Source organism: Vigna unguiculata, chromosome 2 (genome assembly GCF_037176805.1).
Source record: "Vigna unguiculata cultivar grain cowpea cultivar isolate G323 ecotype 2 chromosome 2, ASM3717680v1, whole genome shotgun sequence".
NCBI classification, from domain to species: Eukaryota; Viridiplantae; Streptophyta; class Magnoliopsida; order Fabales; family Fabaceae; genus Vigna; species Vigna unguiculata.
Window position 1 is genome coordinate 17,273,632 of NC_140793.1, and position 72,089 is coordinate 17,345,720.

Below are 72,089 nucleotides of genomic sequence, written 5' to 3' on the forward strand. Positions count from 1 at the left end.
ACTTCACTGTTCACATAAAAAACCGAATTTCTATACGACGACTTTGTTTTTTGAAAAAGAAAAAGAAAGAAACCGACTGGATGGAGGACGACTTCATCTTTGATGTCGTCCTCCACCCTAACGACTTGATCCCTGTTTCGGAAAAAAAATTACACAGACTATTTTTTACAAAATCAAGTTAAAATGGATTCCAAATAAATAAATAAAAAAAGCCGCACATTTGTTATGGCAACATAGCCTTAGTCCCTTCTTACTTAGAAACATGGTGCAGTGTTTATGCAATAAACTATATGTTAGGATAAACTTAAATTAGGAGTTATTGAGCAGACGTTATGAGTGGTTACATTTGTGATGTTTTAGGAGAGGAAAGGTCAAAAGTTTTATGTGTTATGTTTTGGATGTTAATGGTGATTAGTGTTATGTTTTTATAATAATTGGAGACATTATGGCTTGCAGATGAAAAGTCAAATGTAAGTCCTATAAATTGTAGTGTCTTGCTCATATGAAATACACAAGTGAAATAAATCATATTTTCATAGATAGAGTGCCTTTGCTAACAAAGTGGTATCAAGAGCCAGTTAGCCAGAGTGTCTGAGAGTGAAAAAAGTGTGAGTGATGGCCAATAATATGTTCTTACCCCAGCTGACACAAAAATCCAACTACGGTAAGTGGAGCATGTAGATGAAGACCTACCTCGGATCCCAAGACGTGTGGGATGTAGTTCAAGGTGGCTTCGAAGAGCCAGAGGATTTTGATGAACAAACAGTTGCCCAGATTGCTACGTTGAAAAAAAAACACGAGTCAAAGATAGGAAAGCTATGTATGCATTGTACCGAGTTGTGGACGATGCAGGCCTTAAGAAGTTAGCAAACGCTATAACTTCAAAAGAGGCGTGGGAGATATTGGAGAAAACATATAAGGGAGATGACCGTGTGAAACAGGTTCGTCTTCAAGCTCTCAGAGGAGAGTTTGAGAGGTTGCTGATGAAGGAGAACGAAGGGGTAACCGAGTTCATATCTCGGGTGGAGACTGTGGCAAACCAACTTGGCAAGAATGGGGAGTCGTTGCTTGCAAACCGAGTTGTGGAGAAAATTTTAAGGTCAATGACAATTGACTTCGACAACATTGTGTGTGCTATAGAGGAATCTAAAGACCTCTCAAAGCTCACGATGGAGGAGCTTGCTGGGTCTCTAGAAGCCTATGAACAAAGAAGAAGAAAGACGAAGGAGGACTACCTTGGCCAAGCTCTCCAAGCAAGGACAACTTTCAAGGAGAAAAAGGCGTTTGAAACTCAGAACACTCGGGGCAAAGGAGGAAGAGATCACGGGAGTCAAAACCGAGGTCCTGGAGGCAGAGGTCGAGGACGTAGTGGTCAAGGTCGAGATGATTACGAAGACGACGCTCCCAGCTAGCAAAATTGGCGAGGCCGAGGTCGAGGTGGAGGCCGAAGAGGTCGATCAGGCAACAATGGTGAGTGCTACAAGTGCGGCAAGCCTGGTCACTATGCAAATGAGTGTAAATCGGTCAAGTGTTATAATTTTGGTAAGACCGGTCATTTTGCAAAGGATTGTCGATCCCAAAATAGGAGAAATGAATCAACCAATCTTCTTACAGAAGAGGTTGAAGAACAAGCTGAAATATTGTTGATGGTTAGTAGCGAAGCGAGCTCGGCACATGATATGAAGAATTTGGCTAGGGAGGAAACTGATGAGGATGAGATGTTGTTGACAAGAAGCTTGGATATCGAGCTTGGTCCGAACTCTAGCACAAACACTAAGTTTGGTTTGCGAGTCCAAAACAACTCGATCTGGTATCTAGACACTGGAGCTAGTAACCATATGTGCAGAGATGAAAATATGTTTGATGAGCTCTCCAAAAATGAAGTTGGACATGTGTCATTTGGAGACGCTTCCAAGGTGATGGTAAAAGGATGAGGTACGATATGTTTTTCTCAAAAGAATGGACGAATTGGGACAATTCGGGATGTGTACTACGTACCCGACCTCAAAACCAACATATTGAGTATGGGGCAGTTAATGGAAAAGGGGTACTCAGTCATCATGAAAGATCGAGTGCTGGAGTTGAGGGATAAACTCGGATACCTTATTACCCGAGTAGAAATGAAACAAAACAAAATGTATAAACTGGAGCTGAGGTGTTTGAAACTCGACGTCGAGGATGAAGTAATGAAGTGGCATTTTCGATTCGGCCATTTGCACTTTGGAGGGTTGACCGAGCTAGTACAGAAAGAAATGGTGCGTGGATTGCCAAACATAGAATTTAAGAAGAATTTCTGTGAAGATTGTGTACTCGGCAAGCACCAGAGAGCCTCGTTTCCAAAGACAATTGAGTATCAGGTGAAGGAACAACTCGGTCTGGTGCATACAGATGTTTGTGGACCAATTACTCTTGTATCTTTCAGTGGTAAGAGGTATTTCTTAACATTTATTGATGATTTCTCTCGAAAGACATGGGTTTATTTTTTGAAGGAGAAATCTGAAGTATTTGGAGTGTTTAAGAAATTTAAAGTATTGATTGAAAATGAAACGAGCACAAAAATTAAAGTTGTTCGGTCAGATAGAGGAGGTGAATACACATCAGCCAAGTTCATGAGGTACTATGAGGAGCTCGGCATTAGAAGATTTTTGATGGCTTCATACTCACCACAACAAAATGGAGTTGTTGAAAGGAAGAATCAGACAATTCTCAAAATGGTTCGAGCAATGTTGAAAGGTAAGAATATGTCAAAAGAATTTTGGGCTGAAGCAGTGCAGTGTGCAGTATATGTGCAGAACAGGTGTCCTCATGCAAAGCTCAATGGAGAGACACCACATGAAGCATGGAGTGGAAAGAAACCATGTGTATCTCACTTGAAGGTATTTGGTAGTGTAGCATATGCTCATGTTCCAGCGCAACAAAGAACCAAGCTCGAGGACAAGAGTAAGAAACTTGTTTTTATTGGATATGATGAAAAAACAAAGGGCTATAAATTGTTTAATCCAGTAACAAACAAAGTTCTTATGATTCGAGATGTTGTAATAGATGAGGAGAACAAATGGAACAACTCGACAGTGACAGTTAAGAGCATAACAACGACAAGTGGGAGCTCGGAAACTACCTTTGGAAGCTCGGCAAGTGAAAGAAGAAATTTGGACAATGTATCAACAAGATAACAGGAGGTCTCTGACGAGGAAGAAGAACCATTGCAGCCCAGAACTCAGAGCCTACAAGACATATATAATACAACTAACGAGGTACATGTTGTATGTCTTTTGGCAGAATCGAAAGATGTTAGATTTGAAGAAGCCGTGGTGGATGAGAAATGGAAGAAGGCAATGGATGAGGAGATTGCTGCTATAGAACGTAACAACATGTGGGAACTATCTGAGTTACCACAAGGAGCTCGGCCTATTGGAGTAAAGTGGGTTTTCAAGAAGAAAATGAACGCACAAGGTGAGATAGAGTGATATAAAGCTCGATTGGTGGCAAAAGGCTATAGACAGAGAGAAGGAGTTGACTATGCCGAGGTGTTTGCACTTGTTACTAGGATGGAGACTGTTCGTCTACTAATTTCTGTAGCAGCTTAGAACAAATTGTCCGTTTTCCAAATGGACGTAAAATTAGATTTTCTGAATGGTGTGTTAAAGGAAGAGGTCTACATTGAGCAACCACTCGGCTACATGAGGAGAGGTGAAGAAAAGAAGGTGTTGAGGTTGAAGAAGGCTCTTTATGGCCTGAAACAAGCTCCAAGGGCGTGGAATGACCGAATCCACACTTATTTCGTGGAAAATAAATATGAACAATGCCTGGTTGAACACGCACTATATATAAAGAAGCATGGAGGTAGGATAATGTTTATAGCTCTTTATGTTGATGACCTTGTATTCATGGGTAATGATGCAGAATTAATCAAGAAGTTCAAAAGAACCATGGAGAAAGAGTTTGAAATGACGGACTTGGGACACATGAGATACTTTCTCGGGCTGGAAGTCAAACAACTTGAGACAGGCATCTTTGTGTCTCAAGAAAGGTATGTCGAGGACATTTTGAGTAAATTCAAGATGGCAAGGTGTAGCCCGGTTTCAACCCCAATGGAACCAGGTACAAAACTTTCAAAGTTTGATGGAGGAGATCATGTAGATGCCAACAAATACAAAAGCTTGGTTGGAAGTCTTCGTTACTTGACGAGTACAAGGCCGGATTTGTTACTAAGCGTTGGTATAGTAAATCGATACATGGAGGAGCCGACCTACACACATTGGAGAGCACTGAAAAGAATATTGAGGTATGTGCGGGGAACAATATCACTCGGATTATACTACACTAGGTCGGACGATTACCGATTAGTAGGGTACTTAGACAGTGATTGGTGCGGAGATGTACATGACCGGAAAAGCACATCTGGGTATGTATTCTTCATGAGCAACACGACGTTTACCTGGCTCTCAAAGAAGCAACCTATAGTGACATTGTCTACATGCGAAGCTGAGTACGTTGCAGCATCATTGAGTGTATGTCATGCAATATGGCTTAGAAATCTTCTAAGCAAACTGGAGATGAAACAAAAAGGAGGGATTGTAATTTGAGTAGATAACAAGTTGGCTATTGAGTTGGCAAAGAATCCGGTCAACCATGGAAGGAGTAAGCACATTGATGTGAAATTTCATTCCATCCGAGAATAGGTAAAGGAAGGTAATGTAGAGATGGTGCACGTGGGAAGCAGAGATCAAATTATGGACTTATTTACAAAGCCATTGCCAACTGTGTTGTTCAATAACTATAAAAATCTAATCAGAATGAAAGATGGAAGAAGTATTTAAGTTTACGGGGGAATTTTGTTAGGATAAACTTAAATTAGGAGTTATTGAGCAGACTTTATGAGTGGTTACATTTGTGATGTTTTAGGAGAGGAAAGGTCAAAAGTTTTATGTGTTATGTTTTGGATGTTAATGATGATTAGTGTTATGTTTTTATAATAATTAGAGACATTATGGCTTACAGATGAAAAGTCAAATGTAAGTCCTATAAATTGTAGTGTCTTGTTCATATGAAATACACAAGTGAAATAAATCATATTTTCAGAGATAGAGTGCCTTTGCTAACACTATAAACTATATGTTTTAAGTGTATTGTTGCTATTGGTTGGGCAGAGCTGGGTGTGAACAAATGTAGCTTTTGGATTATTTTAAGCTGAGTTGTAGGTACTACTAAATTGAAGAAAATTGAACCGATTGTAACAGTGGGAAAAGTAGCCAAAACAGATAGGAAGAAACTAAATGTACTCACGCAAACTTGGAACACATATATGTTATGCACACTGTTTTAAAGAAGGATACAATGATACAGCAAACAACTCAACTAATGGAGGGAGCCATTAATTTTATTGTATATTAAGTTTTAAAGCAACCATACGCAGACCGCGTGGTCTGGAGCTCTTCTTATTAGTTGCTACAGATGACATTTTAACAGTGAACATCATTGCCCAAGTAATCCAAAGGAAGCAAGTTCAAGTGTTTGAGTGAAATACAAAGGATACAACAAATGAGTGTTTTTGAGGCTGGGCCGATTGTAAAGGAAGGAAGAAAGAATGTCATGAGATATGCAATGTGTGCAAATGATAACATCATAATTGAAGTTAGAGGGTTAGCAGCGATAAGATACAAGCTTGAAGGACACCTTCGGTTAGATTAGAAGAGGTCCCGTAACATGTATGTTTTAAGGAAAAATGACATTTGACACCACCTTCGTTTTTAAAATACATTTGCCGCTGATTTTAATAATAAAATATCATATTAACATAATAAAAAGTAGATATACATAAGTAAGAGAAAATTTACATGGCCAAATTATCGCTATCCATTTTTTAATTAGAAATATACTTTAGACATTCGATAGTAGGTAGAATAATATATCTAATAATTATCAAATTTCGTTAAGATAGACTCTAACCTATAGTTCTGATATTATGTTAAGAAATGAACTTTAAACTAAACCTTAAACTGGTTTGTAAGATGAGATTCTACACCCACTAATATATTTTAATTTGACCTATCTTTAATCGATGTAAAACTTCTCACAAACACCGAGAAAAAACACTTCTTAACCCACAATACAATAAAAACATATAATAAAAGTTTGGAAGAACAAATTCATGGACATACCGTCTTTATCATATGGAGGTGGAAAGAATTGCAAGTAACAAAAGGAAGCGATTGTCAAACCTGCAAAAAATCTCGTATAAAAATGTCTGGAGAAAGGTATATTTATGTTATAAATCATTAAAGAAAATCCAGTCTTCAACATACCTATAAGCCCTCCGGCACAAACATCTTGCCAATGATGCCAATAATCATCAACACGAGAGACAGCAATCATAGATGCCACGAGAAGGGGAAAAAACACTATACAAAGTTTTGCAACATGACCCCTACGGTCAAACACCTTAATTTTTCCAGATAGATACCATGCAAGAAAACCAAGACCAGCGAAGGACCCTGTATACCAATAATTTCATTTTTCTTTTAGTATATATTATTATAAAAGGAGAGCAAACTATATAAATAGGTCTATTTAGCACACCTTAAATGCTCAATGATAATTTCCAGCAATGTAATTCCTATTATATTTATTTACATAGAAAAACTTTATCCTTGACAACATAGACTTGTAAATGGAACTCAGTTTTTAATATCATTTAATTATCGGTTCTTCAAAAAAATATATCATACCATGATAGAGTGAACTTTGATCAATGAATATGCAATTCTAACTTCAACTTTGAACCCTGTTTCTTCTAAAACACGGTATGCTTTTTGAAATGAAGCTTAAGATTATCAATTTATCACCTATGCTGACTTAAAGAAGCAATAAGACCACTGTTTCGAATGAAATGTAGAACATGGAGGAGGATGTCCCATAGAGACCCGGTTAGGACTGTGGGAAGGAAAGAGTCAGATGCAACAGTTACAATACTAATTAGTTAGTCAGGGGATTAACAATTTGTAACTCCCTCTTTTCCATTGTCCTAACAGAACCCGAGGTTATTCTTAGTACTTACAAGAGGTATGTCCACTCGGAAAACTTTTGTGCCCTTCTCTAATAACAGCCTTGTCTCCCGTACATCTGACATCTGTTGTTACTGGATCAAACACCTGAACATATCATGAATCAATAACATGTTTCGTGAGCATACCACTAAGTAAAACCAACTACGAATCACATGGTAAAGGTATTAATTAAGAAATTCTGTTTATAAAATTGAGAACACACCCCTTTCCCATCAGGGAAACAACGCCAGAAGAAGTCTGGGCGTGGCCTTCCCACACCATCTTTGATAGCATCGGTTATCACCGCAGTAATGAGTACAGAGAATAAAAGGCCTGAATAGCAATTGGCAATGCATAGGATAGGTTATAACAGAGTAATGTTCAAATAAGGACAGGAATAGATTTCTGAAGGTGAGAAAGGTACCCAGAATAGCATGGTGGAAGTCATAAACATCCTTTCGGAAGAAATAGTAAACAAGAATGAGAGCTATTGGCAACACTATTGCTACTATCTGTCAATTTTAAATTTGAAATTCCAGAATTCATATCTTGAATGTCCATTAAGGACAATTTTGACAAGGATGCATAGTTCTTAGAAGTGAAAACGTACTGGTACAGCCCAAAAGGGTATAGTATTGTCTTTCAATGGGTATCTCAGGTCGGTCATCATCCCCTGTCCAACAAAACGGTGAAATGGCTCTATCGCATTCAAGATAGCATCAATGATAGCAAGAAGCAAAAGAATCAACCAGTCCTGCATATGTGTCCTTGCAACTTTAGCACCATGTGATCTAATCGTACGTCTGTTTAACTGATCTTCTGGCATTTTTCTGAAGCACATGAAAAAAATAGAATCATTGAAAATCAAAAACACAGAACAAATTAGAGAAATACAATGCCAGATAAAAAAAAAGGTGGAACATAAATAATTTTCAAAGTGTTCCGGGACATAGTGAATACAATGGCAATATGAAAGTAACTTCCAAATTTCAATTTTATGAGTTTCAGTGTTTTAGATAATACTCTCTCTGTCCCTTGCTCATGCCTGAAAAATATGTAATGCAATGATGTTAATTGTCGTTGCCATTTTAAGTCCAGAATCTCATTACAGATACGATTTGATCTTCTATACAACTATACATACCTTCAGCCAAAAAATTCACAGCCCGCATATGCAAAATTCAACTGAGTTTTCCACACATTATAGTAAGACTCACCGGTAGAAAACCAAAATTCTCAGATCAGATACATGAACTCCGAGAAAAGAACTATCAGTTAAATTACATATTGGAATTTTGGAATTTTGACAAAGAATGTGAATCATTTGCAAGTGTATCATTTTCCACACCTTTGTGAACAGGAATCTAGTGTACGAAGTTACTTGGAGACTTTGGAATTATACAGTTAGAAATTGCATGAGCATAAAGAGCGATGCTACTAATTAAAAGGAAGAAGAAAACGAGGGAGGAACTCACCTGCAAAAGGTTCGGTGTAACAGAATTTAGAGGAAGAGTGTCTGAGTGGGAGAGAGAATGAGGAATTTAAAAGAAGGAAAGGAAGTGTATGTTTAATGCCTCCAGGCTTACGTGGAAAGTGACAAAAGGGGAAAGCCTCCTAAATGGAGAATGAAAATGACGCTTTTGTTTTTTATATATACATACACCGAAGAACACACAAACACTTCTATACTTTTTAGTTACATTATTATTTCACTTTATTAACTTAAAATTTAATATTCATATTAATTCTATTTTTATAATTTATAATTTAGTTAAATAAAAAAAAATTATTTGATATGTAATTCATAATTTGAATTAAAGTAGTAATAAAAAAGCAGCACATATTACCGATTATATTCGTATGAAAATGAAAGAAAGAAAAAAGTAATTGTAGTAAGAAAGAGTGGTGCGTGCAATTATTTTGATTATTTTGAGTATATGGGTAGTTTATCTCCTCTTTTTTTGTTGTTGCATATATAAATAGTTTTGAGATTTAATTATGTGACCATCATTATGTTATAAATATTTGATGTATAACTCATGATTTGAATGACAATAATGTTATAGACACAACACAACATAGAATTTATATTTTCATAAAAAAGTATATATATATATATATATATATATATATATATATATATATATATATATATATATATATATATATATATATAATTACATGAAGTAATAGTAATGTGTGTAGTTCTTTTTATTGATGTGGTAATTTACCTTACTATCATTTTTATTGGGTGTTGCGTAAATAAGAGAAAGTTCAGATTCAAAATGCTACAAATTTAAAGTATATAATCAAAAGTAAAATATAAATATGTAATCTTCTATATCTATATTTCTATATAAAAGATTTGTTTTCATAACTATTTTCATGTGTTTTATTCTTAGATAATTAATTTAATTTAAAATACACAACTAAATTTAAATAAACAATGATTTACAAAAATAAAATAATTATTTTCATTTAAAAAATAGTAAATTTAAATGAATGATCATTTAAAAGATAGAAATATAATTATTTTTACTTAAAATAAGATCACTTAAAATTTAAAATTGGAAAAAATTTGTGTACAAGAGAAATCATTATATATATATATATATATATATATATATATATATATATATATATACGAGTTCTTTTTAATCTAGAAAATAAATATTTTCTATGATATAAAAAAAAAAAATATATATATATATATATAAATAGATTAATTTAAGATTACGTATCAAAATATATTATTTGTCTAACGTAAAAGCATTAACATTTAACCAAAAATCATAATCTTAAAATTTTCTCTGATACAAAGACAATGGAAGTTACCATTTCTATAATATAAAGCGCATAATTTATCTGTGAGAAAAAAAAAAAGCAACACTTTTCATACACATATTCAACAAATAAGAAAGAGAAAAAAAAAGTCTAAATGTTATTTTGGTCTATTTTCATAGAGTTTATTCAAATAGTACTTTTTTTCATGTTCAATCAAGTCTTAATTTTCGTTATTTTTGTTCAATTTTTGTAACAATGTTTAAATCGATAATGGTATGTGAATTGTGTATGTCACATGTTAGTTTATGATTTTTTGCTTTTCTTCTTAATTTTTTTTTAAAAGTTTTTAAATTTGTTTAATTTTTTTTCTTAATTTTAAAAAAGTGTTCATGTATCAAGTCAACATTGTGTCATGTGGTAGTATTAGTGTCACGTGTCAATGTTAGTGTCACGTGTCAATGCAACGTGTTAGTGTCGTGTATAAAATTCAATCCTATTGATGCTAGAGATTGACCTTGGGATTTGTTAATTATCATGGCATATGATAGGATAACTGAGAAATTGTCTTCTAATAAGCTTAAAAGGCTATGGGGACTGTGATGGTGACATAGACATTTGAGGTATATATACCTCATTACCACTTTTATTTCATGTAATTACCTTTGCTCCAATAACATGTCCTAGTCTACTCACAGCTAATTTACTGCCATTACATAATCCCTCAACCTAATTCAAGTTTCTCAAAAGCATAATCGTTGCCCCAATCTTGAGTTTAATAATATGATTTGGCAGTCCTGATGTATTCAAAGTATTTAGAAATTCTAGGGTAATTTAATCGTATACATCAACCATCATTTCTTCAATATTGGCAATGTTGTCACAATTGATATATTACTTATGTTAGCTTATAACAATACATTGAGCGTGCATTAAATATTATATTATGCACATCTTTAAACATACTACACCAAATCATGATGTTACTATCAAGAGTATACCTAGTGTTAAGGACAAAACATATTCATTAATTTCGTTAACAATTTCTATTCTGTTCGCCAAAATTGCTCTAGATTGCAAGTAGTTGTCATTTGAGTAGTTCTCTATTAGATTTGGGTATATGTTGTTGATGATAGCTTGAATATAATCATTAAAATCCAAGATAAAAAATTTTTGTGGAATACCAATTTCAACTAAACCATCAATTGGTTCACCCAAACTACCATCACTAAGTTCGACTATCCAATCAACAAATTCCTTAATTTCTTCTATTTAGTGGTGTCTAATTTTGATTGTGATAGACGCATGTTCTTTATTAAGGATAATATATGACAATGATCCTAAAGATAGGAGGAGTTAGTAATAGCATAAACAATATCATATCTTGATTCTCGTGCGATAACTATGAATAAATGCATAAAATCTCCACTAAACACTGTAACTTTTTCACTAAAGATTGTGCTAGAATCATTTTTTGTTTCATTATGTCATTCAATTTTTTGTCCGATGCTTCGAAAATAAAATTGTGAGCCATTGGTGCTTCGTCATAGATGATTAGATATGATCGTTTTAATAATGTTGACAACTCATATCCTTGGAAAATGTTACAAACTAAGTTATCTAGTAAGCATTGAGATTTTGAATTTTGAATGGGTTGTTCTTACTCCTGGTAGCAGAAGAGAAGTTGTAAGACCCGTGAAATTAATTAATTAAATAATTAATTAATTAATAAATGTGAAGAAAAAGAGCTTTTATAGTATTAATTGTTGGTTGGCGTGACGTGGAAAAGTGCTAGCTCATGTGATTGAGAGTACTTTGATTATGTGTGAGGACTTGGGTTCGAGTCCTATGTATGTCAATTATGTGTTGTTATTTTATTATTAATTTTTAATAATATGTATGAGTATGGGATTGATGATGTAAACTACTTTTGGTTGGAAGGTATAACTAAGTGTGAGTTGGCATAGTGGTTGTGTTATGGCCTTATGGGTAGAACGTCACGGGTTCAAACCTTGGTGGGCAAAGAATAAGCTTTATTTTTGCTAACTATTAGTTGTGGTATGAATGTGAAGGGACAAAGGTAACCATTAGGTGTTGAAAAAATCATCCAACTAAGGGGCTTGAATAGCCATTAAACCCACACTTAATCCCTAGTCTCTTCGCAAATTCAATCAAGAATTCATGGTAATGAGGATTTTTGCTAATGAATGGAGGTGGATATTTAGGTTTTGTATTTTGTGTGGATTGAATGAGTATAAAACATGCTTCTGGAATTGATGTGCCATTTCATTGTATTGATCGTGTTTTAGAAGTGTCTTGGTATTGGATTTGGTGAATTGAGAGTGTGTACAGAGGCAAAACCCTGCAAGTCTCGCCCAAGCGAGTCCATCTCGCCTAAGCGAGAATTGCAGAGCTACGTTTCTGGTTTAGAGGTCTTGTAGCTCGTCTAGGCAAGCTGTTTTAGTGTTGAGCAAGTGATACCCTCGCTTAGGCGAGAGTGGCTCGCCTAAGCGAGATGGCGACGAGATCAAGTATGTTGAGCGCGATTTTCCGCCTAGGCGAGGGAGTTTGGAGGTTTGAGCAAACTAGGGTCTCGCTCAGGCGAGAAGGTCTCGCTCAGGCGAGAAGGTCTCGCTCAGGCGAGAAGGTCTCGCCTAAGCGAGATATCGGGATCAGTTGTGATGTTTTTGTTGAAACCTCGTCTAGGCGAGGTTTGTGTGTTGTTTTGGGCAAAGGTGTGACTCGCCCAGGCGAGAGGATCTCGCCTAAGCGAGATAACGTGGTGTGGTCATTGTTTTAAGCTCGCTCAGGCGAGGCGGGTTAGCCTAGGCGAGGCTGAGGGCTTAGCTCGGGCGAGAAGTCCCTAGCTTAAGCGAGTTTATGCGAATTACTATGTTTCTACATGCTTGTGAGTGTGTTTTGGCTGTTTTTATGAAGGTTAGGTTGTATATGCATGTGGTGTGGTGTTTGGGCTTGAAGGACTAAGTCCAATAGAGGTCTGGGATGTGCTTGGTGGTTGGACACATGATGGGCAAGGAATTGGTTGAGTTCGTGTCGGCTACTAATGGGCGAGGAGTCCTTAGTATGGTGATTGCATGCGTCGGGCGCACGATGGGCAAGGAACTGTTATGTTCCCGTCGGCTACTATTGGATGAGGAGTCCATAGTGTAACATCCCTGGCTACCCCTCCTCGGGCCCCAGAGGCTGTCAGGTTACTACAGCCCAATGCACCCCAACCCCTCACCCTTCTCCGTCCATTCATACTGGGTGGGTTGTTGCCAGTGGGAATCGAACCCCCAACCTGACCTTTAACACCTCTGGCTCACCAGCAGATGCTACCAGTTGCGCTGCAGCACAACTGGTAGCATCTGCTGGTGAGCCAGAGGTGTTTTGTAACATCCCTGGCTACCCCTCCTCGGGCCCCAGAGGCTGTCAGGTTACTACAGCCCAATGCACCCCAACCCCTCACCCTTCTCCGTCCATTCATACTGGGTGGGTTGTTGCCAGTGGGAATCGAACCCCCAACCTGACCTTTAACACCTCTGGCTCACCAGCAGATGCTACCAGTTGTGCTGCAGCGCAACTGGTAGCATCTGCTGGTGAGCCAGAGGTGTTAAAGGTCAGGTTGGGGGTTCGATTCCCACTGGCAACAACCCACCCAGTATGAATGGACGGAGAAGGGTTAGGGGTTGGGGTGCATTGGGCTGTAGTAACCTGACAGCCTCTGGGGCCCGAGGAGGGGTAGCCAGGGATGTTACACATAGTATGGTGATTGCGTGCGTGCCAGGGTCCAAGTTATGAGACTTGGATGTTTTTACTACAGGCGAGGAGTCTGTAGGGCAGGACTATGAGCGGGATAGACTCATAAGGTTGGACCACGAATGAGTTAGTTTCGTGGAAGCACAGTGAAGTCCCAAGATCTAGTTCATGCATATGACTCATGAAGGACTATAAGGTCATGGTTGGGTGATTTGAAAAATATGAGAATTGTAGTTATGTTATTTTTGGGTTGGGGAAACATGTTTATTTCTTATATCTGTTTATATTTTTATTGTGCATAGCTCACCCTTTCTTTGTGTGTGTGGCGATGATCGGATAACTTGTTATCCGGGAGCAGATGATGTGATAGGTGGGTCAGGAGATGCTTAGACCGGAGCGAGGGCTAGCAGGGGATGTTTTTGTATATACATATATTCTATGTTTTATCATTTTAGCTTTGAGAATATCATGTAAATCTGGCGGGAGCCATTGGCTTTTATTTCAGTTTTATGAAATTATGGACTCCTGGTTTTATAGCTTATTACATATTAAAGTTTTAAATTTCCCTTGTTTTGGGAAATAGTTTTATTCAATGCGGTATTTATTGTATTTCAATTTTATTTATTTAATATCAGTAATATTCCTTAGGGATGTTACAGAAGTTATTCCACTTGATGCAACAATCAAGACAATTCTTTTCTTGGATCTTAGAGTAGATGGATTGTTTTCCACATGAATGTTTTTCCTGTGCCTCCATATCTATATAAAAAGAACATTCCTCCTTTATTCTTGTATACAACTTTTGTTACTTTGTGAAATATTTGTTTTTGTTCATTTGTAAATGGAATTCATTAATACTTATATTTATTTTTGTTAACAACAAAATTGAATAATGGGTCATAGTAAAACAATTTACTAGTTAAGGACTTGAAGTTTGATTCCTAATGTTGATCTTCAACAATTATTTCACAATCTAATTATGCATTTATCAACTTGTTTCTTATTTGACATCAGTAAAATTATTAGGAAAAGGAATTCTTGGGTATTCCTTCAAACTTTTTCTATATGATTGGAACAACTTTTCTATCTCAATCAAGGTTAAACCTTGAAGTTGTTGATTCGTTATGTTAAGATATGGAGAAAAAGGTTTGTTGTGTTAGTAATGACGATTTAAAAATAAAACACATTTACAACATGTTTATATAAGTATAAGATATATGCAACATGAATGCATTGTACTTGGTATGTTGGATATTTTTCTTTCATTGTACAAGATTCCATCATAAAGCCATTGTCAAGTGTTGTTCCAAAACTTTTCTAGTTTGTTAACATTGTTGTAATTAGATTTGTTACGAACAATTTTCTTAAGTAGTGTCTTGAACTTTAGTCATTGGCCTCCTTACTAGCCTTTATGAATTCATAATCATTTGCTAGAAAACTTGACATGATGCTAGCTTCTCTAAATGTTGGATATGCTATGTTGTGAACAATTCTAATATCCGCATAGGATAAAGGCCCTTTCACCACTTTTATCATTCTTCTTAACTAGAAAAGTTATCCTGTACTGGGTGGTATCCATAGAAGTCTTCCAAATGTGTTTCCATTTTTCCGTAGTTTCCAACATCTATCTTTTTTTTACATAAATAAACTTTTATATAAATTGATTGTATGTTAATTCTCTGGCCTTTGCAAATTTAGTCACATTCCATCTAACTTGTGAACATTGACTAAGTGATGCTTGGTTTACTAATAAGGTTGTCAATGTTGTCCTTTGAAAAGTTCTCCTGTAGTAGGTGGTATCCATAAAAGTCTTGCAATTGTGTTTCTTTTTTTCCTTAGTTTCCAACATTTATCTTTTTTTTTACATAAACAAACTTCAATACAAATTGATTGTATGTTCATTCTCTAGCCTCTGCAAATTTATTGCTACATTCATCCAGCTTCTGAACATTGATTTAGTGATGCTTGGTTTACCAATAAGGTCGTCAATGTTGTCCACATCTTTAAAACATACTAAGTTCTCACCTGGTAGATGGAAAAGTAATCTCTCAACAGTTGGATTTCTATCATGAATAATGTAACATCCCTATTTTTAATAAACTGTATTATTTATTTTAAATAAAACACTTAGAAAATCTTATATTTTTACTAATATTTCATATTTTATTATGATGTAGTTTAAACATTAAAAATATATTTTATCATGATGTAGTTTTTACTTATTAAGAATAACAATAAGAAGAAAACAAAACTAATAAAATATGTATATATATATATATATATTACAAAAAATATATATATTAGGTAAAAATATATTAATTAAAATATTATTAAATATGTGTGTGTATTAAATAAAAAATATAAAGAGATGAGAGGATAAGGAGAGAACATAAGAAGAAGAAGAAAAATAGAAAAAGAAGAAGAAAAGAAAAAGAAAAGAAAAAGAAAAAAACTGATAAGATGAAGAGATAAACATTATCTCTTCGTTAATGTGAGTAATGATGAGTTTAGCACATGCATAAGCTTATATATACATATGGAATGAAGAAGTTACGTGAAAGAACAAAAAGTGAGAAGGAAAGAAAGAAAGAAAGGAGAACGAAGGAGAAAGAAAAGGAGAGAGAGAGAAAGAAAGGAGAGAGGGAGAGAAAGAAGAGAGAGAAAGTTTAGAGCAAAAATTCAAAGATATTCTAGTCCTCTACAAATATTATTAGTGTGCCCTTCAATGAATAAGGTAAGGAGGGTCATTAGTGTGCCCTTCACTCAATAAGGTAAGGGGGTGAGGTTAAGCTCTTTTTATATTAATCTTGATAAACTCATGGGTTTTATATTAATCTTTTATTTATTTTGACTCATATATTATTCTATTTACTTTCATTTAACTTATTTTCATTTATTATCCTCTTATATTTATTTTATTTAATCTCCAATTATGCATTGATCCTGTTCATTTATTTATTTTATTTAATCTCCAATTATGCATTAGTCCTGTTTATTTATTTTATTTAATTTATCTCCAGTATGCATTGGTCTTGTTTATTTATTTTATTTAATCTCCAATTATGCATTGGTCCTATTTATTTATTTTTATTTAATCTCCAGTTATGCATTGGTCCTGTTTATTTATTTTATTTAATTTATCTCCAGTTATGCATTGGTCTTGTTTATTTATTTTATTTAATTGATCTCTTGTTATGCACTGGTTCTATTTATTTATTTTATTTGAACTCCAGTAATGCACTGGTCCTACTTGTTTATTTTATTTTATCTTCAATTATGCACTGATTCTGTTTATTTATTTTATCTCTAGTTATGAACTAGTCCTTTTTATTTATTTCATTTAATATATCTCCAGTTATGCATTGGTCCTGATTAATTTATATTTTTATTATTATATTTATTTATAACATTCTAATCTTTATTTATTTAAAATTCTTGCTTTGATTCTTATTTTATCATTATTTTATAATTAAAAAATAAATAAATGTAAAGTAAAAATATATATTATTCTCGAGAAAGAAATAATTATGATTGTATCAATGTTTTATGAGAAATACTCACTACCTAATCACCTCCCAAAGTAACTTTTGATGTTCATAATGGATCATCAAAAGTGGAATATGGATCCATATGTCTAGTAAAACAAGATCAAGTTTAGTGGTTGTAGGTCCAAATCTAGGCCCACAGTGTCTGTATTGTTTGTTGAGTTTATTAAGATTGATATTTAAGGCTTATAAAGACCTCACTCCTTTCATATTTTTCTTTCATATGTACCTATTGCATGAGTAGAAGAGGAACCTGCTCAGTGAGAGTTGTTCGGGATATTATTGGTGAATCTTCTGAAGATTGACTCATGGATAATTTCTATTAATATCTTTAGGAGATATTAAAAATATAGATAATCTTTTATTCTGATGTAAGACTCTTAATATTATACAAATATATATATGAATATGAAGTTATGTTATTAATAATGTTCTCTTAAGGAAAATCTTATGGTAAAAAAAAATTAATTCCATATTTTTTTATCAAATAATAATTATTTAATATAGTAGTCGGGGCATCACAAATAAGGAATGAAAAGATTCTCCAACATGCTTCACATGGGGAGATTTATCTACAATCCACATATTGCTTTATCTTATCTACAGGTTCAATTGTTGATGGATCAATATGGTTAGCAATTATAGTAGTTGTGATTCTATCATATTCTTTGTTGATTAATTTGAATAAGTACTTGATTGAACTACTTTGATTACACCACTTAACATTGATATGGGCTTGGAACTTTAGGAGGAATTTCAGGTTGTAAGGAACTACAAATCATTTGTCTAATTGAATATCATTTTTCCTAATAGTTGCACCGTTGTCTCTTCTTCTATATTGTGCATAACCCTATTCACCCATCACTGTATTTTCTTGGAATCTTTTAGGATAAAATCATGAGTATATGTCGTTCTTCATGCACGATGATGATTCGTTTACTACTCCACAAGATCCATGAATCATGTGGTCCATGACAGTTTTATGCAATTATTCTTTTTGTGGGGATTGTATCTCAATTGAAGTTACATCGTCTATGTCCTTTGCATTTAGATATTTTCTTGATGGGTGTAGGAAGATTAGCAAATGTGCATAAGGTAGTCCTCGTTTTTTAAACTACATAGTGTACATGTTTGTGAGAAATGATTTTTTAGTTTCATTATAGAAAATAAATAACTATTATAGAAGCTTGAACTTTGTAATAATAATAAAACTTAGGTTAAAATACCTTTTTTGTCCTAATTTTCATCAAGTTTTGTCAAATCAGTCCTAATTTTGCTTTTGTAGTCAAATAGGTCCCAATTTTCCTCAATTTTATTCAATTTCGTCATTTTTGGCTAATATCATTTAAATCATTAACGGTCATGAAGAGTGATTATCACGTGTCACTTCGTGGTTATTTTATTTTATTTTTTAATTTTTTTAATTTTTTTAAACTTTTTTAATTTTTTTAAATTTCCACGTGTCAACCCAATAGCGTGCCACGTGTCAACCCAATAGCGTGCCACATGTCAACCCAATAGCGTACCACATGTCAAAGTCAATGTTTTATATTCAATTTAGTCCTTATATTCGTTATTTTTGTTCAATTTAGTCATAATTTTGTTTAACATGAACCAATTTTGTCCCTCCCCGAATTGAGACCAAATTTAATTTTTATGTTAAAATTCACATTATTTTATTAAATATATTAAAATTCACATCATTATAAATTTTATATAAAAATTAAATTTAGTCGCAATTCGAAGAGGGATAAAATTGATTCATGTTAAACAAAATTGGGACTAAATTGAACAAAAACAATGAATATAGAAACCAATTTGAATATAAAACATTGACTTTGACATGTGACATGTGTTTGGGTTGATACATGGACATTTAAAAAAATTTAAAATTTAAAAAAAATATTAAAACATTAAAAAAATTTAAAAACCACGAAGTGACACGTGGTAGTCACTATTATGGTCGTTAATGATTTAAACGGTATTAGCTAAAAATGACCAAATTGAACAAAATTGATGAAAATTGAGATCTATTTGAGTACAAAAACAAAATTGAGACTAATTTGACAAAACTTGAGCTCTTCACTATAGTAAACCCCAAAAAAGGTACTAGTGGGAAAGAGAAGAGTGTCATCCTTATTCCGATAGGGTAAAAAAGGTTTCTTTATACTTTGTGGGCATTACACATAAGCTTCAATGAACCCAAACATGTTATCTAATGGAATGGATTATAAATCAGAATGCTAGACCAATATACCCCCAAGCATTGGGAATTCCTTCATAACAAACGAATAAAGAGAGTGAACATCATAGTAGTATAGGTTTTGACTGTATGGGATGTATGTGTCAGTATGCCCACCATAATATCCATGCCAAATAAAAGTATCCTCATTTTGATTAGGGATATGGATATTGTGCTTCTTTTCATCGTGACGAAAATTGGGACCAAAAAGGTATGTTAACCTAAAACTTACATGCAAGCACTCGGCCTAAGACATGCTTCTTAGTCACATCTTCTAAGAGTTGTTCAAATTTAATTTTGAATACTCTAGAAAGTATATATGGACAATTAGTTGGTGTTAAATTTAAATCACTCGATAATTTCTTTTTATTTTGGGTCATTTGGGGTTACAAGTTGATAATTGGCATTATCATGTTTTATTTCATTTTTTTAGTTTTATCTTTTGTTGTTATTGTATTATTATCTTTTTAAATATTTTGGGTTTTATTTAATAAAATTGGAAAAGATAAGTATTTGGTTTACATATTTAATATTTTGCAGATAAGTGGAAATATCAAAGAAATTAAGAAGAATGTCAACAAAATTTGACTATCAAAGTTATCAACAAGAAAAGATATTGATAAAGTTGATTACTCCAATACAAATTCAAGTACAAAGCTACAAATTTAGTCCAAGTCCAAATAAGCCTATAAATAAGGGGGTTTGACAAAGGTCAAAAGGAACAAACCTTCTGGTAAATAAAACCCCTTTTGGGGGAGCTATGGCAAAATAATTCTTTTGGTGAGAAGGACACTTGACCTAAAAGGAGATAAGGTAGATGCGCATTATGAAGGTTGGAGGCATTCATCATTATTCTAGTATTCGAAATGTTAAGGAGTAGCTAACTCCCTTATTCATGAGGGTTGGGTGTAATGTATTATTAACTCTTTGTGAATCCATTGTTCAATATAATTCTTTTCCATCACTCTTGTGTTCTATTTTTGTTTTAACTGCATATTCTAGATCGATTGCATATGTGGGAGTACCTGCTAATAGAAAGATAGTTTGGGAAACCTAATTAGGATAGAACAACTAATAGATTTCACATGCTAGACATAAATGTGGAACATTTATTCGTTTATAACATCATAATTTTGATCATTAATGCGAACTTGTAATAAAAATTGCAAGAAATAGGGTTTTTATTATTCAAGTTTAGACTTATTGATAAGACATTAAGATTTGTTACAAAAGGTGTGAATGCTAGAGAAGGAATTAAAAATATATTGTTTGGTGTTTTTTCTTTGAATTGAATCATGAAACCCAATCTCAGTGAATATTTTTTCATATATTGTTGCAAATCATATCCTTGATAAAAATACAAAGAGAGTTTTATTTTAATTTTTTATGAAATTTGTTGTCTAATTGAGTTATTAATTGCAAGAGTTGTCAAATGTTGCACAAGTCTTCTTGGGAAATGATACTTGGACTTTTCACTTTATTACTTATGTGATTTGGTTCACTTGTCAATCCTATAACACAAGTAAATGTGAGAAACAAATCTAAAATTAAAAAATATATATACAAAACCTAAAAGATAAAATAATAAAATTAAATATTTATAAGCATACCAACAAACTAGAGGAATGAAGAAACTGATCGATCTAAATTAAATAGCTTACCGCAAGGATCAATTCTACGGTCTCGGTTCTTCAATCAGACTAGCAGAAAGGAAGAACTCATAGAAAGAACTCAGAGAACTCTAAAAAAATGGTTTATAGAGAGATTATGTGTTTTAAAATAATGAAACTCATTTATAACAAAACTATTTATATTAAAACCCTTTAATCATAAAATAATCGAGTCCCACTGTTTTTTAAATCACTATCACTTCTAAAATGCCATTTTTTAGGGTTTTATATTCTATCCAACAAGAAACATTTTTGTTCTCGAAAATTCACTCCTCAGGTAGAAAGAAAATTATGCTCTCCTAATTTTCTCTTATAACAACCACCTAGACTTATCCGACTTATCAACCACAATACCTTAACTAGTTGAAAACATTGCCTCTACAGTAAGTGATATAGTGTTCAATTGCGTAGATTGGTCTGGTGAATACTTACCGAGCAACTTCTCAACCTCAAACCTAACACTTGAATGATCCTTTATGCCTACCCAACCAAATTGTATATGAGATATTGAAATCATATTCCATACGCTTTTCATTACCTCTTATAGATTTACCAAAATCCAAGGGTAGCCTTAGGTCTCAATCTAAGCATGTTAGTTATCACTTCAAATCATTTGATCTCCTCCTTGAAGTACCACTCAACTAACTTGATCACACATGACTCCTAATATACCAACAAGAAGTGAACACGTTTGGTCACCCTATCCACCACCATCCCCATTACATAATGCTTCCTTTAATGACTTGGGCCAATGGCAACAAAGTCCATAACAATACTACCCCACTTCCAAACTAAAATCGTTAACTGTTACAATGACCAAACCAAATTTTGACACCCTATTAACACCTTTTAAAATAATAACCTGTAAACATCCTTCCATCATATCCTTAGAACCACATCTTTTCTTAGCTTGAAACCATTGGTTTGATTAATACCTAACGACTCTATGATACATCTTATACTAGGAATGTTCGATTTGCCTTTTCCCAACCACTTTGAGAAACTCACCAGTTCTAGTCATGTGACTACACTAATGAAATTTCCTCAAAACTTCACTTCTCAACTCAAATTCTTATACTTCTCCACCAACTCTTTCTCTTACCACATCAAACCAAGGACTTGAACCCTTTTCTTGATTACATATCTACTATCACTTATAAGTTGACATCCCAACTTGAAACCATAGCTCTGATCATCTCTTTCTTCTCCTGTCCAACTTCCTATGTGAAAATCCACACTTTTATCTCTTGATGATCATTAAACACCTTCAACTAATCCAGCTAAGAATGATACCTTTGTTGCTTTAGAGAACTCCCTATTGCATCAACCACCAAGTTTTGAGTAAGATAGTCATCCTCATGCATCTCTTCCTATTGAGAAAGATAACCTACCACCATTATGTTGCACTACTCTGATCCACGCATAATCCCATTTCTTTCTTTACTTAAAAGGATGATCTTTTTGTGTTTGTTGTGACAAGGAAACAACCACCTTTGAGAAACCCCCCTCACAACTTAAAAAAAACATGCAAGGCCCTTTGAACTTCCCTTTTTCATTGATAGTCTTAGCATTCCATTCTCTCAACATTGCCTCCACTAATTAGAACCATACATCCTAATAATCACTCCTTCGTTATCCAAGATCTACTCTTGAACAATTGACATACACTACTTCTCCTACAAGATCCACCAAACATGCAGTTATTTCGGTGATTACATTGAGTCTAAACCACTGCTTCTCTAACAGCTCCTCCACCTACTTCTTTTACTTCACACTCTTAGCAAAAACCATCTACTTAGGAACTATTGACATTAGTTCTGATTTAGATACCAGTACAATAGTGAACCCCACCACTCTTAGGTGAAAATTCTAGTACCTGCTTCAGAACACGACTAAAAACTCTTTCATAACTGAGATAATTTGTGCCTATTCTTCACTTACCTTAGTTAGACAACTCTGATTCACATGAAACTCTGCCCCCACCTTTAAGCTTGATCGACACTTGATATGCAACCTTTGTCTTATCTTTTTGAATTAAAGAACATCACTTTATTAGGTATCACATCCTATAGGAATGAGATTGGGAAAATAACCAATTTGTCCATGAAATTATGTCCTAAACCTTGTAAAAGAAACAATTCAAATTAACTTTGAATTTGAATCTTTTGATCACCACGAGACATACCACACACTCGAGCAATCTCCACTTAACCGTAACTAGGGATGTCAAAAAAATCCGTACCTGCGGGTATCCGCGGAGAAAACCCGCAATGGGTAGGAAATAGATACTCGCGGGTAACGAGTACGAGTATTTTTTATACTTGCATGTTAACGGGATGAGTACATGTATCATAGTATTCGTACCCGTGGATACCCGTACCTGTTATACTCTAATTTAAATTAAAAAAAACATGATTAAAATATTAATACACTGATTTGAATGGGTTATTAAAAAAATTTCATTTCTTTGTAAATTGTCATTCAACACTTTTTAAATGGGTTATTTGGATTTTTTTTTGAAATATATGTGTTATGTATTATATTTTATTTGAATTTACGATTAAAATATGTTATTAAATATTTTGAAATTTTATTTTGTAAATACCTGCGAGTACCCGTAGATATTAAAAAAATGTTCAGGTATCTGTATAATGGATACCCACATGAATATGGGGATGAGTTCGGGGCAGATATTTATCAAGCGAGTAGGGTACCAGGGAGTTACTACCTGTACCTTATCCGTCCTATTGACATCCAACTCCCTCTTGTAGGCAACCATGGGTATACAATCGCAAGTGAAACCAAACCCTTAGTCTAAGCACCACCTTTAAACCCTGTATCTTTGAATTTATATCATTCATGCTAACCACTTCAACATCAGCTATCACAAAATCCCTTTCAGGTACACAAAACTTTTCTTTTCCTTTTCCCCTTCACTGTTCTCGAACATTACTAACTATCCTTTCCCACAAGAACAAACTTAAAAATATGTCTCTCCTTTTGGTACTTGAAACCCTCCACCTCATGTCAAAGGTCAAACCTTTCTCCCGTGTGAACCACATTACTTAGAACATCCCTTCCACTCCTGACTTGGATTACTGTTGTTGCTGAGAAGATCCAACTACCTCCTACTGATGTTGATATGATATAAAACCCCTACTATACTTCCTTCTAATCAATAAACTGATTTCCCCCTTACTCAGAAAACATCACCCTTCTTCACTAATCCTTAAATCTCGACCCCATCTTATCTTCCCACAGAGATTTTCCTTTCTTATACACTTCATAGTCTCTACTCTTTTCAGTCTTAGTCTCGAACCTTCCAAACTTCGGGCCTCCAACATAGCTGGTATGTAGAACCAAGTTGACTTCTAAAACCTTGTTACCAAAATGCACGCCGATATCGCTCCTTATCCTAACCCTTGGACTCAACTCCTCTTGTAAAACTTATAGCATCCAATCACAAGAATATGTGCTTGAAGCTCCCTCAGTTCAAAGTGTTGATTCTAAACCCCAATATCATTTCTCAACCGCTAAATCAAAACTTAGCTTTCCTCATCCATCAATATACAACCTACTAAATGTTCATATCTTCAGGGTAAGAGATCATGTCAAAGGCCTTACCCTCTTACCCAACTCTTGCAAAGGTAAATAGGTCAAGTTTGACCTTGAATCTGTATTTCTCTACCATTATAAACACGGAATAGAAACCACAAAAATACAAAATAATTGAGTCTTACTATTTTTAAACCACTGTCACTTCTAAAATGTTATTTTCTAATAAAAAAATTACTTAATAATATTATTTTTATTTATTTACAAAAAAAGTGGATAATATACGTCTATGCATATTTGTTTTCTCTAAAATTAATAAAAAAATAAATATAATACCGATGTTTATAATAAAATAATAATAAAAATGATAAAATAGTATTAGTATTTATAATATAATATGTAATAATAACAAAAATATATAAAAAGTAGTATGATAAAGTTATAATTTAATATTTAATTAAAATTACTTTATAAAATAAAATAATTTAATTATACGTATATTATATTATATTATTTCAATTTATCTCTTCAATCAAATTAGTCAAACCGTTACACACTTATTTTTCTACTCTTTTACTTAATTCAAAATAATTACCTTTTTTTAATTTTATTTTTCTAAACACAAATGTTTACAAAATGGTCATCTATCTAAATACAATATATAAAGATATTATCTTTTTTTGTCTATTTTTTAAAATATCGATTTTATCCTTTAAATATAATAATTTATTAAATTTTTAAAAATTGACAGTTATTTTTACAAATTTTTTACAAAATTAGATATTTTTATTTTTTCTTTATTTATTAATGATTATTCTTTTATCTATTTTTATATATTTCACTTTATTTTTAATAAATATAATTTTAATATATATATATATATTAATTTAATATTATTATAATATTATCATTTATTATTATATTATTAATATAATATCACATATATTTAAAAAATTATAGAGACGTCCGATACGCTGTTTTTCGCAGATAAAAAAAAATAAACAGCAATATCGGAAAAGAATATAGCACGTGTGGACGAAGGGGTTGGGTCCACGTGTGCGCATCAAAGTCATGAGATGACATAGGACTGAACCGGGGTAAACAAAGCTAGGGTTCACAGTGTGAAACTTCTTCTAGTCTCTTTCCAGTGGGGCAAGGGAATCCAAATCCTCGTGTGGATGCAAATCCAAATCCCAGTCACGAAGAAACACAGTCTTTGGATTCTGGTCGTGTTCAAAGAGTGAAAATGAAGCGCGGCAGAAAAAGTAAAAAGGAAAAGGAAGACATAAGAAAGAAGAAAATGTTGGATGCTGCTGACGATGACGGTGGGGTTTCTGTGCAGAGACCAAGTAGGAAAAGAAAGAAGGACGATGAAAATGATGAGCTTGAAATGTCTGGCGCTGAGAAACCGTATGGTCTTAGGGGTCGTAAACAAGAGATGATGTCGAAAGTCATCAAGAAAAGGGCTAAGGTGACATTATTTATCATTCAAATGCGGATGCGTGTTTGAGTTTGTCTTTTCACAAAGCACTGCTTTTGATGTCTGTTTCTGTTTCTCAATCAACAGTATTGTGAAAAGGGGCACTTAACATGCCACCAATGTAAGAGAAACGATAAAGGTCGTGTTGTGAGGTGCTCGACCTGTACCAAGAAAAAACTTTGCCTATTCTGTATACGAGCTTGGTATAACTTTGCCTTTTTTTGTTTTTCTCCTTTCCTTGTCATGTTTACAATATTGCATGGGCGGCTAGCTACTGTTTCTTATTGTTGGGAGAAAAGTCTTAAATGATAGAGACAGTTGCGAGATCAATGCCCTGAGATGAGAAGTTATTGCGGAGTTTTGTCATGAAAGATGATTACTTGACCAATGTTTTCATTTTTTGATCTTGTTTAGGTATCCTCATTTGAAAGAGGAGGATATTGCTAAGGCATGTCCTGTGTGCCGTGGTAATTGCAATTGCAAAGCATGCCTGAGCTCTGTTCAACTTATTAATGTTAGGTTTTCTCCCCTTCTATACATTGCCTTTTTCCTGTGATTTTCTGTATTCGGCACTGAAATGTTACTGTTTGGTTTACTCTAGCAAATGAAGAAAAATCCTACAAGAGATAAGGGCGAGAAGGTCGAACACTCTTTGTATTTGCTGCAAGTACTTCTTCCGTTTCTAAGGCAGCTGGATGAAGAACAGATGATTGAGAAAGAGATAGAAGCTAAGATTCAAGGTATTATGTTTTCCTGTGCGAGACTTGGTTAAGCTTATTCTTGTGTGAATCATGCTACTCTTTAAAGAGATTAAATTGATGTTGAAGCGAAGCTAGGTTTGATTAGTGTATATTTGTGCTAAATTACCATACAAATTATGCTACACACAACTAAATCATTGTTTTGAAGTGATGCCTGAAGCCACAGATCTCTATTCACTGAAGTTTGAATGTAATAAGAGAGAATTATCTGTTTTACAATCATGGATGACCTTTTAGCTTTCGAACTGCCTGACTGTTTCATGTCCTACTTTTCTAGTTTCCCTTCTAGTTTGTTATTCTAGCGAGTATTTACTGGTCTTGGTTCTTTATATCAGAATTAATTCTCTCTCTCTCTCTCTTGGATCAGTTACATGTTTTGAACTTTTTTTCTTGTTTGCACTTTAGCAGCATAGCTTGAGTTTATATCTCATCTCACACCCCTGTCAGTTCAGTACAATATCCATATTTTTGCATTGTATAATTTGCTTTTGGGATGTGCACTACAGGGCTCTCAGTCTCCGAGCTAAATATAGTTAAGGCAGATTTCTCTTTACAAGAGCGTGTGTACTGGTTGGGAATTTTCTGATTTCTGATCTTTTATTCCTCAGTTATCCCATATTCCTTAGTTGTTAACTTAACACTCTCATGTAGTGACAACTGCAAAACTTCAATATTCGATTACCACAGAAGCTGCACAAAATGCTCTTTTGACCTTTGTCTCATCTGTTGCCGTGAGCTTCGTAGTGGGCAGCTTGTAGGTGGAGCAGATCCAATTGTGTTGGACTTTATTTGGAAAGGACGTGGTTACTTGCATGGTGGTAAAGAAATTGAAACGGAAAACCAAAATGCATCAAATGCTGGTGCTAAGGCTGAGGTTCACGAATGGTCAAGATCCGGGTGGCATTCCCAAAGTAATGGTAGTATTCCTTGTCCAAAAGTCAACAATGAATGCAACCATGGTTTTCTTGAACTGAGAAGTATATTGGGTCAACATTTTATCTCTGAGTTAGTTTGTAAAGGGAAAGAACTTGTGCAGGCATACAAGATTCAGAATGTATTTAAGCCCCCTGACAGCTTCTGTTCATGTTTAGGTTTGGATAGAAACACAGATGTTAAGAATAGTAATATGAGGAAGGCTGCTTCTCGTGATAATATGGCTGACAACTATTTATACTGTCCTAAGGCTGTAGATCTACAGGACAAGGATTTAAATCATTTTCAGTGGCACTGGGAAAAGGGGGAGCCTGTCATTGTCAGCAATGTGCTTGAGTGCACTTCTGGTTTAAGCTGGGAACCACTTGTCATGTGGCGAGCATTACGTCATGTAGCTAGTGCTACCAAACGCGGTCAACATTTGGACGTGGAAACAATTGATTGCTTAGACTGGTGTGAGGTCTGTTTAATTTCTCAGTCTTTAACTTTCTAGACCTTGGAGAGCTTATTAAACTTATGCTTGATTATTTAATTTAATGATGTTACTTATTTATACTGGACCACTACAGTTGAAAATGGCATTTGTAAAATAATTTAATTGTCCCAATATTTATGTTGTTGAATATCCTACATGTTTGCTGAATTAAGTAACTTCATGTTTTCTGGATTGGGTGTTGTTTTGGTACACTTAAATTGTTAATTACTGAATTCCATAGTTATCAGTGCTGAGTGTCCTAGAAATAATTTGGAAAGTACTGAAAATTTATAAAGTTTTGGTGGATGGTTCCACTACAAGAAACAGTTTGTAGATGTTACCATCTGGGTCATAAAGAGATATAAGTCCAAGGTGGAATGTTGGTCAACAAAACAGAATGCACAATAAGGGTGGTACAGTGGTAAGTAGAAATCATTTTGTGGATGTGGTTTGTGTATTACTCACAAACTTTAAGTCCTTGTTGCTTAATGCTGCCTCTCCCAACAATTTCAAGAAATGGATATTGAGTCTCAAATATTGGGGTACAATAGAATGATTTTATTGCTAAGAATACAACATATGTACACACACACACACACACAAGCTTGGAAGACTCGTTTAGGAAATATAATAACAAAACTAACATCATCAGATCTCTATGATTCAGAGATATTTCCTATTATACATATGCTAAATATGGAAGTAATAAAATATGATTGCTGACTCTCTCCCTCAAGTTGGTTAATATGTATTTTCCATTCCCAGCTTGGAAACAATCCTGTCAAAGCTGTTGGTTTTAAGCCCCTTTGGTACCATGTGTTTTGTATATAACCTCACACTTGGTCGAGAAAAACTTTCTTCTATATCATTGTTCCCAAAAAAGGTTATCAATGTTTTTGTGGGATATCATTGTTCCCAAAAAGGTTATCAATGTTTTTCTTTTGATCTTTGTATGTATTTTTGTGTTTGTTGACATCTCTTTCTTTAAGCCTGTTCCATACTATACTCATTCTTTCTAATGACGACATATGGAATCACTTTTCCACCGTTGTTAATCTTTCTTCATTACCACCAGATAACTCGGCCATAGCTTGGGATGCTTCTCCAACACTTCTTTAGGTATATTAATGTTGCTCACGACCTATTGAAATTCTAGTGACGACCCATTTTAATGGATAATGCTGTAGTGGAGCCTGATCCTTCCCTGACGCCATCTCCCATGCTTGATCTAGTCTACTTTGAAAATGATAGGCATATTGTTATTCAGAAGATGTATACGTTCTACCCTAACCCTTCTCCCCACAATACAAACCTTGGTTATAATTGACTTTCTTCCGTACATTATACTTGTTATCTTATGTTCCCTTTCCTAGGTCGTTAGGTGAAGCTTTATCTCACCAAAGTGGTGACGAGTGATGATTGATGAGATGTGTGTCCTTCAAAGTAATGGTAGGAAGATACAACTAAATTAAAAAATATGGGACACAAGACATTGGTGTACATTGGTGTCCTTCACTGCTTTAAATTCACTTGTTTATTCTGTTGCTGCTGATTTTCTGAATTTTTCATCTGAGTTGTTGGTTAAATGCAGGGGGGAATTAATATCCACCAATTCTTTACTGGGTATACAGAAGGTAGAATGGATTGGCTTGGCTGGCCTCAAATTTTGAAATTAAAGGATTGGCCACCTTCTAATTTATTTGAGGAACAGTTGCCTCGTCATTGTGCTGAGTTCATATCATCCTTACCCTTCAAGGAATATACTGATCCTCTCAGAGGTGCTCTTAACCTTGCTGTGATGTTGCCTGATGGTTGTCTAAAGCCAGACATGGGGCCAAAGTCTTATATTGCTTATGGATTTCCTTCGGAGCTTGGGCGTGGTGATTCTGTTACTAAGATCCATTGTGACATGTCAGATGCAGTACGCTCTTTTTGCTTATTTTTTTGCTGTCCTGTTATTTTCAAAATTATATTCTGACATTTGAACTTTTCAAGTTATTATTTTAAGGAGTTTTATATTGGGAGGTGCATATTCTGACATCTGACATTTTATGATTTGTGAAATCGTCATACATTCACGTTAGTCCTTTTAAGGAAATGAAAATCTGTAAATTGGGTCAAAATACATCTGTCAGTTGCATAGCTGTTCATGATCAAATATTTGTTAGTGTTTTGTATTTATTGCTGTAAGTGTGAATGTGTTAGGGAATGAATGCTTATCAATGAAGGAACTGGTATATCATTTTTAATAATTTGGCTGTTTTAGGTAAATGTTTTGACCCACATTGCTGAAGTGAAATTGAATTCTGAGCAACTTACTGCCATTGAGAAGTTGAAAGAAAACCATTTTGAGCAAGACAAAAGAGAGTTATGTGGTAATGATCATGATGAAGAAACTAATACTTACATGCTTAATAATTCATCTTCTACCATAAATGCTTTGGACAACCAGAATAGTGTTCAAGTCATGGAGCATGAAGGTGGATTATGTGATCAGAAAGCAGTCAATCAGTTTCATCAATCTGGTAATAATGAGATTGCCACTGCTAAGGAGGATGGTCTTTTATGTGAGTCAGAAGTCAAAGAGGTTGACAAAGTGGACACAAAACTAGAAAATGATTTGTTGTTTGGGGGGGATGCTTCTGAAGGTGCTCTCTGGGATATTTTTCGGAGGCAGGATGTATCTAAATTGCAAGAATATCTGAAGAAGCATTTCCGAGAGTTCAGGCATGTCCATTGCTGCCCCTTAAAGCAGGTAAATCAGTAAAATGTTTTCCTGCTTTCTGTCTAAATTCCGTGTCAACTTGAGTCATTTATAAACTTAGTTCCTAGTCAATACTTTTACTGCTGGGTTATGTTTGTAATATTTGTATCTTTGCACCCTTTTAATATGAACATTCTTCCATTCCCTTATTTTCTTCTGATAACAAATTTATTACATCTGCACCTCAAAAAGGATTGGGTGAAGATAATGCTGCTAATTGATAGTTGTGAATAGTTATGTTGAGAATAAAAATAAATTATTTTTGTTTGTTTATTTTGGGTACTGGGCCGTTCACTTTGATGACATTATGGGCATTTTGTAGAAGGATATTGTGTTTTGCTTGGAGGAAATAGTCTCTTGGAAAAGTAAGAAGTAAAATATTGTTGCTTGTATGCTGAAGCTGAATATTGAGCAATAGCATCTCCTACTAGTGAGCTTATATGGGTAAAACAGTTCTTACAAGAATTAGATTTTTGTAACATTCAGCCGATGAAGATGTATTGTGATAACTAGGTTGCTATCCACATTGCTTCTAATCCAGTGTTCCGTGAGAGAATTAAGCTCATTGAAATTGATTGCCATTTCATCCGAGAAAATTTGTTATCTAAGGAATCTGCACCGAGTTTGTTGGATCAAGTGATAAACTTTAATAGGATATATTGTTAGGTGTTGTGTTTTTTGTGCTGGAGTTAGTTCCTTGAAATGTCTTCTAGAAGTCTCTTCTATTCACTGTATCCTATGCATCCTAAGCTATTATATATGAGACTCTAAGAGAGGGGAATACGAACTCTTTCAAATTCATTCTAACTCCTCTGTATTATTCTCAAGTATTTCAATATGAACTTACAGTTTTCAAATTCAACCTTGAGGACAAGTTTGATTTTTATGTGCGGTGAGCATTGTTAGGATATAAAGAGATTCAGATAGTTAGAATATTAATGAATTAGTTAGAGATTAATTATATATAAATAGGGGAAGAAGGATAAGATAGAGGAAAATTTGTCGTTATTGTTAATTGAGCATTGACTCCTTATGAAGGGAAAACCCTAGAAGTCCAGTTTCTCTCCTATTCATTGTTCTTTCCCCTCAATTCAATGAAAATATCTTTTCTTTCGCATTTCAATTCTTAGTTCCTACCATATAGGGAATAACGTGGTATTGTAATTACCAGTCCAAAATGCTAATTAGTTATTCAAATAATCATGTTTTATTTACTTCACTTTGGCAGACATAACTATAGATAATCCAGCAGTCCGTGAGTCTCCCTCACTCATTATGCTTTATTTTTTTCTTGAATGACATATCTTTGGAAATGTAGGTTATTCACCCCATTCATGACCAGACTTTTTATCTGACTATGGAGCATAAGAAGAAGCTTAAGGAGGAGTATGGTTAGTAACATGATTTTTCAGATTTTGATTGGTAGAGTTGTTCAGCTGGTTCTAAATTTATAGTTCTGTACTTTCTTATAGGAATTGAGCCCTGGACTTTTATTCAGAAGTTAGGAGATGCTGTTTTTATTCCTGCTGGTTGTCCTCACCAAGTCAGAAATCTGAAGGTAAATTGTTTATTGCAGGCTTGTAGGTATCCTTGTTGTCCAGAAGTGTATAAATGCTATGTTATTATTTTAGGTGTGGTTCTAACGTTCAATGGTAGTATCTTTGTTTAGTACCTAAAATTAAGCCTAGATCTTTCATCAGCAAAGAAAGACTTTTCAGGAAGTGAAAACTGCTGGTTTTACATCCCTAGGATGTTCTTTGATACATTAAATTTGATTGCTTTTTGATTTTAATTGTAATTTTTATTTTTACTTTATGTACAATGGCAACATGGAGGTTTAAATCTCTGATATCTTATGTACCACTGAAATTCCTTGTTGCTAGCCAACCTTTTGTCGCTTGATTGATTTTATTTCATCTTCAAAATGTATAAACTCCATGTTAGCATCCATGATTTATGTTTTCTTTTTGCAGTCATGTATCAAGGTTGCGCTGGATTTTGTGTCCCCTGAAAATGTTGGAGAGTGTTTTCGGTTGACAGAAGAATTTCGCACACTTCCAATAAATCACAAGTCCACAGAGGACAAATTGGAGGTACGCCAAACTAATTTTCGTGATTTGATTTTGGCATTTATTTGCTTCTCCATTTTTGAGATAAAGGATCTCTTGTTTTGTTCTTTAGTCTTAATGGCTTTGGAAATTATGCTTTACTAACACATAATTTGTTAAATATAGTGTCCGGTTTGATAGACTTGAGCGGAGGAAAAGGTGTCAATTTGTTGTTTTTGATGTTCTGTTAAATGGAATGATTGTGTTTATTGATGCTTTTCTATTGCAACGTAGTCTAAATAAATTTATTTGGAATTTAGTGGGGTTATTTGTTGAGTTTAACAATTTGGCTTTACATGTTGGATGCGTAAGAGTTGTAAAGATCATAAAAGCATGTGGTGGAGATGTATGTGGAGATGCGGAGATCCAATTCTCATTGTGAAGGATTTGATGTGAAAAAATAAGAGATGTTTTCCCAAATGTTTATTGCTGAAATTTTAGAGAAATAGGAGAAAGCCTTGGCACTTTGGATAACATTTGTTTCAGTTGGGACGTAGGCCAAACTCATAATCACAACTTTAGTAAAAGAGTTTAGATATAAGAAAAAAAAAATCTGATTCTATCAGTTCAATTATAAACCCCTAAAATAATGATTACAATATCTCTTTTAGTATTGTACAATATCTTAGATTTAGTAGTTACAAAGATTGATAATATCTTCATGAAACTCAGCAATATCTTTTTACAAGCCAACACTCCCCCTGAAGTTTGTGATGAATATTTTATCATTCCTAGTTTTTATTGCATTTGAGACCATGAAACCATTAAGGCCTGTTGTAAACAAATATGCAAGCTGAAGTCTTGATGGGATGTAGAAAGCATCGAGAAGACCATTATCCAATTTTTCTTTCTTTAAGTGTCAATCTATCTCAATGTATTTTGTCCTATCATGTTGAATTAAATTGAAAGCAAAACTAATAGCCGATTTTTTTTTTATTTTTTTATTTTTATCGCAATAAGGGTTATAGGTTCTTCACACTTCAGTTTAAGATCATTCAAAATATTTTTCGACAATAATTCACAAACCCCTTGTCTCGTAATTGTAACTAGGAATTAAGCTTCATCGTTTTACTTTGCAACTAGATTTCATTTCTCACCAATGTTGTTAAATTGTAAGTAGAAACTCGCAATCTTGGGATTATGGAGGATGTAGCATGCTGATGTGGACGGTGAATAGTACGTGCGGATTGAAGCAAGTACTCAATGATGCTCATTGAATCATGGGATCATGGGCCACATCAATCCTTCTGATTCTGTGATGCTTGAGTTCAAAAATCCATTGTTGACTAGGAAAATGACCCAACCCAACTTGAAAAAAGCCCAACACCCATCACCTTTTTTCTACTTGGGTTGCCATTGCAAATTGTAAACAAAGAAGACCCATAATACAAAAAGCTTTACTAGTCATGACCATTTTTGACACTACAATTGTTATCTACGCTTGCCTTCATAGTCCTTGACGTTCTCCTTCATAGTTTTCGGTGATTGCCTTTCCAATCAGCGACACTTGTCTTCACAAACCTCGACAGTTACCTTCACATTTGCTAGCTCTCGCCTACACAACTGCTGGTGGTTGCTGTCTATTCTACACTGTTTTGATCGCTTCGTTTGTCCTTCACACTTTTTTTGTTATTCTGCTCGTTATGTTCTACCTTGCTTCTCGATTTTATTTAGAATTTGAAGGAAAAAATGACATTGGTGGTTTAGGTGATCCTCCTAAAAGAGGAAGTGGAATTGGAGCAATGATTGATCTTGTATGAAGTCATTGTGTTTCTATTGATGAGAAGATAAGAAATGTGAAATGTAAATATTATGAGAAAGTATTACTTGAGATTAAAGTGAAGAAGATATTAGAGTGAATGTGAGAGTGTGTATTCTCTCCTTTTAGGTTTCCATATTTATAGTACATGAGATACAATGGATGAGAGGAAAGAAGAGAACTCTAGAAGATGCTCCTAGGAACTAGATCTATAGCATGCTCTTAGGTACTAGGTCCAAAACATAGTTCAATGAATCATTTTTAAGATTATTTATTCTAACACTCCCCCTCAAGTTGGAGCATACAAATTGTATGTGCCAAGCTTGGAACAGATAAATTCAATCCGAGGACCTCTCAAGGATTTTGTTAATACATCTGCTAGTTGGTTATTTGATCCTACAGACTCCGTGTTGATTTCTTTGGACATCAATTTTTCTCGAATAAAGTGACAATCAATTTCAATATGTTTAGTCTTCTCATGAAACACTGGATTAGAAGCGATGTGGAGAGCAGCTTGATTATCACAATACGTCTTAATTGGTTGAATGTTGCAAAAACCTATTTCTTTTAGAAATTGTTTAACCCATATAAGTTCACATGTTAGGGATGCCATTGCTCTATACTCTGCTTCAGCAGATGATCATGCAACAACATTCTGCTTTTTACTTTTCCACGAGACTATAAGCAAAACACAATATCCCGTGGTAGAACGTCTATCCATAGGAGAACCAGCCTAATCAGCATCACAATATCCAAAAACTTGAGTATTCCCTTTATCCTCATAAAGTAGTCCTTGTCTTGGAGCTTTTTCAAGATACCTTAGAATACGAATGACAGTATTCCAATGATTGATAGAAGGATTATGCATGAATTGACTACAACACCAACTGCAAAGGACAAAACTGGTCTTGTAATAGTAAGATAAATAAGTTTTCCAACTAGTCTTCTGTGCCTTTTTGGATCAGAGAAAGCTTCTCCCTATTCTGCCATTAATTTTTGATTTGGATTCATGGGACAATCCAGTGGTTTACAATCAATCATACCTGTCTCTTTAAGGATGTCAAGAGCATATTTCCTTTGAGAAATTACAACTCCTTCCTTTGACTGGGCTACTTCTATGCCCAGAAAATATTTTAGATTTCCAAGATCCTTGGTTTGAAAATGATGACATAAGTGTTCTTTTAACTGAGAGATTTTACCAGCATCATTGCCTGTGATCACTATATCATCGACGTACACTATTAAGTAGACACATTTTCCAGGAGAGGTGAGGCAATAGAAAATAGAGTGGTCTGCCTCACTGCGTTTCAGTCCAAAGTTTTGAACAATGTTGCTGAATTTCCTAAACCAAGCACGTGGAGATTGCTTGAGATCGTAAAGAGAGCGACGTAACTTACAAGCCAAATTAGACTCCCCCTGAGCAACAAACCCAGGAGGTTGCTCCATGTAAACTTCCTCTTCAAGATCTCCATGCAAAAAAGCATTTTTAATGTCTAGTTGATGAAGGGGCCAATGACGAATGGCTACCATTGCAAGGACGAGTCTGACGATAGTCATTTTGGCTACTGGTGAAAAAGTGTCACTGTAATCAAGTTCATAGATTTGAGTGTATCCTTTGGTCACCAATCGTGCCTCAAGTCAATCAACTTCACCGTTGGGTCCAACCTTAATGGCATAGACCCATCGGAAACCTATTGTCTTTTTCCTAGAAGGAAAAGGAACTAACTCCCATGTTTTGTTGTGTTTAAGAGCCTACATTTTAGAAATCATGGCTTGTCGCCACCCAGAATGATCAAGTGCTTCTTTCACAGTTTTAGGAATAGTAATAGAAGAGACAAAAGAAATGAAAGAAAAATAGGAAGGAGATACTCTGTGATAACTAAGAAAATTGTAAATAGGGTGAGGTTTTCGAGTAGATCGAGTACCTCTGCGGATGGCAATGGGCCAATTCAAATCATCATGATCAGGAGTTGTGGTACCAAGTGATGATGGAGAATCACCTTCAAAAGAGGACTCACCTTGAAGTATTGGGCTAGCCATTTGGTTCCTGCGTTGATAAGTGAAAATAGGTGGTGCCAATGGCTCAGTAGGATTTGATACAATATTTTGGACTATAGGAGCAGGAGACTCAATGAATGGAATAGGTAGAACATGTTGAACAAAATTAGAATCACAAGTAGTAGTAGGGAAGAAAGGAGATTGCTCAAAAAAGGTGACATGGGCAGTCATGTAATACTTCTTGGTCTCGGGAGAGTAACATTGATATCCTTTTTGAAGACGAGAATAGCCCAGGAAGACACATTTGATGGATCTGGCTGAGAGTTTGTGTAGACTTGGAGACATGTCATGGACAAAACATACACAACCAAAAACACGTGAAGTAATATGAAAGAGAGGCTCTTTTGGAAATAGAATGGAATAAGGAACTTTATTTTTAAGAGAAGAAAGCATCTCGTTAATGAGATAACAGGCGGTTAGGATAGCATCACCCCAATAATGAACAGGCATATTTGCACCAAGCAATAAGGTACGAACAGTTTCAACTAGATGTCTATTCTTCCTTTCAGTTATACCATTTTGTTGAGGTGTATGAGGGCAGGTAGACCGATGCAAAATGCCATGTGAGCTTAAGAGCTTAGATAATTAAGAGGAAAAATATTCTTTAGCATTATCGCTTCTTAAAATTTTGATTATTTTTCCAAATTAATTTCGTATTTCATTTAAAAAAGATATAAAAATTGACAAAAGTTCAGAACGATATTTCATTAAATAAACCCAGGTACATCCAGAAAACTCATCAATAAAAGTAACAAAATATCTAAAGTCAGAAGATGACACACGACTTGGCCCCCAAATATCAGAATGGATAGTAGAAAAAACAGAATCACATCTAGATTCAGCATGTTTAGGAAAAGAAGACCTCACATGTTTCCCTAATTGACATGGTTCACATTCCAAAGTTCGGAGACTATTAAGTTTAGGAACTATCTTCTTTAGTTTTGTCAAATGAGGATGTCCTAAGCATTCATGTAGCAATTTAGGAGATGAAGCAACACAAGATATTGATGGGCTAGAACCAAGTTAATAAAGATCTCTAGATTCATGTCCTTCGCCAATCATCTGACCCGTACCATGTTCCTATATGACAAAAGAGTTGGCATCAAAGGTTACTGAACAATTTAATGATTTTGTTAATTGACTTAAAGAAATGAGACTAAAGGGACACTTAGGAACAAAAAGAACATATTTTAAGTTCAAAGAAGGAGAAAGAGAAACTTGACCAATTCCTTGGGAAGCTACTTTGGATCCATTAGCAAGGGTAATTAAATGAGATGTTTTAGGAAAGGGGAGAGAAGAGAACAAAGAGATATTACCAGAAATATGATTAGATGCACCTGAGTCAATAATCCATGGGTTTTAACTCTATAGATTGTAAAATGCAGGCCGTTGACAAACTAGGAGTTGTAGATGATTGAACTAGGTTGCTGGATTTCAACTTTAAATATTCTTGATATTCTTCATCAGAGAACTTTGTCTCAGAACTTTCAGCTTTGGAAATATTGACTGTCTTTCCAGGAAAGCCATGTAATGAATAACAATTCTCTTGAGTGTGGCCCATTCTTTTACAATATGTGCATTGGGGACGACCTCTACCACCACACCCTCCTCTAGCACCACGACTTCCCTTACCAAGGGATGAAATCATAGCAAAAGACTCAACATTCTCTTGGACATTTCTATGCTTAAGGAATGGAATACGAAGGGGCGTGTTATCAAGTTCTCCATAGAAGGACTTCTTGACTAGTTAGAATTTGATCTCTAATATGATCAAATTCAGGATTCATTGCTTGAAGAATCATAACCATGTAAAACTTATCCAACTTTCCTTTAATTTCTTCTAATTAGTCAACTTCTAAGAATACCTTTAATTCCTCAACAACAGATTGAGCTTCAGTCATAAAAGTTATCATGCCATTGTCAGATTGCTTTAAGGAAGCTAGTCGGTTAGCCGAATTGTAGAGGCGTTGAATATCATTTGCAAATATATTTTGGGCCTTCTTCCAAAAAGAATGACATGTTTTAAAGGCCCTAAGTGTACTCAAAATATTGGGCTCTACTGATTGCCAAAGTAGAGCACAAAGCTGAAAATCAGTTTTCTTCCATTGTTGAATTTGATCTTGTGGCACTGAGCTTCCGTCTCCTTCCAAATGATCATGAAACTCCTTGCCAAGGAACCAAAGTTCCACAAATGCAGACCAAGTGACAATTCCTTTGACGAAGACAGGCAGAGCGGATCGACCCACTCTGACACCAACTTGAAATTAAAGTGAAGAAGATTTTAGATTGAATGTGAGAGTGTGTATTCTCTCCTTTTAGGTTTCCATATTTATAGTACATGAGATACAATGGATGAGAGGAAAGAAGAGAACTCTAGAAGATGCTCCTAGGAACTAGATCTAAAGCATGCTCCTAGGTACTAGGTCCAACACAGTTCAATGAATCATTTTTAAGACTATTTATTCTAACAATATTAATGGTTGGAATTTATCAAGTGAAGCATCATCTAACATGAACTTCAAAGGATGTTGGGGCACTAAAACTGCTATCAATGCCATTTTCAAGAAAAGTGAGAGGGAGGAGGCATGTCAAGAAATTGCTCCATTTCTCTACGACAATACTATTTCATTTAACGTAGCAAAAAGTAAAGTGTTCAGGATGATTCTTGAGTTGGTTGCCAAACATGGTATTGAATTTAAGCCACCATCATACATTGAAATTAGGGTGAAATATATTAAGTAGTAGGTTGACTTGAGATTGAAACTGAAAAATGAGTAGTGGGCTTGTGGGAGCACTCTCACTTTCTTCTATTTATAATGAAAAACTGATACTAGGTTACATAGAAGACTAAGAGACTGCACTAGAACCCTAGGTGCAGAACTAGATACTACAGTAGGAGGTTTCCCACACTCTACACCCTATACATAGGGTTAATGATACTACATAGAAGTAATAATTCTAACACTCCCCTCAAGCTGGCGCATACAAAATGTATGAACCAAGCTTGGAACAAATGAACTCAATCCGAGGTTCCCTTAATGACTTGGTCAACACATCCGCAAGTTGGTCATTTGACCTGACTTGGTCGACACATCCGCAAGTTGGTCATTTGACCCAACGAACTCGGTACAAATTTCCTTGGTCATCAATTTTTCTCAAACTAAATGGCAGTCGATTTATGTGTTTAATTCTCTCATGAAACACTGGATTTGATGCTTCTTACTTTTCCAAGAGATAACATTTCCTCCAAGGAAGACACAATATTCCATAGTAAAGCATCTGTCAATAGGGAAGCCTGCCCAATCAGCATCACAGTACCCGGAGACTTGACATTTCCTTTATCTTCATATAGCAAACCTTGTCCTGGAGCCTTCTTGAGATACCTTAAATACGGATGATGGCATTCCAATGTCCAAGACATGGAGTTTGCATAAATTGACTAACCACTCCAACTGCAAAGCATAGATCAGGCCTCATAATAGTGAGACAAATTAGCTATCCAACAAGCCTCCTATATCTCTTTGGATTGGATGGAAAATGAAGATTAGGTGGAGAAGGATGATTATCCTCCTTTTAAAATGAAGGATATCCTTGGATACTTTGTTTGTATTAAAGATTTATGAATTTATTAGTTATTTTATGCATGAATAATTTTATGAATCATGACCTATTTTTAGTTGTGTTATGTATTGGATCACACTAAAGACTTCTTATTATCGGAGTTATTTTTATCGTCTATATTATTTTTAATGGATGCACATGTTTATGAATATTATTTAAAGACTTCTTATTATGAGTTATTTTTATCATCTATATTATTTTTAATGGATGCACATGTTTATGAATATTATTTTTCGAATATTTGTAACTCTCATGAGTTGAGTTACAGTCCTGAGTTACAATTTTTTATCCCCCTTTTCTTCCTTGGGATTGACAATATTGTTTCTTACTTCTCATCAATTCACATTTCTATCTTTCTTGAACAACAATCCCCTTCTAAGACTTGTCTTCAAATATCGAAGGATTATACTCATATCATCTAAGTATCACTTGCTTGGATCATGCATGAATTGATCTATCACAGTCCTAGCATAAGCTATGTTTGGTCTGGTGGGCTAAGTAAATGAGTTTCCCTACAAGCCTCTTAGATGGGCCCGTATTTAATGCAGAGCTTTCTTCATCAATCCTAGTTCTATGATTCTTTTCTGTTGGAACTCTAGTGGCCTTACAATCAATTTTCCCTATTTCATGTTAGGATCTAGAACATATTTTCTTTGAAAGATAAAGATGTATTTTTTTTTTGAGTGGGCAACTTATATTCCAAGGAAGTGCCTTAATTTTTTGAGATCTTTCGTCTTGAATTGAGCTAGAAGCTTTTCTTTCAAGGTCAATTTCTCATGTTGAGATATGGGGTGTGGTAACCTTGAGTTTGTTGGTTCCCCCCAAGGACATTACACCCTCAGTAAGTTTCTCAAACCAAGTGTGAGGGGATTGCTTGGGCATAAGGCTTTCTTCAACCTATACATACGTAAACAGACCTAAAATTAGGAGGAATCTTCGTATAGACTTCTTCTTCTAGTTGTTCATGTTAAAGGCATTTTTTGCATCAAACTATTGCAATTCCCAATCAAAATGTGTTGCTAATGTGAGAATGATCTCGACAATATTCATCATTAATACCAAGTCTGATATATCCTTTTGCAACTAACCTTGCTCTTTACTGATGTAATGTGTCATTAGACTGATATTTCACTGAATAATAGTCATATCAACAGTTTGCACTGTGATTTTGTGTAACTTTTCCCCTTGATTGCTGATTTTGAAACAGGTAAAGAAAATGACAGTATTTGCAATTCATGATGTCGTTGAAAAGTTGGAGAAATCAAGGTTAGAGATTGCAGACATCTGACCCTTTGGGCATGGACTGCGATTCTTGCATTTGTTGAGAACGTTGTACGGCTGTTAAAGGCAAAGGCAAAGCCAATGTTAGATAATTATCTGTCATGTATTGTATTCGCGCTGGTTATCTGTTCTTTAAAGCTCTTAAATCGATTATACTTGTGAAACTGACTATTTTGATTCAATTTACAGGTCCCGGTTAATCAAGGTTCCAGAGTAAAGTATATCTGTAACAAATCGAAGCCATTGGAAGTGTAAATTTATGTCATTAGCTTAATCACGTGTGATGATGATGTTGAATTCTATGTATAATGATATATTTTTTTTTTCCAGCACACCTAAAAGAGTGTTTTTGAAACATCATGCATGACTTGTAACGGTGTACATGTAATTGTCGGTTCTCACCATTTTTATGCTCCACAACCCACCAATCGATGCGAGGTTCTTAAATGAACACAGCATTAACACATTACTTATTTTTATTTAAGAATTTCAATAGTTCATCCTTCCAATTCAGCATCTCCCAAATAAAGTTTGTGGGCAAATGCTGATGTGAGCATTGTACTTTTTGAACTTCTGAGTGCACATAAATGAGTAGAGATTCGAAGTTGCCCCTGTTGCATTTCAGTGTGCCAAACTGTTTGTTTGGGTTTTATGTTTAGTTTTACAAATTGCTTCAATAATTTAAAAAATTAAGAGTAAGAAGAAAAATTGTCAACGGAGACATTTCAAAATCCTCTTCCTTACCATCTTTGGTTTCTGGTTTCTGTATTTCTTATATTAAATCCTACCTAGGCTTTTTCTTCCTGTAACGTTATGATTACTATTTGCACTCGCATACTAACAAAAGATTGAAATACTCTTGTTGCACCGTGCTACCTTTACTGTTGTCGTTGCAACCATTGTTGCCATTACTGTCTTTAATTACACCTCCGTTCTCCATTGCATTTTGAGAGGAGGAAGAAGAGAAACTTGATTCATAAAGTTTGTTCCTGAAGGTATTATATAGTGTTGAAAAGTTCGTTCCAAAATTTTTTGGAAAGCTTGTTTTGGAATTTATTTCACGAGTTTTGGAAATTTTGCTCTGGAAATCCAGCTATGGAAATTTTATAAAGCTTGTTCTACAATATTATGAAGAGGTAGAATAGGTAGTCTTGAAGTAACCTTCATAAGGGATGAACGGTTGAGTCAATTAGATTAAAATTAAAGAAAAAAGTTTTCATGGTTTTAGGGTTATGATGTCGTTTGTTTCTTGTTAACATGCCTATTAGGATTTATATATAACAATCATTAATGTTTAATTAAGTTAATGATTTTATACTTTTAAGTTTTATATATGAGTAATTCTAGTATTTGCAAATTGCATTGTAATTTATTTTATTGTAATGAATTCAAACTTTGGAAGGAATTTTGGTAGATTTTCTTGTAAGTTTTTGACATTGTTAAGATGACTTCTGGATGTATTAGAACTTCTAGCGTTGATGGGAATTGAATTTTAAATGATAGATATCTGAGTAAGACTTTCAAAGGATGTTTTTAGTGGCAAAATACTTTCATACTTGGTGAGGTAGTGATAATTAGACACTACTAGAAAAATGCATATTTTCTGTCAATTTTGTTTTGAATTTTCTTTTGTAGGAAATACTTACAAATTTTGCTGTAAAAGTAAATTTGTAAGAAATTGTTATGAATATTTTTGCAAAATATTTTGTATAAAACACTTTTTGTAACAAATTTTGTAGGAAATATCTACAAATTTTATAATTTTGTAGAAAATAATTACCTACGAAAGAATTATATGTCAATTAAGATTCTTAGAAAAAATGACAGAAAAAAGTCGTTTCTTATAAATTATTTTAACAAATTTGCAAGAAAAATCTTACGTAATATGAGAATTACTAGTAGAGTAAAACTAACCTTTTGAAATAATTATAATACCTTCAGGAAATTTTACTTGTGTGTATTTGGGAATAATTATAGGAGTTAGTATTAAGAGTAGATTTGTGAAATTTAGTCATCATGAAATTCGAAAAGAAAAGAATATTGGCTTTGTGGAATAATAACTCTATTTTGTATGGGGTTTTACATAATGACTTGTGATGTGAATTTTAGAAGGTCGAGAGAATCTTAATCAACTCAATATAAGTGTTGAAAAAGATGAAGCTTGGGGAAGTGTGTCCAACAATGACTCAAACTCCTACCCACCAAAAATCTAAGAAAAATATATGGAAAACAAGAATATTTTGCAAAAGAAAGTTAAAAATGGATTGTAATTTATAAATAGATAAAACACATCACCTTTGTAATTAATCTTAAATGAATTGTGCTTAAAAATTTGCCATTTGAATCAAAAGTGAATTTCCAAAAGGGGTTGACTTTTTTTTTTTAAGGAGAGTGTCACAATTTTAAAGAAGAAAATGGACTTCTCAAGTGTTTGAAAAACTTAGAAAACACAAATGTAAGAAGTTAACTAAACTAATTATATGTTTAACATTTATTTGACTTCTAATTAATTCTCACATGAGTGATTATTTAAAATTAGAGAAAGACACATGACAACTCTATAGATAAAGAAAAAACTCACCATTACATCTCCAAGTAACACATTTGGTGCATGAATTAGTTGAAAGTCATGTGAAGTAATTATAACTATTTTTACTCTCAGGAAAATGACATATGGTGGTTAATAACTCTATGACTTTTCTAACTTATAAATTTTGTCTCACATTATTTTTGGGTGATGCTTGGATTGTAGAATATTCAAAGAGAATAAAGAAATATTCTATGGTCTAGGCATTTTCTCCTTACCTATCCCAAAAATGTGATGATTGAGGCATTTTCTCCATACCTTACACAATTGAAGAATTGACAATTGCTGATGTATTGTTGAACTCCATTAATATGATGCCATCAATTGTTTACAAAATTATATACACTTGGCATATTTGAAGCCAACCAATGTACTCATTCAATTGAAAAACATAAGCACAATTCAATCTTTAAGAGTGATCAAGTATGTGTCGGTAAAACTCAAACAAATTATTTTTCTAGTTGATTTCTACATTATTGATATGCAAGATTAAAATTCGATGTGTAGGTCTACGCTAATTCTAGATAGACCATTCTTGATGATTGCAAGGGTGAAGATTCATATTCATACAGACACATTGTATATAGAATTTAGAATGAAACAATTCATTTCAATGTTTTTGAAGTCATGAAATATCTAGTCAAGGACCATTTCATCCTTTATGTTGTGTGTACAAAAGTATGTAAGAGTAGATTTAGATGTAGATAATGAATTTTCTCAATTGTTATAGTTTCAAATTTGGATGACGAACTTACATGTTGCATATATGATGATGGCAAATGTGCCATTTGTGAAGAAATGAATACTATTATATCTTCTGTCTTATCTTTCATTACAAGTGTTGATGCTGGTTTAACACTACTTTATGATAACATTATAATTCCATCCAACCTTTCACCAATGTCTGCCCAACCTGTGTCGTGTAACTTTCCTTTAGTACTTAAGATTCCATTAATGTCTAATATTATAGTAGAGTCAAATATTCCACTAAAGTCTAACCTTTCAATAAAGTTTAACAAACCTATACCATATAACTTTACATCACTGTCTACCAAACCTAAACTTTCTATTTTATAGAACTTATATTATTTGCTAGTCCATTACAATTTACATCATAACCACAATAATTGAGCTTATGCCTTTGCTAGACCGCTTGAAGTATACCTTCCTAGATAATGATAAATGGCTTCTAGTCATCATTTTTAGTAACCTTCTTAAGAATCAAGGAAAGGATTTGCTGAATATTTGAAAGGTGCATAAGAAAACAATTGGCTATCCCTCAGTTATAATTTTTAGAATTAGTCTAGCTATATGTATGCACAAAATTCTTTTGGAGGATGTGTCTAAAGTGATTAGACAACAATAAAGAAGGCTTGATCCTACCATATTGGACATCATAAAAAAGAAGTTAACCAAGCTACTGGCAACTGGGATCATCTATCCCATTTTAGTTAGTGAATGGGTTTCACTAGTTCAAGTGTTCTTAAGAAGCTTGGGATTACTATTATGCATAATTAGGAGAATGACTTAGTTCCTATAAGAGTTTCCAACAAATCAAAAGTCTATATTGACTATAGAAACGTCAAAGTGGCTACTAGGAAGAACCACGTCAAAGAGCTTTGTACAAAACTTGTAAAATAGAATTAAGACACACACTTAGCTACTTAAAACAAATTAGGCATAACAAGAATTGAAATCTAAACTAAGTGGCCTAATGGTGAGGCTTAATGTTGCAAGACACACTCACCATCTACAAACGTTTGTACTATATGAAAATGGTTGTAATTAAGAGATGAGAGAACACCTAAGACTCCCCCAAGACACTTAATTAGTCCAAGTTACACAAGTAAAGCAAATAAATAAATAAATACAACTCAAAGTAATACAATCAAATGAAATGCAAATCAAGTTATCTTCAAGTGTTTCACTCCACTCCTTTTCTTTTAGCTCACTCAAGTGTTTGTTTTGCTTTCCCTTTGTGAATTTCACTTATAGCTTGGAGTTCCACTTTGACTTCCACCTCCTAAGATGCTACCGTGAGTAATTGGTCCACCTCCAAAGAAAGCCCTCCACCAAAATGTAACACCAAAACCAAAAGAAACCAAGGAAGAAAACAAGAAAAACTCAATTAAAGAAATGATAAACTCAAGGATTGAATAAGTGAAACATACATAAAGAATAACAAATTAATGAGAAGCTAAAAATAAGGTAAATAAATAAGAGAAGCACACAAAATGATTTACCTAAAGAAAGGTGTTAGAATGGATTATAAAAACCAAAAACAATCTAGAATTCAAGAGTTGCTTTTTATCTCTTCAAGGCCGGATACTTTTGGTGCACTAAGACACTCAACAAGCTCAAAGCCAAGACGTACATGTGTAATATTTTCTAGATTTGAAAACATCAAGGTTAAGGCACACAAAACATTTCAAAAGACAAATGATAATAGTGATTCTAGTGCACTAATTTGCCATTTTCTTTTACTCTTTTTGTGTAATTATTTTTGGCACTTTTCTTTTGTTCTTTTTGTGCTCTTTTTCTTTCTATTAACACTTTTTACAATAACACTTTTGGCACAAAAATGAAATGAGCACTACCAATGCTTCATCATATAGTTTGTAATTTAAAAACAAGAAGTAAAATAGTAGAATGAAAACTTAAATGAAAAAAATAATAGAGTAAGAAGTTGAAACAAACACAAAGGAATCTTAACTCTAAAGAACTTGTCAAAAACTAATTAACAAGTGTGAACTCAAAACAGAAAATTAAAAGCACTATAAAGCAAAAGAGAATTAAGAATTGGTGATCAGGTAATTAAGCAAATACAAGGAAAATTCTCATTGGACATTAAGATAACCAAGGTTATCTAGACTTGAAGGTACATTTCCAAGGTTCCAAGAGAGAAAAAGTGTTCATTTAGAAGCAAAATTATTGCACCACAAACTGAATTATATGCGCAAATCACCACACAAAGAAAATAGCAAAATTGAAAGGCTAAAACAAGGAATTCAAGACATGTAAAGCCTAAACATGGCTTCTAGACAAAAAAATATGGATCATAATCCAACCTAAAGATTTGGATCATTTATCCTTGTCTAAGATAATTAATTTAATCATTATTAGTATATAGTACTCAAATTTTTTTATAAAACATAAGATGTATCCTTAAGATCATAATCTTATATATATATATATATATATATATATATATATATATATATATATATATATATATATATATATATATATATATATATACTAAATTGTTACACAAAATAATTTACAAAAACTTTATATATTTTACAATACTTTTCACATCCTATATTTTACATCATATATTTTACATTCTACGTTTTTCTAGTACTAGGAGGAGAAGAAATATTATTTATTTACTTTTCCTTCTTACTCGGGTATATATTACTAGACTTCATTCGGTAGAGGAGGAAAAGTTAATCAAGCGGTTAACATGAACCATGAGTGACTTAACGAAAGTAATTACTATAGGTCCTTGTATGAAGACAGGTATATCTATAGTCACGATAAAAGTGAGAACCAAACTTCTTGTTCCTTGGAAGGTTACCAAATTGTTCACCACATTTGTTTGCGAGAGATTTCTTAGAAAAATGGTTACAATATCTGCACTAAAAGATTTGGCATGTTCATAATGTCCATCTAGTTAAAGTGAGATTTTTGAATTTTCTTTTTCATATACAAACAATAACACAAAGAAGTGAGACAAATATCATGTAGAATCACAACATATTAAAATAAGATAAAAACAAAAGTAAATTCTTTGAAATCCATAAAAATTTTCTTCTTACTTTATAAAGATATGAATTAATTTGGTAGTGGTTAGTTGGGATAAATGAGTTTCATCATAGCCAACAAAAATGACTTAATAACTTCTTATCTTGAGTAAAACTTGGTCATTTAAATCCTTAAGGTTACACCTCCAAATTCAATAATCCACTCTATATTTATCCTAAACTTTATTGTTGCCATAAGCCAGTAAAATAATACATATTTAAAAACAAACAATAAAATTAATTAAATAAATAACAAGATCAATGCATAACTAGAGGTAAATATAGGTAAATAAATGGGAACAATACATAAATGGAGATAAATATAACTTAAATAAATAAATGCGACCACTACGTAACTGGAGATAAATATAAATTAAATAAATGAGACTAGTATGTAACTAGAGGTATGTAAAAAATAGAGATAGACTAGGTTTGTCTAGAGTCACAGTCACAACCAAAGTAAGGATCAAACTTCTTGTTTCTTGGAAGGTTACTGAATTGTTCACAACATTTGTATGCCAAAAATTTCTTGGAAAAGTGGCTATAATATCTGCAATGAATGAATTTGGCATGTTTAGAATGTCCATCTAATTAAAGTGAGTTTTTGAATTTTGTTTTTCATATACAAACAACAAAGCAGAGAAGTGAGACAAATATAATGTAAAATCACAATATATTGAAATAAGATAAAAATAAATAAATTCTTTGATTCACTATATTTTTCATTTGCTTTATAAATATTTGAATTAATTTTGTAGTGATTAATCGGAAAATGAGTTTTATTATGGCTAACAAAAATAAACCAAAAACATCTTATCTTGAGTAAAACATAATCATTTAAATTCCTAATGTTATACCTCCAACTATGATAATCAAATTTATTTTATCCTAAACTTTATTATTGCCACAAACCAATAAAATAATAAACATTTGAAAATAAACAATAAAAATAATTAATAAAGAACATGTGCATAACTAAATGTAAATATAACTAAAAAACTAAAGGTAAATATAACTAAATAAGTAAGATCAGTATGCAACTAAAGATAAATATAAATTAAATGAATGAGACTAATAATAATTAAAGATAACTATAAATTATATAAATGAGATTAGTATGTAACAGAAAGTAAATAAAAATTAGAATGAGATTAAGAACACCCTTCTTAATATAAATAAATAAATAAAAATAATTATATATAAATAATAAATAATAAAATAAAATGATAAAATAATAAATGTCCCCTTAGCTCAATTTTTCTTTGATCTCGTCGTCTCTTTTTATATTGCACTCAATCTTTCCCTTGTTTTTCACTGTCTATCTTTCTTTCATTTCACTCTCACCCAAGCTACAATTTATAGGGCACAATATAATGATTACTCGTGGTTAAATTCTAATTTGACTATTTGATTTTTAAGTTCTGCTAGTTTGCTAATTTGCTCTAGATTTTCTTTTCTAATTTGCTACAGGGAAGAGATAAGACCTTCAACGTATCGGTTTATCCAACTTTTTGTTTTCCAATAATAATAATAATATTTTATCACTATTATTTCATATATGTTTATAATCATAATATAATATATATCTAAGTATTCATTTAATATTATATGTAACGTTCCATTTAATTAATAAGCGTAATTAAAAGAACGTCACACACAAATAGTATAGCAGTGAAGTCCTGGAGTCTTAAACACAAGCATGTTATGACTTTTCAAACCAATACACTAAGACTCGACTCGACTCATCCAGATACATATAACCTGGTCGAATTCTGCGGATGCTCGCACTTGTGGTGGATACCTCTGCTCACCCCCGAGTTATGTGTTATAAGTGTTACAATGAATCATTTCCCCCACACACAAGGTTAGCCCTTAATGAGTTTCAGGCCTCCTGCTACTTTCACCATAGGAGCCAGTCCACTCTAAGTGAGACTAACTGACTCCGTAGAGTGTCAGGATGCAGTCCTTACCTTGAATCCTTACCAAGTTATATAGATGAGGCACCACCATGGACACCCACTAACAAGGGCCATGGAATTATGTTCCGACCACTGAAGCAAGACCATGAAGTCTCACCTAGAGACTCCAAGTGATTACGTACTGACCACTTACCAAACATATACAAACAACCAAGTAATAGATACATATATCATGCATAGGAACTTCATACCAACATCCGTAACCAACCCTCATTTATCACATGTTGAATCAGTACCAACTCGTTATTACCAACCATGAGTAAAGTGCCTCCTCCCATAACAATACCATGCCACTGTATTACCAACCATCAATGTTCATCGTTGCTCATGCCAAATTTGTGACCACATATATATCCAACCTCTCATGTATAATTCATATAAAGATCATGCCAAACTCACAATTCACCACATGTAAACCTCCGCTAATCATGTATACTCATCCCCATCATGCCATCATACAATGATCCAATCAATTACATGCCAAACATCCAAGAACAGGAAAGGAATGCCAAACTAGAACTCATTCGCGCCCAGCCTCTCGCTCAGGCAGAGGAGTCTCGCTCAAGCGAGAGAGTCTCTTGCTCAGAAGAGCTCTCTTCGCCTAGGCGAGGGTTCGAAATCTTGGAACAGTGGCCTCTGCGCTTTCTCGCTTAGGCGAAACTCTCCTCGCTTGGGCGAGACGCTCGCTTGCTCAAACTGAGCTGTCGCCTGAGCGACCCCTCGCGCGAAAAGACCTGGGCGAGCCTTTGCTCATCTCGCCTAGGCAAGAAAGGCTTGCTTGGGCGAGATTATCAGTCCTCCCCCACTGTTCACTCACATAACAGACCAAAAACCAAGGCAAACAATGCAATAATACATTTCACAAACTCAAAGCAGTATACAGACCATCAAATCACACGAATATTACATAAGCAATCATGGACACCAACGATTTCACAAAACCCTAACTTTCCGTACGTGGAAAAGGGTTAGCAAGGACCTTGACGTCACGACCACGAGCACAACAACTCTAGGGAAGAACTACAGGGCTAAAATAAAAGTGGAACAGAAACAATAGATGAGATTAACAGGAAATCCTAACTGGGAAAACGAAAGATGATTAAAGGGGGACCAACATGAACTAGGAAGGAATACTTACGTTGAGCAAGAAGGAGCTTGGGCGGAACTTGACGGTGGTGAGTGATCAAACCCTAGCAGAGATGTTGACGACTGCAACTCAAGGTTCTCTGAAAGTGAGAAGAAAGTGAGAGTTAGGGCATACTTAGGGTGAGTTTTATCCTTTGGGTCAGTCCTTAGGCCCACTCACAAGGGGCAAACCTTTAATTTAGGGCAGAAAGGAATAAAACAATTTTAATGGGCCTTACACTATAAAATGATAGATAGACAAAACAATAAAATATAAAATAATTCTAGTTCATTTAAATATAAAGTATGATACTTATTGTGACACCCCGACTACTATACTAAATAATTATTTTTTTGATAAAAAGATATGGAATTAATTTTTTTTTCCATAAGATTATCCTTGAGAGAACATTAATAATAACATCACTTCATCTTCATATATATAGTATACATCTCTATAATTGTTCATGAAATGTTACAAAAATATGTATTTGTAAAATATTAAGAGTTCTACATCAGAATAAAAGATTATCTATATTTTTAATATCTCCTAAATATATTAATAAAAATTATCCATGAGTCAATCTTCAGAAGATCCACCAATAATATCCCGAACAACTGTCATTGAGCAGGTTCCTCTTCTGCTCATGCAACGGGTACATATGAAAGAAAAATATGAAAGGAGTGAGGTCTTTATAAGCCTTAAATATCAATCTTAATAAACTCAACAAACAATGCAAACACCGGGGGCCTAGATTTGGACCTATAACCACAAAACTTGATCTTGTTTTACCAGACATATGGATCCATATTTCACTTTTGATGATCCAATCTGAACATCAAAAGTTACTTTGGGAAATGATTAGGTAGTTGAGTATTTCTCATAAAACATTGGTACAATCATAATTATTTCTTTCTCGAGAATATTAGCCATTCATCGGCTCACAAAAGAGATATATACTCACTACCTAACCTTGGCGATGCCGAGCAGGTATCGGATAGTCCCAAGTTTGGCCTATGAATATCCTAGTCCAGGGCGCTATTCTGAACTATCCAGATATTCACCTACTTGGTAAAACTTCCTTAGACCCCACCATGGTCCCTGCCTTTCATCCCGCAGTGTACCAAACTGTGACTTCCCAAATACGAACACTTTGACACTGGTTTAATCTCAACTTATTGAAACCAGACTTAACTCTTACTTAACCGACATACTCTTGGATATTTTCAAAGGTCATTAAATGTGATGACTATCAATTCATGTCATCGTATAAACTATACAAAGAATATAAAACAACGATAAAATGTACATACAATTTTCTTATATCCAAGCTCACTAAATAAAATAATATATACTTTCACTTCACATTTATTTATTTTTAATTGTAAAAATAATGATAAAATAAGAATCAAAGCAAGAACTTTAAATAAATAATTAGATAAGGGTAAGAACGTTATAAATAAACAAAAATATAAATTAAACAGGAGCAGTACGTAATTGGAGATTAAATAAAATAAATAAACAGGACTAGTGCATAACTGGAGATAAATAAAATAAAATAAAATAAATAAATAGGACCAGTGCTGGAGATAAATAAAATAAACTAAATAAACAGGACCAGTGCGTAACTGGAGATAAATAAAATAAAATAAAATAAATAAACAGAACCAGTGCGTAACTGGAGATAAATAAAATAAAATAAATAAATAGGACTAGTGCGTAACTGGAGATAAATAAAATAAACTAAAGAAACATGACCAGTGCGTAACTGGAGATAAATAAAATAAAATAAAATAAATAAATAGGACCAGTGCGTAACTGGAGATAAATAAAAAAATAAAATAAATAAATAGGACCAGTGCGTAACTGGAGATAAAAATAAAATAAAATAAATAAATAGGACCAGTGCGTAACTGGAGATAAATAAAAAATAAAATAAATAAATAAGATCAATACATATTTGGAGATTAAATATAATAAATAAATAAACAGATCAGTATATAATTGGAGATTAAATAAAATAAATATAAGAGGATAATAAATGAAAATAAGTTAAATGAAAGTAAAAAGAATAATATATGAGTCAAAATAAATAAAAGATTAATATAAAACACATGAGCTTATCAAGATTAATATATAAAAGCTTAACCTCACTCCCCCCTTACCTTATTAATTGAAGGGCACACTAATAATATTTGTAAAAGACTAGACCTCTTTGAATCTTTGCTCTAAACTTTCTTTTCCTATTTTTTTTTCCTCTCTTCTTTCTCTTTCTCTTTCTCTCTCTCTCTCCTTTTTTTTTCTTTCTCCCTCTTTCTCCTTTCTTTCTCACTTTGTTTATCTTTCACGTAACTTCTTCTTCCATCTACATATATATAAGCATTTCCATGTGCCAAAATCATCATTGCTTTGCTTTCATTAATTAAGAGATAATGTTTATCTCTTTAGATTCTTTTTTTTCCTTCTTATCTTTTCTCATGATCTTATCTTCTTCTTCTTCTTTTTTTTTTCTTTTTTTTTTATCTTCTCTCCTTATCTACTTATCTCTTTTGAAGATTTTTTTTTAATACACACACCTATTTAAGAATATTTTAATTAATATATTTTTGCCTAATATTTTTTTAAAATATATATATCCTAATATTTTTTTAAAATATATATATATATATATATTTTATTAGTTTTGTTTTTTTTTCTTGTTGTTATTCTCAATAAGTAAAAACATGATAAAATATATTTTTTACTGTTTAAACTACATACAACTACATACAAAACATTGGTAAAAATAGAATATTTTCTAAATGTTTTATTTAAAATAAATAATATAGTTTATTAAAAATAGGGATGTTACATTTCTCCCCTCCCTTTAGGAATTTCGTCCTCGAAATTCACGTGGTTATAAAAAGATGGGGATACATCTCTCTCATATTGCTTTCTAATTCCCAAGTTGCATCACCTTCATCTTGTTGATTCCACAATACCTTTACCAAAGGTATGTCCTTTCCCCGAAGTTGTTTAATCCTTCGATCTCCAATCCTCACAGGAAGTACATCATAAGTAAGGTTTTCTCGTATTTGTACTATATCAGGTTCTATCACATGAAAAGGGTCATGAATATATTTACGAAGTTGAGACACATGAAAAACATTATGAAGTTTTGAAATGTTTGGAGGTAAAGCAACTTGGTATGCGACAAAACCAATTCTTTTAAGAATTTGATAAGGACCTATAAATTTGGGTGTAAGTTTTCTAGATTTGAGAGCTCTACCAACCCCAGTTACAGGCGTAACTTTCAAGAAAACATGATCTCCTTATTCAAACTCAAGAGGTTTTCTTCGTTTGTCATAGTAACTTTTCTGCCTATCTTGAGAAGTTTTCATCTTTTCCCTGATCATTTTAATCTTCTCAGTTGCTTGTTGAATTACCTCTGGACCCAAAACTAAGGAATTTCCATTCTCATACCAACACAACGGGGTTCTACATCTTCTCCCATATAAAGCCTCATATGGGGCCATTCCTATGCTTGAGTGGAAACTGTTATTATAAGTGAACTCTATAAGTGGTAGAAATTTCTCCCAACTTTCAGTTTGTTCTAAAACACAGGCTCTCAACAAGTCTTCTAAAGATTGGATAGTCCTTTCCGACTGTCCATCAGTTTGAGGGTGATAAGCTGAACTGAGCCTAACTTTTGTTCCCAAGGCTTTTTGTAAGCTATCCCAAAATCTAGATGTGAAACGAGGGTCTCTATCAGAAATTATACTAGAAGGTACTCCATGCAGCTTGATAATTTCTTTTATGTACAAATGAGCTAACTTTTCTAAGGAAAATCTAATGTTAATAGGTAGAAAGTGGGCAGATTTTGTTAATCTATCTACAATGACCCAAATTGCATCATGACCTGACACAGTCTTTGGTAAACCTGTCACAAAATCCATGGATATGCTTTCCCATTTCCATTCTGGTACATCTAAGGATTGTAGTTCCCCATAAGGCTTTCTATGTTCAACTTTTGTTTTCTGACACACTAGACAACGTGCAACAAACTCCACTACTGCTTTCTTCATCCCAGACCACCAAAACATTTTCTTCAAGTCTTGATACATCTTTGTAGCACCCGGATGAATACTTAAGCTACTCTTATGAGCTTCCTCCATTATCAGCTTTCTCAACTCTTCTTTTGCAGGTATGCAAATTCTATCTCTAAACTTGATGATTCCATTTGAATCCTTGTGGAATTCAAATTCTTTTCCTTCAACTTTTGCTATCAACTTTTCTTGCAAAAATTGATCTCTTTCTTGAGCTCTCTTTATTTCTTCTAAGAATTCACTTGATATTTTTAACATTCCTAAGCATATGCTATTGGGTCTAAGTTTTACAGCTAAGTTCAAGTCTCTGAATGATTCTATCAAATCCAATTCTTTCACCATCATCATGGATGCATGTATAGACTTTCGACTCAAAGCATCTGCAACAACATTTGCTTTCCCAGGGTGATATTGCAACTCAAAGTCGTAATCCTTAAGAAATTCCATCCATCTACGTTGTCTCATGTTTAGTTCTTTCTGATCAAAAAGGTACTTCAAACTTTTATGGTCACTAAAAACTTCAAACCTTGCTCCATACAAGTAATGTCCCCATATTTTCAACGCAAACACCACTGCAGCTAATTCTAAATCATGTGTAGGATAATTAAGCTCATGTTGCTTGAGCTGTCGTGAAGCATAAGCTGCAACTTTACTTTCTTGCATCAACACACATCCTAATCCTTGTCCACATGCATCACAATATACCTCAAAATTTTTTGTAGGGTCAGGAAGGATTAAAACAGGTGCAGATGTTAATTTTTTCTTCAACTCTTGAAAACTAAACTCACATGCTTCATTCCATTCGAAAGGTTGTCCCTTACGTGTTAACTTAGTCAAAGGCAATGCTAATTTAGAAAATCCTTGAATGAATTTTCTATAGTAGCCTGCTAATCCTAAGAAACTACATATTTCTGTGATATTCTTTGGTTGTTCCCAAAGCAATACCGCTTGAACCTTTGAGGGGTCAACTGCAATGCCATTTTGTGATATCACATGACCCAAAAATTGAACTTCTCTCAACCAGAATTTACACTTTGACCATTTTCCATACAATTGTCTTTCTTTTAGAATTTGTAACACAATCCTCAAATGTCTTTCATGTTCTTCATGATTTTTGGAATAAATTAAAATGTCGTCAATGAAAACAACCACAAATTTATCCAAAAATTCATGAAAAATACGGTTCATATAATCCATAAAAATGGCAGGAGCATTGGTCACACCAAAAGGCATTACTAAGTACTCATAATGACCGTATCTTGTCCTAAATGCTGTCTTTTGAATATCTTCCGCCTTGACTCGAATCTGGTGATAGCCAGATTTTAAGTCAATTTTGGAATATACCACAGCTCTTCTCAATTGATCCATCAAATCATCAATCCTTGGTAGGGGGTATTTGTTCTTAATGGTGATTTTGTTAAGCTGACGATAATCCACACACAACCTCATCGTGCCATCCTTTTTCTTGACTAACAATATTGGTGCACCCCAGGGAGAAACACTAGGTCTGATGAATTGTTTATCCAACAATTCTTCTATTTGTTTTTTCAACTCTGCTAACTCTAGAGGTGACATCCTATAAGGGGCTATAGACACAGGTCTTGATCCTGGTACCAAGTCTATAGTGAATTCTATTTCTCTTTGTGGAGGTAACCCAGGGACATCCTCAGGGAAAACATCAAGATACTCACAAACAACAGGAAACTTATTAATGTTTGGAATTTCCTTGACTTTTAAAGAAGTTAAGATCATGTATACTTGAGATCCTTTTGGGATTTCATTGTGGTTGGTAGTACTCTCTTTTAATTCTTTTGAGTCAAAAACTTCATCTATGTGTGATTCAAAAATTAAAGTCTTATCATGACAGTTTAGGAGAACATGGTTGGAAGATAACCAGTCCATTCCAAGAACAATATCCAAATGAGACAAGGGTAGACATATAAGATTTACAGAAAATTTTCTATTCCCTATAGAAATATTGCAATTTGTACATGCAAGTGAAGTCGTGACTGGAACATTGGTAGGAGTAGACACAGTTAAATCATATGGTAATAAAGAGATAGGTAACTTTAAATGTTTGACACATTCATGTGATATGAAAGAATGAGTAGCACCTGAATCATATAGTACATTAACAAGGTGACCATTTATGATGCATTTACCTTGGATTAGATCTTCAGATTGAACAGCTTCAGTACCATTCATCGTGAAGACTGTCCCGGTTGTCTTTGGTCTTCCAAGTTGATTATTTCCTTTGTTGTTGCTTCCCCTACTTCCTTGCTCCTTAATTAATTCTTTGCATTCATTACGATAATGACCCAACTTCCCACAATTGAAGCAAGTTATAGTCCTTGTGGTGCAGTTTCTTGACAGATGAGGTCCTCCACAGTGGAAACATTTGATATGGTTGGTTATACCTGAATTATTGGCAGCAGAGGAATGTCTTTGTCCTGAAGAATTCCACGAAGCATGAGATGGAAGTTGGTAAGGTTTCTTATTATTAAAATCATTTCTTTTGTGCCTCAAAGGCCCTCCTTGTCTCCACTGAATTTGTCTTGCCTTAGTATCATCCTCATAAATCCTACAACGATTTACAAGAGTGGGAAAAGAAGAAATCTCTAAATAACCAACTGCTTGTTTAATATCAGGTCTTAGTCCACTTTCAAACTTGGAACAACGGGAACGTTCATCAACTCTATCATGAAAGTAAGGACAAAACTTTGACAACTCGTCAAACTTTGCTGCATATTCTCCTACAGACATGATTCCTTGACGAAGATTAAGGAATTCAACTTCTTTCCTCCTTCGAAGATCCTCTGGAAAATATTTTTCTAGAAACTTTTGTTTAAAGACTTCCCAAGTAATTTGTCTCCCTTCATCCTCCAATTGTTGTTTTGTAAATCTCCACCAGTTTTCAGCTTCTTCAACGAGCATAAATGTAGCAAATGTGACTCTATTTGCATCTGCACACGTCATTGCGATGAAAATTTTCTCAATTTCTGCTATCCATGACTGAGCACCTTCAGGATTAAATCCCCCTTTAAATTTTTGTGGATTATTCCTGCGAACGGTTTCTAATCCTTGATTTTCCATGGGTTCAACATTTTGTTTTTGGCTCATATTTTCCAGGACAATTGTCATTCTTTCCAACAACTCATTGGTAATGTTTGGTCCGTTATTCATCTTTTCCTGAAAGAATGAACAATTTCCTTAGTTTTCTTTAGATTTTTTTTTTAACTATTGTTAAAACTTATCCTTACTACAAGTATTAATTGTTGTTATTACTTACTTTTATTAGTCTACTTATCTTGCATTTCTCCTTTACAAGAAAAATGTAAGAGCAAACAACTTGCACCTCTACTTACTAGTAGAGACTACAAACATGGAAGACACCATACCCAAGGTCTTGACAGAAGGAACTGCTCTGATACCACTCAATGTGACACCCCGACTACTATACTAAATAATTATTTTTTTGATAAAAAGATATGGAATTAATTTTTTTTCCATAAGATTATCCTTGAGAGAACATTAATAATAACATAACTTCATATTCATATATATAGTATACATATCTATAATTGTTCATGAAATGTTACAAAAATATGTATTTGTAAAATATTAAGAGTTCTACATCAGAATAAAAGATTATCTATATTTTTAATATCTCCTAAATATATTAATAAAAATTATCCATGAGTCAATCTTCAGAAGATCCACCAATAATATCCTGAACAACTGTCATTGAGCAGGTTCCTCTTCTGCTCATGCAACGGGTACATATGAAAGAAAAATATGAAAGGAGTGAGGTCTTTATAAGCCTTAAATATCAATCTTAATAAACTCAACAAACAATGCAAACACCGGGGGCCTAGATTTGGACCTATAACCACAAAACTTGATCTTGTTTTACCAGATATATGGATCCATATTTCACTTTTGATGATCCAATCTGAACATCAAAAGTTACTTTGGGAAGTGATTAGGTAGTTGAGTATTTCTCATAAAACATTGGTACAATCATAATTATTTCTTTCTCGAGAATATTAGCCATTCATCGGCTCACAAAAGAGATATATACTCACTACCTAACCTTGGCGATGCCGAGCAGGTATCGGATAGTCCCAAGTTTGGCCTATGAATATCCTAGTCCAGGGCGCTATTCTGAACTATCCAGATATTCACCTACTTGGTAAAACTTCCTTAGACCCCACCATGGTCCCTGCCTTTCATCCCGCAGTGTACCAAACTGTGACTTCCCAAATACGAACACTTTGACACTGGTTTAATTTCAACTTATTGAAACCAGACTTAACTCTTACTTAACCGACATACTCTTGGATATTTTCAAAGGTCATTAAATGTGATGACTATCAATTCATGTCATCGTATAAACTATACAAAGAATATAAAACAACGATAAAATGTACATACAATTTTCTTATATCCAAGCTCACTAAATAAAATAATATATACTTTCACTTCACATTTATTTATTTTTAATTGTAAAAATAATGATAAAATAAGAATCAAAGCAAGAACTTTAAATAAATAATTAGATAAGGATAAGAACGTTATAAATAAACAAAAATATAAATTAAACAGGAGCAGTACGTAATTGGAGATTAAATAAAATAAATAAACAGGACTAGTGCATAACTGGAGATAAATTAAATTAAATAAAATAAATAAATAGGACCAGTGCTGGAGATAAATAAAATAAACTAAATAAACAGGACCAGTGCGTAACTGGAGATAAATAAAATAAAATAAAATAAATAAATAGGACCAGTGCGTAACTGGAGATAAATAAAATAAAATAAATAAACAGGACCAGTGCGTAACTGGAGATAAATAAAAAAATAAAATAAATAAATAGGACCAGTGCGTAACTGGAGATAAAAATAAAATAAAATAAATAAATAGGACCAGTGCGTAACTGGAGATAAATAAAAAATAAAATAAATAAATAAGATCAATACATATTTGGAGATTAAATATAATAAATAAATAAACAGATCAGTATATAATTGGAGATTAAATAAAATAAATATAAGAGGATAATAAATGAAAATAAGTTAAATGAAAGTAAAAAGAATAATATATGAGTCAAAATAAATAAAAGATTAATATAAAACACATGAGCTTATCAAGATTAATATATAAAAGCTTAACCTCACTCCCCCCTTACCTTATTGATTGAAGGGCACACTAATAATATTTGTAAAAGACTAGATCTCTTTGAATCTTTGCTCTAAACTTTCTTTCCCTATTTTTTTTTTCCTCTCTTCTTTCTCTTTCTCTTTCTCTCTCTCTCCTTTTTTTTTCTTTCTCCCTCTTTCTCCTTTCTTTTCTCACTTTGTTTATCTTTCACGTAACTTCTTCTTCCATCTACATATATATAAGCATTTCCATGTGCCAAAATCATCATTGCTTTGCTTTCATTAATTAAGAGATAATGTTTATCTCTTTAGATTCTTTTTTTTTTCCTTCTTATCTTTTCTCATGATCTTATCTTCTTCTTCTTCTTTTATTTTTTCTTTTTTTTTATCTTCTCTCCTTATCTACTTATCTCTTTTGAAGATTTTTTTTTAATACACACACCTATTTAAGAATATTTTAATTAATATATTTTTACCTAATATTTTTTTAAAAAATATATATATATATATATATATATATATATATATATATATATATATTTTATTAGTTTTGTTTTTTTTTCTTGTTGTTATTCTTAATAAGTAAAAACATGATAAAATATATTTTTTACTGTTTAAACTACATACAAAACATTGATAAAAATAGAATATTTTCTAAATTTTTTATTTAAAATAAATAATATAGTTTATTAAAAATAGGGATGTTACACTTATTATTATAAATATTCATTTATTATTATCTAATTCATTTAACACACTAAGAATTTCACAATTCATTTAATATCTAATTATTATAATCATAATAAAATATAATATAATATGTTTAAAGCCACACACAAATCGACACATAGAAACTTATATCAAATAATAGGAATTTGACTTGAGAATCTTCTGAAAAAAAAAAGGAAAGAAAGAGAAATTGGACCCAACATATTGATTTCCACATAGGTAAAAACAAATACGCTAAGGTTCTCTAAATTTTTTAATAAAAAACACAATCTAGGTCGATTCTCAGATAAAACATACTTAGTTGTATTTAATCTTTAATATTTTTATAGTTCAAATTAATTTGGGGATTTAGATTTTCAAAACATAAAATGCAAATTAGTAATGAAATCAATAAATCAAATGCATTAAAGTGAAGAAAATTAATATTCTAAAATTTAAAGTGCAGAAAATTAAATTTGAAAAATGAAAACAGATCAACCATAAAGTTAAGAGAAAAACAAATCAAACATCATATTTTTCTAAACAAACTTGGAGTTTAAATGATTGATGAAAAACACAATTTATTTTATTTGATCTTGATCCCGTAAAATGATCTTAAGAGAATTAGTTCTCCATTATTCAAGAACAACACAACAAAGTAGATGAATAAGCAAAAACTAAAATAAGGCACATTAAAGGCCTTATATAGGCTTTCAAATTTGAAAAGAATGTGGGCTTGGACTTTAATCAAGTCCTTAATCCAAATTACCAACATTTAACCTAAAACAAGCCGAAGTTAATCTCCAGTGTCTCTTTTACAAATTTTCACAAATCTGCCTCTACTTTTGAAAATCATAGAAAATATTAGAGAAGTCCAAATCTAGAAAATTATATATCCATTTTAAAGTCCTAGAAATTTAATGTCCAGTGCAACTATAATCAACCAAAAATAATAATATCTTTGGTCGATTGCAAAATTTATTATAATTATTGAGATTTCTACTCTTTTTATAGAGTTTTAAAAAAGCAATTCGAAAAGATATATTGACATATATACATGACTATATTCGTTGATGATTGATTATTCGAAAAGAATTTTGCAAAATATTTCAGCTTCTCTTTTAAATAATTAATTATTACACCATTTAATTGATTAAACACGCTTTGCATTAATTATAAAAATTGATAAAAATAATTATTAAAAAAGTCCAATCAATTATAACATAAAAACATACGAGAAAAGCACCATCGGTTATTTCCCTTCGTAATTAATTATATTGTTCATAGAACCTCTAAAGAACAATTTAATTGATTGTGTAATCCATCAAAATGCCAAGTTTCATTTTTTACTGTTTTAAAGTTTTCACAAAATGTTTAATTCATTGTAATTCAATTATAAAGGTTATGTGTTGTATTCAAAGTTTCAATAAGTACCTCATGGGAAAGACTCAAACTAAAAACACAAAAAAAAGTTATAAATTAAGCTTGAATCTTCATTAACATCTTCTATGTGTTGGATATGTTTGTCTTTGATCATTGTGCCCTGACCATGAAGCATAACACCATCGGTTGGGACCAAAACCTTTTATAATTTTAGATTTGTAGAGTACACACATAGGATTCAAGAACATGTTGAGAAAGCTATAAGGTGAATGAAAACACTATATGGACATTAAAAGAGAAATTGAAAAATGAACTTAAAAATATGGAATAAAGAGATTTTCGGAGACAAATAGAAGCAAAGACAAGATCATATTAAGCATAAGTTAGTTAGATAAAAGAGACGAGGATAATGACCTGGACTAGGTGGGTAGGGAGGAGAGAAGCCCATTATGCTGATTTAAAATAGATAAATTTTAAACAGGAAGCTTTAGAAAAACAAAAGGCTAGAGCTAAATGGTTAGAGGCAGGAGACATGAATACAAAATGTTTCCATATGTTAATCAAATGGAGGAGAATTAAGAATATGATCAAGGGAGTGCATATTGACAATGAATGGTGTGAGGATCCCATTAAGGTTAAAAAGGAAATTATATGTCAATTCAAAAAACAAGTTTATGGATCATAAAAATGAGAACATCAGGATGGATAATATAGAGTTCCCCATGATTGCCAGGGAGGATAATGATATGTTGATCAACAAAATCACAAAAGAGGAAATTAAGACAGTTGTATGGGTTTATGATAGTAGTAAAATCCCAGACCCATATAGCTTTAATTTTAATTTCATAAAGTAGTTTTGGGGTCTATTAAGGAGGACATAGTGAGGGCAGTAACATGTTTTCACAGTGGTGGGAATTGGCCTAAAGGTATTAATGCATATTTTATCAGTCTTATACCTAAGGTCCATAATCCTCAAAGTTTGGATGAATATAGGCCTATTTTGTTGGTAGGGAGTGTATACAGAATTAACTCTAAAATTCTTGCAAAGAGGCTGAAAAAAAAAATTACATGAAGTTATAGACATTAAGCAATCAACTTTTATAAAGAATGAAGGATTACTAGATAGGGTGATGGTATCAAGTGAAGTTGCAGATGAAGTAAGGAGGAAACAAGAGAAATGTATCATAGTAAAGGTCGATTTGGAGAAAGCTTATGACTTAGTGAATTGGAAATTCCTCTTCTATATAATGGAAAAACTAGGATTTTGCTCAAAGTGGATTAGGGGATGTTTACAATCATCAACGATTTCTGTCCTAGTAAATGGTAGTTGTAATATCTTGGTTGGATATTACTAATTTAAATGGAAATAAAAGTATAAAGAATAAATACTCATCAATTAATATTTCTCTTTCCCAAAAATGCGGGAAAGTTAAAACTTTATTAACGTGCCATAATTCAAACTATAAGTTCAACTCAACGTTTACAAAATCCAATAACTGATTATAAATAACTATTTACAAGATAGTAAAAATAGTCTATAAGAGTTTCCCATGCTAGCCCATCTCCGGCTGTATGCATCACTAGCTCCACTTGAAATATCATATGCTCCCATGCAACAAGTTACATGATCATCGCCAATCACAAGCAGATAGGGTGAGCTAACAAAATAAACAAATAATAAAACAACATAATGTAAACACACCCCCATTAGAGAACCTCCATCCTCTAGATACTAGAAATCATGACCACCACTATGTACATCCATGTTCTACATGCTCTGATAATGACCTTAAGACAAACTTATTGCCACGAGCCACCACTCGTGATTCCACCTCTACAAGCCACCACTCGTAGACTACACGTGCAAAACTATCTTGTTACGAACCAACATCTGTAACGCCAAGTGGAGCTTCCCAATATGAACCATAATTTGTATTCTTAACACAAGATTTGCAACATCATCAGCCACTCCTGTGATTGCTAATCAAGCGAAGCCAATCGATATGAGCCACAACTCGCATGCTCACATTGGATTTCCAATATCACCAAGCCATAACCCGAGATCGCCACGTGTTTACCATCTATTATGAGCCACAACTCAAGGAATGTCCTCAACAAGTTCTCTACTCAAGGTATCATCCAAAGCGGTATAGCCCACACATAATTCTAATGGAATAGCCCACTATCCTCTACACTATCGCCTGATTTTGACTAAGCACTGCCTGGCGAAATTGCATTGTAGACTGCCTGACAGTAGCCACACACTGTCACGCGCCACGTGCCCTAGAGGTCTCTAACTTTGTAGGTATCGCCTGGCAGGACTATTCGCCAAATGCCACACATTCCAATGGTCACTGCCTACACCGTTGTCGCCTGGCGGAAACATCCTCACCACTAGGCGCTACACTAGTACTCGCACATTACCAAATACTCTTATGTATGACACACCACGACTCACATACCCCTTATCATCTTAAGTTCTTCCATTTCTATGCATATTCATACATCTACTCCCTTATTTAAATTCATGCTAGCATCCCACTTCAACTTATGAATAACACATGTTCACATCAAGCATAAATCATCATCACTCTGCTCACTTAAGCATCAAGTGCTAAACACCAATGGAAATCAAATTATCACTTCATCCCTCCTATGCATGCCTTCACTAATATGCCAATTATAAACACATGTCTAACCCCCAAAGAGCCACCCAATTTCATATACTCTTATACAATACCAACACCTCCTCCCACTAATAATCCCTGGAACTTAACTTCCATTGGTACCTACCCAGTTCTTTTACCTCTGAATCTTCCCACCAAAATCAGGTTTGATACCAATACACACCACCTTTCATATATTAAATAAAAACTACTACATGCTTTACCTATTATCTCATTATCTCTGCATAGAATCAAGTAACCAACAACAATATTCCAATCCTACAATATTCTCATTGCGAACCACACATTGCAGTTTTCACTATGATGACGCTTGGCAGGAAAGTGGGTATCGCCCGACAATGCATCCCATGCTGGGAATTTCTTAGAGTTTTTTAACACCTATTTGAACCCTAACACCCCAATCTCCCTTCCTTTCAGTAATTCCCACCCAATAACCTCTAGTCAGGTGTTTTACTGGCACATATAATCCATCATAATTCAATCTTATTGGGTTTCATCACATTTTATACCTCAATTACTCCTTGGACTCAAAATCCCCAAATTTTCCCAAACCCTAACACGCCTTCATGATCATACACATTTATTCATCCAATAGTTCAAAACACAGTACAAATCCACAATTCATAACATTCAACTCAACATTAAGGATCGTTTCCCCCCGATCAAAATCACTCTAGATTGCGTAACACTAAAAAATGAACCAAAATTGCATGAGTCGCCTAGCGGGCATTCATAACCGCCAGGCAGTTCCTGCCAAAACCCAAAAATTGGGTTATTTCATGGCATCAGGCGATTTCTGGCAAAAACCCAAAAATTTGGCACAATCACATGCGTTGCTTGGTAGGCCTTCAACATCGCCAGACGATTTCTGGATAAAATTCTAGAAATGTGAAGCGAATTCAGAAAGGAAGAACAATTACACATAAGCAGTTCATGCAATCAAGAATTTATTGTAAATATAATCAAACACGGTTTCAACTCCTCTAACTTGGATTCTTTTGCTCAATTTGCAAAATCCTAGAGCTCTTCTCGCACGGAAAATTTGCCTAACTTCAATATACCTCCTAGCCTCTTCTAAATTCTTCCTTTTTGGTGCTCTAACTTAGTCCTCACAACCATAGTTCAATCTCTGTGTCTACTCACTAAACCACTCCTCTATCATTCCTTTTTCAGCCTAATAAAACCCATTAAATAAAAAAAAATGATAATTAATTAATATACTGAGTGATGGCCATTCAAGTGCCATTATCAAGTGGTTTCCTAGCCCTTCCAGCTCCTTATGATGGTTAGGGTTTTCTGAACCTTCCCATTCATGAAAAAAAGAGTTTGACCCATTAAATAAAAAGGAAAATTAATTAATACATTGAGTGATTGTCATTCAAGTTCCATTATCATGTGGTTTCCAAGCCCTTCCAGCTCCTTATGATGGCTATGGTTTTCTGAACCTTCCCATTCATGACAAAAAGAACTTATTTATCGTAAGTCAAGGTTCAAACACACAACCACAAATTACCAAGCCATGTACAACCAACCAACCAATTCATGTTTTGTGAAAATTCATACACATCTATGATTTTATTATCACGCCTCATGGTCAAACATATCATAAAAATAATAAAACAATTAAATGAACACACTAATGGCATACACAAGACTTGAATCCAAGTCCTCTTAACACAACCAAGTACTCCCAATCACGTAAGCTAGTACTATTCCTTGTTATAACTCCCCGTATTAAATATTATAAAGATCTCATTACCTACATTTATATTAAATAAATATTTATTTATTTATCTAATTTTTTGGATCTTACAATAGTCCTACAAAGGAGTTCAAACCTGTGAAAGGGCTTAGACAAGAGAATTCACTAGCCCTCTTCCTATTTCTTATTGTGGTAGAAGGGTTAGCAAGAGTAGCGAGACAAGCTAAAAATAAAAGTTTATTCGAAGGGATTAAAGTGGGAAGGAGAGAGCTAAGTATTACTATGTTGCAATTTGTTGATGATACATAGTTACTCAACTTTATTGAAATGCGGCACTATGAATGTACTATTCTTTTATCTAGGTATACTTGTTAGCGAAAATCAAAGACGAAAGGAATTTTGGCAAGGCATGTAAAAAATTAGAAAGAGATTATATAGATGGAAAGGCAAACACATCTCATTCGTAGGAAGAGTGACTTTAATTAAATCAGTGTTATCTGTGTTAGGAATCCAAGTATGAGTCTAAGTCCCACATTGACCAGAAATGAGAAAGTAGAGCACTATATAAGAATAAAGACCCATAAACCCATTGCCTTAAGGTTTTGAGTTGAGAGTGGTGTTAGTGTCTTATGTGGTTAGGCTCAGATCTCATTGGTGTTACCTAACAAGTGGTATCAGAGCCGATGGTTAATACCGGCTCAGACGAGTACAGTATGGTCCTAGTATCGAAAGTCTTCCTGGCAAAGGTCCCAGTTAAGGGTTTCAGGTAAAGCGTGTCCCGTTAAGAATAACGGCGGTACAGAAAAGGGCAGAAAAGGAGTACTCGTGGTTGGGCAGCTTCCGCTGGAGGGGGAGTGTACCAATGTGGTTGAAGGGACTCACCCTTGAGGGGGAGATTGTTAGGAATCCAAGTATGAGTCTAAGTCCCACATTGACCAGAAATGAGAAAGTAGAGCACTATATAAGAATAAAGACCCATAAACCCATTGCCTTAAGGTTTTGGGTTGAGAGTGGTGTCAGTGTCTTATGTGGTTAGGCTCAGATCTCATTGGTGTTGTTCTCCCCAGTGAAACCCTCTCTGTAAAACCTAACAATCTGCCATGCCTCTATTCTTCATATCACTTTTCAAAATGCCAACTATAAGGAAAGAAATAGTTAAAATACAAATGGACATTATATGGGGATGGGGCCATGAGGGTAGAAAGATTGCATGGGTAAAATGGGAAACCATATGTAAACCCAAGGAAAAGGGAGGATGAGGAATAAAAAGCTTGAGAAGATTCAATAATGCCCTTCTAGGCAAGTGGAAATGGAGACTAGGAAAGGAGGAACAAGGTCTATGGAGTGATATCTTATTTTCAAAATAATGGTCATGGAAAGCCTTAAATGATAAAAAAATTACCATTTAGACTCGTGCTGGTGGAGGGAACTTAGGGAAGTATGTGGAAATGGAGAGTGGTAAGATTGGTTTGATAATAATATTACTTGGAATAATGGAGATGGAAGAAATTTTTTTTTTTTGGATGATACATGGATAAGATATTTACCTTTTAGGGATAAATATCCTACAATTTTGCCAAACTCAAACCAAAAGAAAGCAAGACTAATTGAGGTTGGAAACTAGTATGAAAATCATTGGAAATGGAACATAATATGGAGAAGATAGTGTTTGAATGGGAAAAACAAGTGATAAAAGAAATGTTGCAACACATTCAAGGGTGCACATTACATAAGGAAAATGAAGATAAATGGGTTTGGAGAGGAGGCACCATACAAGAATATACTTCTAAATCTACATATAAGAATATGCAAAATGGGACTATAGGGGATGAAAAGACTTTGGAATATTATAGAGTGTTAAAGCTTTACCCACAACTCACCTTTTTTAATGGAGAGTACTACATAATAGGGTAGCAACATAAGATAATCTATTTAATAGAGGAATTCTACTGGATAGTAGAAGATTTGTCAGTTGTGAAACTTATGATGAAGCAATATGGCACTTGTTTTTCACCTGTAGGGTGGTTACCCAAATTTGGAAGTTATGTGATTCTTGGATTGGAGTACTGTCAATACATCATAATAGAGCAAAAGGACATTTCCCGAGGTTTGATATGCTAGAACTTAGTTCTAAAGGAAATTTTGTGTAGAGAACAATGTGGGTGGCTATATTATGGGGTATGTGGACCCATAAAAATAATTTTATCTTTAGGAACTCTAAAATAGACGGTGAGGAAGTGTTCACATTAGTACAAATTAAATCTTAGGAATGGATCATAAGTAAGTACCCAAAAGCACCATTTTCATATTCTGATTGGTGTTTAAGCTCGATCACTTGCCTCAAATCTATGTGCTCAACATTTTATTGTTACTGAAGAGAGAAATTGGGTAGTTCTCTTGGTACATGAGTCAATATAAGTCCAAAGGGAAAGGTGGGAGTAGTGAAAATGGTGTAGCATAAAATTGTGTGGAATGCTAAAAGTAGAGATGCCAAAAATGCACTTGCTCTTATTCTTATAAAGATAAAGTGTTGTGTAAGAATATGTTGAGAACTAACATGCAGGTGGAACTTATGAGAAAGGAGTAAAAGATAAGAAGATCAAGATTAAACATCAAGCCAAGCGGGGTTAGGAAACTTAAATGAAATGCTCACAAAGGCGCTTTGCAACAAAGTTTGGCTGCTCTAAAATGTCCAATAGATCTAAAAGTTGGAACAAATATGTAGAGAATATGAATGTTGAAGACTATTCCTTTTGGGTCATTACATGTACGAGCTCTTTAAATATAGATGTGGGATGGTTTACTATATTGTAATTGAGCATCTGCATGATGGTATTAAGATATAGTGCTCATGTTAATGTGTTCTGTTACTCCTTAATGTTTTTAGTCTTTTGACTATTAAGGAGTTATAACATAATAATAACAATTATGTAGTGTTTTATGTAATCTTGTAGAAGTGTCAAGACATTTCAAATGTCTTGTTATATTTATTTAATTTTTTATTGTTGATAAAAAAAATATCTTTAAACAGAATCAAAACATTATCTTTTAATATTTTCGGACGTTTTCTTCTGTATTAACAATCTTAATTAATTTAAACGAATATGCAATTGATTAAAATGCTTTCTATAGTCATTCAAGACCCAAATAAGAAATTTTTTAACAAATTAACATTTTTTAATCAATTAAAAATTTCTTATCGACAATATAGGTTATAAAATGAATTAAAATTGCTTTCTAATAGTAATTATAATATCAAGCTGCCCAAGATGAAACTTACATGCAATCCTGAATGCAACACACACCCTAAACACATCTAAGTTCATACTTCAAGAAGTAAACTTTATCATGTCTTCCTTAGTTCCAAGAAAAGTTGAATTCATCAAATCTTGCTCAGCTTTAGCAACACCAACATAATTGACTATTTAGTTTAGTCACTAATCAAACATCAAGCCATGAATGTTGTATTAGTCCTAGAATTTTCCTCTATTTGTAAAAGAGTGGTCCACTAAGGTATACTCTCTAAGCCACCTTAGCTTACTTTATTTCAATTATTACATCTTGTCGAGCTTTTTTCATCCTTAGTCAGAAATTGGACCTCCATTGTCATATGAATTGTCCTTAGGTAGACTTGTTGGATTTTCATAATGATGTGAGGTCAAAACTAAAGATTCTCACTTTGTGCAACCAAGCTAACTATACTTTGTACTTGTTTATAAATAATTGTTCAAAGCATGAATATACTCGGTGATGCTGAAGACATGATATTAAACTACAAATGTCCAAAGCTTAAATCTGAGTTAGCATGATAACCGTTGAATAAACAAATATATCAACATCCAATAATAAACAAGTTAATAATAGTTGTTAGACACAAATTGACTTTTAGAGACTGATGTGTCATTCTTACCTTATTTTTTTTTCTCCTAAATAAATAAAATTCAAACACAGAAAATGCATGTTACATTTAAGTTAAAGATATTTCATTTTTTTAATAAAGTTATTCCTTTGTTACATATAACAACTATATTATAAAAACAATTATTATATATCCTTGAAATAAATTTATTACAAGACTTTTGAATCATACTTGATTAATCTATATCTGAATTAAAACACAACTATAGGAATTAATGCGCGATGAATTTTAGATATACCACCATCTGTAGTCATACATGAGAGCAATATGAACATTTTCAAATGAGTATTGTTAATGAATTTAAGTAAAATTATTTTAATAACGGGGTCTAAATTATTCAAATACTTTTGCATAAACTTAATAATAGTAATTTTCATGAATGATTCACTATTTTCTTTTATAATTTTACAATGTTAGCTTATAGCATATTTTTACTGAAATTTGCCTAAAAATCACACACATGCTTATTTAGTAACTTTTTAATTTGATTTTAGTTTTATTTCATAATACATCGATCAAAGTTTTTAATCACAGATAAAAAAATTTATGTGGTCAACTATCCTGAAACACCTGCAAAGAAAAAAATTATAGGATTAAGAAATTCTAACCCTCTCTTTTAAACCCACTAAAGAAACTTCACTACCCCAAGAGGGAGGGAGAGAGAGAGAGAGAGGGAAGAGAGGAAAATGCAAAAGTCCACTTAAAATTAGTTGTGTAAAATTAATCTTTGATTCTTTTCAAGTTGGCTTTGGATGAGCCAAACAACAGCATTCAGACCTATCAAATTAAAGCCTGTAATGAGTGAAGAAGCTATCTTGCATGTGACTTCCCTCCAAGAAAAAGCCAACATGCAACCACAATTGGATTGTTTTGGCCTTGTGTTAGCATTACAGCTAATGGATATAAGAAACCTAAGCAATTGTTTTTTGTAATTGTGTGCTTGCTATTCACGTGCCCTTCTTGTGCAATGTCTTGTTTTTATGCTTAAAATTAATATAATTTTGCCTATATAAAACAAACTTTGGAGTACGTTACAACCAAGGGACCAAATAAGATTAATCACATTGGACCATAAGAGAAGAAAATTTGAAAAAATAACTTTAAATC

The 72,089-nt window shown here is 33.5% G+C and overlaps 2 protein-coding genes across 4 annotated transcripts in view; one reads left to right on the top strand and one right to left on the bottom strand.

Annotated features, from left to right (window-relative positions):
* The window catches only part of LOC114174235 (lipid phosphate phosphatase 2-like), a 10,829-nt gene extending 2,256 nt beyond the window's left edge, over positions 1-8,573 (bottom strand). Inside the window, exons 1-7 of one of the 2 annotated variants that reach the window (XM_085669604.1) lie at positions 8,522-8,573; positions 7,657-7,876; positions 7,471-7,501; positions 7,270-7,379; positions 7,058-7,151; positions 6,306-6,494; positions 6,162-6,221 (exon numbers count right to left, since the gene is read on the bottom strand). In XM_085669604.1, coding sequence (XP_085525730.1) covers positions 6,162-6,221; positions 6,306-6,494; positions 7,058-7,151; positions 7,270-7,379; positions 7,471-7,501; positions 7,657-7,872 — 700 coding nt within the window. In that variant the 5' untranslated portion in view covers positions 7,873-7,876; positions 8,522-8,573. Of the gene's footprint in view, positions 1-6,161; positions 6,222-6,305; positions 6,495-7,057; positions 7,152-7,269; positions 7,380-7,470; positions 7,559-7,656; positions 7,877-8,521 lie in introns of both variants that reach the window. The other variant, XM_028059030.2, reaches the window with a different exon arrangement.
* Positions 8,574-25,687: 17,114 nt separating this feature from the next.
* On the top strand, positions 25,688-42,457 carry LOC114173692 (lysine-specific demethylase JMJ26-like). 2 transcript variants are annotated; one of them, XM_028058228.2, is made up of 13 exons: positions 25,688-26,069; positions 26,166-26,281; positions 26,493-26,592; positions 26,680-26,818; positions 27,346-27,409; positions 27,491-28,232; positions 29,839-30,168; positions 30,514-31,002; positions 32,330-32,402; positions 32,484-32,569; positions 32,985-33,104; positions 41,765-41,941; positions 42,028-42,457. In XM_028058228.2, exons 1-12 carry the CDS (start codon positions 25,845-25,847, stop codon positions 41,843-41,845), a joined length of 2,565 nt encoding a protein of 854 aa, XP_027914029.1. In that variant the 5' UTR covers positions 25,688-25,844; the 3' UTR covers positions 41,846-41,941; positions 42,028-42,457. The 2 variants fall into 2 exon arrangements, with proteins under 2 accessions (XP_027914029.1, XP_027914028.1); XM_028058227.2 differs by having other exon boundaries at positions 41,765-41,921.
* The last annotated feature ends 29,632 nt before the right edge of the window (positions 42,458-72,089 follow it).

Excerpts from the sequence above, each read along its gene's own strand:
- LOC114173692 (XM_028058228.2), top strand. The coding sequence starts at position 25,845 with ATGAAGCGCGGCAGAAAAAGTAAAAAGGAAAAGGAAGACATAAGAAAG. Across the intron at positions 28,233-29,838 it reads ATTGCTTAGACTGGTGTGAG|GGGGGAATTAATATCCACCA; the intron begins GTCTGTTTAATT and ends GGTTAAATGCAG. Across the intron at positions 30,169-30,513 it reads ATTGTGACATGTCAGATGCA|GTAAATGTTTTGACCCACAT; the intron begins GTACGCTCTTTT and ends TGGCTGTTTTAG.